The sequence below is a fragment of the Chenopodium album genome, chromosome 15, assembly GCF_948465745.1.
Source record: "Chenopodium album chromosome 15, dcCheAlbu1.1, whole genome shotgun sequence".
In the NCBI taxonomy this organism is placed as follows: Eukaryota; Viridiplantae; Streptophyta; class Magnoliopsida; order Caryophyllales; family Amaranthaceae; genus Chenopodium; species Chenopodium album.
Genome location: NC_137848.1, coordinates 51,410,253 through 51,473,824, shown reverse-complemented (window position 1 = coordinate 51,473,824; position 63,572 = coordinate 51,410,253). Strand labels below are relative to the sequence as shown.

The following is a 63,572-nucleotide window of genomic DNA, read 5'->3' as shown; positions in this document are numbered from 1 at the left end:
TCTCAGGCTGCAAAACTGATTCTCATCAACACAGTTTTGGTAAGCATTTCGGCTCATGTAATGAAATGTCTTAAGCTGCCTCAGAGTATAGCAAACAAGATTGATTCGCTAATCACAAGATCTTGGTGGTCAAACAAGGAAAATAAAGGAATGCACTGGGTCAGTAGGGAGGTTACTCAGCTCCCAAAGAGCATGGGAGGTTTAGGCATTAGAGGAACGACCTTCTTAAATGATGCCTTGCTTTTCAAGCAAGCAACAAGAATGCATCTTAATCCACAGTTGCTACTTTCGAAGGTGCACGGAGGGTGTCAAAAGTGTGGCATTTGCAATATGGCAAGACCATATAAGGGTATTGGTAATCCATCTTTAGGGAGATCTAGTTTGCAGAGATCCGTTGAGGCCTTCAAGAAAGGTTTTGCTTGGAAGGTTGGAAATGGGATGAGTATTAAAGCTATGAGCTCGTCGTGGGTTCAAGGGGAAATTCCGACTGTTAACTCGACCCAAACATTGAGAGCAGCAATGCATTGGAAGGTTAGTGATTTTATTGATACTAGTACAATGGCTTGGAAAGCAGGGAAAGTAAGAGAATGCTTTGAGTGGAAGAGTGCTAAAGCTATCTTAGCGATGGAGCTTCCTCCAAATCTGGAGGATGATTATAGTTATTGGAAACATCATCCATCAGGGAATTACACTGTAAAAGCAGGATACTATTTTCTCTCCAAAGGGAAGGGTTTGGAAAGGAACAAATTTTCACCTACAGATCAAGACTTTATGAAGCTCATATGGAGATTAAATATTCAACCGAAATGGAGGCTCTTCATGTGGAGGCTCTTTCATGATGGTATTGCAATTAAGACAAATTTAGCTAAGAGGGGGATTCAGGTGGAGTAAGCTTGTGTTTTTTGTGGAGTGGAAAGAGAGGAAAGTCAACACATCTTTCAATATTCCAATCTAGCAAAGGAAGTCTGGGATATTGGGTCCTTGGCTATTTGCTCTGAGTATCCTGAGTTCAATTCATTACGGAAATGGATTCAGCATTATATCCTGCTCTTTTATAGCGAGGATGGTAAGCATAGTATGCGTATTATAACCTTTATAGCAACCTTGTGGGGACTGTGGAAGGCTAGAAATGAGAAGGTTTTCAAAGGGGCTAGTGGGAGCACAAATCTGGTGACTGAATGCATCAACAGGGCCTTGCAAGACCATGACACTTTTGTTCATGCAGAAGAGTGTGAGAATGGCATAGAAGGGGATACTATGAGGGATCACAGTTACCCCCCGGGTTTCTTTCAGGTAAATTTTGGAATTGACAAAACCGGATATGATAGGTTCATGGTGGAGGTTGATGGTGCATGGGATAAACACTCTACACGGTCAGGGATAGGATGGGTTGTCACTGGTAGTGGAAACGCCAACACAGGTACGCAAGGGGGAGGTAAGCATGGGGCTGCTTCCTTTGTACTACAATGTGAGGCATGGGCATGCTTGGAAGCTCTAAAATGGGCTAAAGCAAGAGGAGAACAAAGGATTTTAATCCTAACTGATTCAGTTGCGCTAATCAACAATCTACAAGAAGGGCTTGGTAAGGATGTCTCGATAGCTTGGACGATTAAAGAGATCAAGTAAGTGGGAGGATCTTTCCAAAGTTGCGCAATCTTAAAAGTCCAAAGAGATCAAGTTCAAAGGGCTCACGACATTGCAAGACAATGTCGAATTACGTTAACTAATTTTATGCCTAGTATTTAGTTTTGTTTGGTCTTTGCTCTTGTCAAAAAAAAAAAAAAAAAGGATTTGGTTGCCTTAGCTTCCACATACATCACTCGTTCTGAATAATGATAATGCACTATAATATAAGTTATAAGGAAGTGATGTACTTATTCAAAGTGATGCACTTATTTAGAAACGAATAGAGTAAAAATTATAGTTGTGGCTTTAATTTTTGACTTTGAGTTGTATTCGGCTCATTTAGGTTTCTACTATACTCTATATGGACCTCCCAATTCAACTTGTTCCTACAAAATGTTCCAATAGTTTTGATTGAAATGTAGCAGTAGTAGTAGTAGTGAGCTAGTGATGTAGTCTTTGTTTTTAAGCTATTGACAACTATATATCTACTCCAGTTATCTCTGATTAATTAACTGTTAGGCCTTTAGTAATAATATTCGCAACATGTAGCTCAATCTATTAATATTTAACAAATCAAAAGGCGAGAGTGAGGAATAGTTCAAGTGGTTAGATCATAGAGCTTCTTTCTTGGTTCCAGGAGATTTAGGGATCGATTCTCATATTTCTCTCCACCGTCCTTATGGCTCATTAAATAGCCCAAAATAATAATAATAATAATAATAATAATAATAGTATCAAAAGGTCCCTATTTGCAATTTTTCTATGCATGGGTACAAATTACTACACACCACTTAAACGAGGTGATTGTATGTGACACGTGTGACATGTGTACACGCTTTAATACTTGACAAGTATATGTGGATAGGGGTTGTACGGTGTTCTGCATAGACACGTCAATGGCAGATCCATTATGAGTTCAATGGATTTAGCTGATACTAGATCCGAAAAATATCGAGTATGTAGGTCATTTTTGGAAAATATATAGAAAAATAAGGGCCGGGATAAATTCTAAGCAATAATAATTCCTATTATCTCATTTTACTTACGATCACATAGTAACATCGGTGGTGTTACTCCCATCCACAGCTTTTCCTACTTTATCAGCATTGTCAAAATGCCTTGTCTCATCTACTTTTACATTTCATTTAATCAACTATCCATCTAGTCATCGACTTTTCAACCTTGCATCGCCTTATTAATTAAGGCGATTTTTGGCATAAATAATAATCTAGATTAACTTGGCACATTTTTCTTGTTTGGGATCAAATTTGTTCATTAGATCAAATCAATGCAAATTGGACTAATAGGAGGAAATAAGACTTCTAACTTGTTATAATAGATTAGTAGTAGCTTGTAATTTTTGTTGTATTTCTTCCAAGATCCAAATAGAGCTAGCGAATATATGATAAGTTTATTATTTGAGAGTTTATAACAATGAAATACTTGGAACGAACATCAATCATTATTTTATTGATCTGAGCATCATATAGATGTCAAATACTTCATAAGTTCTCTACAGTTCAGATTACGTTTCTCCTAATGAGTATCATCACAATTTTGGCTTAATTGTACTCGATTTTTTAGTGTAATACGTAATCTGTTGTGTATAGTTAGGGCATTTGTTTATGAAAATGATCGAATAGTAGTAGGGCAATCTTTTTTAATTCGGCTATTTCACCAAATGCCATTGACAAATTCAAAAATTCACCAAATGCCATCGTACTTTTCAGAATTCACCAAATGCCACTCAGTTCTTAAATAATTCACCGAGTGCCATTAATGACTAATGGCCGTTAACTCCATTAGTCATTAGGGCTTAATCATGACACATGTCATGATATGATTGGTCTATTTATTTTAATTCATAAAAATTTTAAAAAAAGAAAAATTAAATAAAAAACAAAAAAAAAACCCCATTATTTTCCCAGCCACCTTCCTACCACCGCCAAACCCTAGCCCCTCCCCTTATCTCGCCAGAAAACGGCCGGCCACCCCCTTAACCACCTAAAAACGGCCGATCAAACCTTTAGCATCCCACCTGACCCACCGCCGACCTCCAAAACCACCCACACAACCTTCCCCGACCCCAAATACCACCAACACGAGCTTTGATTTAAACACCCAGCGTTTTCCAACCACCGCGCAAAACCCCTCTTCCTATCCTCCACCCTTGAAACGACGAAATCGACAATAGAAATCAACCATTCTAGATTTCCATGGTCGATTTCGGCCGTTTAAGGGTGAAAGGTTTCCATAGTCGGATTCTATTCTGGGTTTCCATGGTCGGTTGCGGTGGCTATATATGGTGATGCATCGTGTTGGTGTGTGAGGTGGTTGCGGGGGGTGGGGTGGGGATCAGCGCAGGGGTCGTCGGTTAAATGGAGTTTTGTGGGTCAGCGTGTGGGTTCCGACGGAAGGTTAGGGGGTTCCGGCAGGTGGTCAAGGAGTTCCGACGGTTGGCTTTGGGCTGATGGTTGGATTTGGCAGATGGTATTGGTGGTGGGAATGGGTTGGGTTAGGATTTAGTGTTTTTTTAATTTTAATTTTATTTATATTTTTTAAAACCAATAACCGACTGACACGTGTCCACATGTGTCATGATTAAGCTCTAATAACTAACGGAGTTAACGGTCGTTAGTCATTAATGGCACTCGGTGAATTATTTAAGAACTGAGTGGCATTTGGTGAATTCTGAAAAGTACGATGACATTTGGTGAATTTTTAAATTTGTCAGTGGTATTTGGTGAAATAGCCGTTTTTAATTTTCTGATTGCATATTAAATTAGTGTACGTACATTCGTCCTTTAATCATCAAAGCCGATTTCCGTGTACGCAATATATATAAAGTACATGCATGCTTAAGAAAACATGGTTCATGCTTGGATATTAGAAGCACTGATACATTAAATAAAATTTTACTTTATCAAGAAAATAAAAGGATGACCCTAAATTGGGTGATACTAAAGGGAGAACGATTGTTGGAAAAAAAATATCGATTGATTCCGAATATATTAATAAAGAATTGAAGATGAAAGGGAGAATTATTTGATTGAAGATTTCAATAATACGGCTGTGTCTGAGAACATAATCTATTGCAAGCCACCACCGGTACAAGTTTTCCCATAATACACGCCCCCCAATGTTAACACAACTTGGCCTTGTCTCGTGAACGATAGCTCTCTAGGTAGCTCGGTAATAACTTCTTTCGATTTGCATTACAATTGTCATAACTCCAACAACAATTAGTTACACTAACTTTTAAATAAAAAGGTCGTACAATTGTTAGAGGACTGTATCAAGTAAAAGCTTAAACTAAGGGTTGAAGGTAGCCCAAGATAGCCCTCAGAAGTGTGGATGCAACATGGGCCTTACCATAACCATATACTAACTAATTACTAATGCCTACATCCTAGTGTAGGTAAATATACATACACCCCCCCCCCCCACACCACCAATTTACCTTCCTTCTAAATAAAGTGTCCTCCCAAAAAAATACCGATTATATATTTTACCATTGTTATTTTCTAAAAAGCTTCATTTTATGATTTCTCTTTCCAAAGACCATGATCCTTTATTTTCTCTCTCCAAAAAATTTCATCATATCCATTTTCTCTCTCTAATAACCTTCATCTTTAGTTTTCTCTCCTTAAAACCCTTCATATTTTTCATCATAGAAGTTAATCATCGTCTATTTATGTCACTTCTTATGGGAGCTTTATTGTTGACGCAAATCATTGATGAGGTACTAATTTCTTTCTTCTTTTTTCATTTCAATTATTTGATATAATTGTTAAATGTTGATTTGATTACACTAATTTTTTCCCCAAATCATAGAAAAAAAAATTAATATGTTGGTTGAATTATATCAATATTTGATGCACTCTTGTGTTGAATTAGTTTATACTCCCTCCGTCCCTATTTTTTTGCCCCATTTGACTATGCACGGTCTCCAAGACGCGTCTTAAAACGTCTATATCTTTATTTCCATATACGTAAAAATTATAAAAACATAATATTAATAAAATGTACTATGAGACGAATCTAACAAGATCACTCATGACTATATTATCTTTTATAGATTAACGGTAAATTATGGTCAAAGGTTTTAAAGTTTGACTAGGGCCTTATAGGGTTATAGGTACTACTCTGTAATGCCCAAAGTATGTTGTAGGTCGCTAACGTCGCTTCGAAGCCGAAGACCTATTTTGAGCTCTGAGTTGAATAAGGCGGGTATAGATTCATTTTAATATCCAATATCAATCTTCGATCCGTTCACCCTATTTGAAGGTTATATTGAAGTACTACCTCCGTTTCAAGTTAGTTGCAACTTTGGGAGGTTTGCGGACTCCTAGGCAAAATTTCATAATGTGTAATTAATGAATTAAATGATATACAATTAAGGGTAAGAAAGAGAGAGTGGGGATGTTTAATAATTCAAACACCACCACCAGTTCACTGCCAACACCAACCAGTCCACCACCACCCTCATCAGCACCACCAACCATATAGCCACCACAAACCCACCCATTCACCTTGAATCACCTCGAACCCATCACCATTCAATCATGAACCACCCTAACACCACCCCAACCCCCACTCACACGAACCACCTCGAACCCACCACCGCGAAATCCACCCCTCACCTTGAACCACTTGAAACCAGCCTCACTCACCCACGATTCACCCACAAAAACCACTCCCTACCCTAAACCACCTCTAAACCAGCTTCACCCACTGTAAAATCCAACCCGTCGTCTCCGTGAACCAACCCGAACTCACGAAAACCACTCCAACCATCAGATATAAACGATTTGAAGAGAGAGAGGGGGGGAATAGGAACACTGGAGAGGAAGGGGCGGTGGTCAAAGGCGGTGAAATCGAAGGTGGTCTTTAGTGGTGGCGAAATCGAAGGTGGTCTTCAGTGGTGGCGCCATTGAAGGTGGTGGCTAGAGGTGGCGGCGACATTGAAGGTGGTGGCTAGAGGTGGCGGCTACATTGAAAGTGGTGGTTGGATGAGTTCGTGGAGCTGGGATGAAGATTGATGGAAGTTGATGATTTTTGGAATTTATGTTGATTGTTGATTGAATCTGGTTTTGGGTGAATTAAATTAGGTGAGAATATTTATGTTAATTAAGTTAGGTTATTATTTTAATGAGTTATGATGTGGTGAGTTAATTGTGTTATTGAAATATTAAGTAAGGATATTTTTGTAATTTTGTATAAAAAAACTTACTAAAATAGGAAAAAATGGAAAGTTGCAACTAATGTGTAGCACCCCGAAATGGCAAAAGTTGCAACTAATATGTAACGGAGGTAGTAGTATTAAGGCTATGTTAAGATCACCTTTTCTAAGTGCTCCCTCCGTTTCATAATGATATTTGTGTTTGGTATCTTTGACTTTTTAAAAAAAGAGAGAATCTTCTAAATTTCTCTTGATCTATAAGAACAAATATAGTCATGTGAGATCAATTTTAATTCGTCTTGGTGAGTAGATTATCAATATCTAACTTTTACAATTTTTGCTAGTGTGAGATTAAAGATATTTGCGGTCAAAGGCGAGTAAAAATTTGCATCATTTTACAAAACAGGAACATCATTTTGAAACGGAGGGAGTACCTTATTACTTATTTACAGCAAATCAGAAATCATAAGTCCACAGCATACTTTGTTGTTTTATGAGGGATTTTTTTTATTGATAAGTAATTATTTTATTTCTGTAATGAATTTTTTTTTTATTAAAATTACATATATGAAAAATACATACAGAGTATTATTACAAATCTAATGAAACCACATTTGACACATACATTTTTCTTTTATATATTAGTATACATTCATCGTTAAAGTTTAGTCAAATCAAACAATCAAATCATATCAAATCAGATTAGATTAAATAAAATAAGTTCAGATCCGATAAGCAAAAATATGGTGGATTAATCGTAGCCGACCTAAGAATCAAGGTCATTCCGACGGAATTATAGTCAGTCCCTCTATGTAGGGTTTTGTCGATTCCTTAGTGGTGGGATTGTTAGTATTGTTCATTTGTTTGTTTTTCGTATGTACAGGGATACAAGTTTGGAAGATTCGTCTAGTAAATTTGTGGAATTGTGGGTCTATTGGTTTAGGGGTGCAGATTTAGAAGATTCGTTTTGTTAATTTGCTAATCTTGATGACCAATCAAGTTTTATCACTTTTGCAACTATACATCAATGGAGCTCCGTCATGAACAATGCAAATACACCTAAAATTATTTAGAAGCAGTTCAGAAGTTTAGAGATGTTAAATACTTGTATTGAGAATTTAAATCTCTTAAGAGATGATTGTAAATAGCGAATGACTATTATTATTTAATGACATCATCCCTCACTATTCTATTCCATTAAAAAAAAAGGACAATATTTTCCCCATGTATTTTACTTTTTAAAAAAAAAGTAATAAGGGACAAATTTTGGAGAATTTATAAATATTACTAAAATAACAACCGCTTAACATCATCTTCTTTTCAAATGATACAAATGTCGTGGTAGATTATTTTCCCACCTAAATCAATTGTTGACATCATATTCTTATCCTTATTTTTACCTTATTTATTTTTTAAGAACCCTAATGTTTACCTTAAATTATTAGTAATTTTTTTAAAGATAATTATTACTCCCTCCGTCCCCGATTGATAGTCACTTTTGAAGAAAAATCACGGGAATTAAGGAGAATTAAAGAAAGTACATTGAAAAAGTAAATTTACATTGGGTATGCAAAAAAGTAGAGAGAGAAAGTAATTAAAGTACATGGAAAAGTAAAATTTACATAAAAAGTTAAATTTGCACAAATATTTTTGCAAATGTTAGATAATTTTGGTAAAAAAATAATATTAATGGTACTTGAAAAAAGCAAATGTGACTAACATTTTGGGTGCCCAAAAATGGCAAAAGTGACTATCAATCGGGGATGGAGGGAGTATATTATATTTTGCTTCCTCCGTTTTTTTTAGTTGACACCGTTTGACTTTTACACTATTCACAGACTTCACTTTGACTTGCTTTTGTGATTTACAGATACGATAAGATATAATCATGCTGGATCTTGTTTGAATCGTTTATATGTATATTTTATTAATATTCACTTTTTATAATTTTACAATGTTGATAATTAAAGTTATTAAGCATTAAAAACATGCGTTGACAAGCGTGATAATAGAAATGTGTCAACTAAAAAAAACAGAGTAAGTATTATATTATATATTTTATACATTATTATGGATTTATGAGTAGCTATTTGATTTCCAAATATAATTACTCTCGGTTAAAGAGTACTCGTATTGTATAATTACTCTCGATTAAAGATCACTCTTCTTCAAAATTATTTAGATCTAAATAGCATTGCAATTATTAGTTATGTTCTTATAATTCTCATATGATGTACATATATAAAATATACTCCGTATACACATGAAAACAATATTTGCTTGTTAATCGCATGGAACCAGCATTAGTTGGCAATTATTTAAGAAATACTCTTAATTACTCGTATTAAAATACGAAATACTAATGTTTGAATCATAGTCAACGTAACTACACTTACATGCGCTCAATCAATTTATGTTGATAACAATATACTCCCTCCGTCCTCGAAAGAACGACCCATTTAGGTTAATTACGCGGGTGTTAAGAAAGTTAAATAAAAAGAAGTAAAAGTATATTAAAAAGATAAATTTACATGGGGTTTGTAAAAACATAGAAAGAGAAAGTAATAAAATTACATGAAAAATCAAATTTTTATATGAGGAAGCTAATTTTGCACAAATATTGTTGCAAATTGTTTGGTGTTTTAATACAAATGGGTCATTCTTTTTTAGACTAAAATTAGGTCAAATGGGTCGTTATTTCAGGGACGGAGGTAGTATATTGACAATAAAAAAAAATATATAAGTGAAAATAGAAACTTCTATAAATAGAGACACGCAAATTGAGAAGTCCATAAACAATTTTATACAAAATACATTATTACAAAAATATTATCGAACAATGGAGGGGAAGGCCAACAATAAACAATTCAAATTAGTAGCATATTTATTCCTTGCAATAGGTAAATAAGCCTCACTTTTTTAGTTTTACGAGTAATTCTTTTCAATCTTCGTATTGTTTTTAGATATGATTGTTATTTATTATATGCAAATTATACTAACACTTTAATTTGAATCTGTCATTTAATGTATTTCAAGTGTTGTTGTTGCACGTCTTTATTGTGAACGCATGTGTGAATGTGGAAGAAACATGCGATCCTGATGCTACTGAATCTGAATGTTGCACTGGACTTGAATGCCGAGAAGTAGTGCGAATCTGAAGGAGGAGGATGTGAGAGTGATACCGGACGTACATGTGATCCTAATGTTGCTGATGATTGTTGTTCTCCAATGGAATGTAAAACCGTTGATCAAGATACTCACGAGTGCCATTTACCTTGATGCAATTGTCGCGATATACATTCATCGTGCATCATCGATCTTATGGCATGGCTTTGATGAGATCCTTGGCTCAATTGAAGTTAATTTGTTTCATTCCTAAATGTGGGATCGATGTTAATACTTTTATGTTTGATGAACTTGTTTTTCGGAAATTTCTGTTTATCTCTTTGATTGCTTTAAAACGTCAATCTAAAGGTGTTCTGGGCGTTTCCATCATTAAAATTGGATTCGTTGGTCAATTTACCAATGTGACATAGTTCATACGCCCACGTTGATGATGACTCGGCTGAACACCAAACCTGAAGAATGAATCAAAGTCAACTACAATTACATGCGCTCATGTAGTTTATGTTGATTATGTTGGGACTCCCTCCTTAATTATGGGGTTCCCAAAATTATTAATTAAATACCAAAAAAAAAAAAAAAAAAAAAAAAAGACATCACGTAACTCACGAGTGCTCCTAGTGTTCCTAATTATTGTTGTCCTCCACTCGAATTTATTACCCCCTCCACCCCTCAATTATATTCTTACTTCTAGCATTTATTCTTCACATAATAGAGAGAAATAGAAATCTAATTAAGGGACGGAGGGAGTACTGTTAATCACGAGTGCCGCACACCTTGATGTGTTGCCGCTCAAGTCACGGCCCAAGGGCAACGTTGCTGATGAGTCTGCTGGTATTAACGTTGGCCCAAACAGAGCAATCGCGAATGGGAAGGCTAACAATGGCCCTAATTTTATTTAGAGATATCATTTACGCTGTTTATGATATTACCTACGGCAATATTGACCTTACAAAAGCCATTACGGTCGGTTGTGTTAGTAACAATTGTTTTGCCGTTGAGGGTGATGTCAATACTGAGATTGGCTAAGGGTGGGCAGTCGTTGCAAGGATCGGTTAAAGTGCGCGAGCAATGAAGAGTTCCGTTTAGTGTCAACGTCTTCACGTTTATGCCGTCGATGTTTAGGGCGGCATTGGCTTTTGGTAAGGTAGTTGTGCCTAGGATTACTAGGGCTAATGCAAGGGGAAAAAAAGGCTTGTGTTGTTGTGTATGTTTGCCATTGTAGGACTTATGAAAATGTGATTTATTTATTTTTTTTTAAGAAAATATGACTTTAGTGATTGTATTTTGTTGAAGTGTGAGGAGAAATTGAGGGGTGAAGCTAGGGAAGTAGGGAGGTTTTTATAGAGTGTGCAATATGCAAATATTGCACAAGGGTTAGTTGAAGAGTATAATAATAAGGATATGCGTAATAATTGCAAATATGTGCAATTTTTTTAGGTGTTCGATTTGTGTGAGTTTGCTACTTGTTAGATTTGATTGCCTTCCACATACATCACTCGTTCTGAATATATAATGATAATGCACTGTAAGTTTTAAGAAATAAAGTGATATACTTATACAAAGTGATGCACTTATTCAAAAACGAAATGAGTATAAAATATAGTTGTACTCGACTAATTTAGGTTTCTACTATACGTACTCTCTATCGACCTCCCAACTTGTTCCCACAAAATGTTCCAATAGTTTTGATTGAAAATGTAGTAGTAGTACTAGTGATGTAGTCTTTGTTTTTAAGCTATTGTCAACTATACATCTACTCCTGTTATCTTCAGCTGGTTAATTAATTTGTAGGGCTTTAGTAATAATATTCACTACATGTAGCTCAATCATATTGATGTTTAACAAATCAAAAGACCCTTATTTGCAAATTTTCTATGGGTACAAATTGCAGGCACACCACTTAACCGACGTGATTGTACATGACACGTACGTGTGACATGTGTATGCTTGACACGTATATGTGGATAGGGGTTGTATTGTGTTCTGCGTCGACACGTTAATGATAGATTCATTATGGGTCTAGTGGATTTAGCTGAATCCATACATACTAGATTCGGATTGGAAATTATCGGGTAGGTTTTTTTTAATTAAAAAATAGAAAAATAAGGGATAGATGAGTTGGACAAGGGCATGGAAAACCTTAATTAATCTTAGGGATCGGAAAACATGTACAAAAATTAGAAAAGTAATGATAGTATTACAAAGCAAAACTCCCTCTTCCTCATACGTTCAATAGTTAATTAGTTACTATCTTATTAAGAAATTGAAGAGATACATAATTTATTGAAAGCAAGAAGTTATATTCCAAGTACTTGAAACATGTACCAAGTTTAATCCACCAAAAATTTTACATTATATTATTAATTTTGGTAGAAGCTTTAGGTACAATATAGATAATTTGATTAAAATGTTATGAGAAATTGGACTAATTAACAAGACTCAACGCGGGCACAAGAAGGGTAGCAACTCCATTAAGGATACTGCCAACCTGCAAGAGAGGGATGCCTTGGAGTTGGCCGGTAGACACGGCAGCCCAAATGGGACAACCGGCGATGGGAAGCTCAATGAAGACCCTAAGGTTAGAGACATCAACTAGGTTATTTATGATGTTTCCCACATTAATATTGATCTTAAAGGAGCCATCCGGGCTAGTATTGGCTGAACCAATTACATTGCCATTGAGTTTAACCGCGACCTTGATGTTGGACAAGGGCACGCATATGGGGCAGGTAGAGGTCACGGTGGGTGAGCACCGACAAGTTCCTACTATAGCAAGCACGTTCACGGTTAGGCCGTTGATTACTAGGGCGGCATTGGTTTCGGGTAAGGTGGTGGACATGATTAGTAGGGCTAGTGCAAGAGAAACAAAGGCTGATTTTGTTGTGTTTGCCATTGTAATGTTGTAGGAATTTAGAGTATGTATTTGGAGTTAATTTATTTTTGTATGGTTTGGTAATTTGTATTTGAGTTGTTGAAGTGTGAGGAGAATGATAAGAATGAAGGAAACTATTTATAGGATAGATGGGTGATTGCAATATGCATGCATATGCATATACTTTGTAATCTGTATAAAGGTTGAATACCGCGAATATAAGAATAATAATATTATAATAATAGTTAAATGATAAATCTGGAAAGTGAGGATTTAAGGAATGGGTGTTTTTGTGTTCTTCTCTTAAAATTGTGCAAGTGTATGAACGTGTTGTGCAAATTTTAAAATTGATTCGGTGGCCTTCTACTAAGTATACACCATACATGAGTTGCATGGGGTTTAATTTTCTTTAAACAAGATGATGAGCAATTAGCTTAGTCACGATCAAGAAATTGGGGAATAAAGCTAAGATATGGATATCTTCTACTTGTTCAGTTGTTCTGATCTGGTGGTCTTCCATGCATACGTTCTATTATTGCACTAGCCCTACTAACAAAGTCTAACATAACAAGTTTGCATAGGACTTTGGGAATACAAAATGTAATACTAGTTAACAAAAACGTGAACACAACGTCACAAGATAAACAATCATTTACACACATTCATAACAAACTCTCGGTATGGATTGCAACCTTATCAAATTGCACACTTACCCTCTAATTAATAAAGGGAAGAACACAAAATATAGCCATCCCTCAATTCCCCTTTTTCCTCATTAATCTTTATGTTTAATATTAAAACATTATTATTATTCCCTCCGTCCCTTATTGATAGTTCCTTCTAGCCAATTTTAAGTCTCAAAATGATAGTCCTATTTGCTTTTTTCAAGTACCATTAATATTAATTTTTATCAGTCCCCTCCAATTTGCAACAATATTTGTGCAAATTTAATTTTCCCATGTAAATTTTGTTTTTCCATATACTTTTATTACTTTCACTCTCTACTTTTTTGCATACCCAATGTAAATTTATCTTTTCAATGCACTTTTACTAGTTCTTATTTATGTTTATTAATTCCCGTGAAAATTGCTCATAAGGGACTATCAATAAGGGACGGAGGGAGTATTTGGCAAAGCTAATGAACATCCCAGAGGCATTGGATGAGATAACTCAAAATAAAACTATTAACTTGAAATAAACATTAATTACACATATCGACGCGTGATTTAGCATGCATTCCCAAATTAATACGACCGTTTTAAAAAATTATTTTAAAGGGTTATCTAACGTCTCGTATGCTCTTTAGCAAGATCCTTATTATTTTCTATTTTTAATTTTCAAACATTATTAAGCATACAATTATTATACAAATTGCATATATATTCCTATAAATAGCTCTCTTAACTACTACCATTTTCACTCACCATTTTCCTCACACTTCAACTAAATACAAATTACTCTACCATACAACAATAAATACATCCTTACTACATACAATGACAAACACAACAAAATCAACCTTTGTTTCTCTTGCACTAACCCTACTACTCATGTCCACCACCTTACCCGAAACCAATGCCCTGATAATCAACGGCCTAACCGTGAACGTGCTAGCCATAGTCGGAACTTGTCGGTGCTCACCCACCGTGACTACTGCTTGTAGAACCTGCGCACCCTTGTCCAACATTAGGGTAGGAGTTAGGCTCAATGACAACATACTTGCTTCAGTCAAAACTGCCTCGGATGGCTCGTTTAGGATCGAAATTCTTAATGTTGGTAACATCTTAAATAGTGTACTTGATATCTCTAGGTTGAGGGTCTTTGTTAACCTTCCCATCCTCGGTTGTCCCATTTATGCCGCGGTTAGTACAGGCAGCCTCGAGGGCATCCCATTGCTTCAGTTGGGCAGCATCCTTAGCGGAGTTGGAACCCTTCTAGTGCCCGCGTTGAGTCTTGTTAATTGATACAATTTGTTGTAGCATAATCAATAATCTAACTATTATACCTTAGCTTCTACCAAAACTATACAAAGTTTAAGTATAATGATATTTTGGTAAATGAAACTAGGTAATAGTTTTAAGTAATTGATTTTGTTTATGCTTTTGAAAATGTATTTATCTCCTTCCTTAATTAGTAGCTAATTAAATTAGTTACTAGTGATGTATCATGTATGAGGAAAAAGGAGTTTGCTTTATAATATTATCGATCTTTACTTTTCCTTAATTTCTTTGAACGTGTTTGTAAGTTCAATTATTGATTTTCCATGCAAAGAAGATTCTACTACGTATATAAAGAAGGATGTTTTTCTGTTTTCAATTGAAGTCCGATCCCCTAAACTGTCCATTTGATAGCCGAGTTATGATCTTTTAAGCTACAACCATTACGGTGTACAAAATAGGTGCTTTGCATTTCATAAAGATGTACGGAGTAAAACCTTAATCGTATTTTATTATGGCCTTATTTGGTGTTTGGCTATTGGTTAGTTTGACAGGCTACTTGTACTAGTTTTTTTATTGAGTAGATGTGTTGTTATGATTTGGCTATTGGAGGGCTAAAAAAACCATTTACCAAACAAAATTTTTGAATGTTAGATCAACCAAATGCAAAAGCCAAAAGTGGATAAAAGAATTATTTACCTAATCAGATCATATCAAACGGGTAGAGTTATCCAACCCATGCTCACCCGTAATTCTATTTTCTAATACTTGTACTAGCAACATATTAATATAAGATTTTTTTAAAAAAAATGTTAATCTATCGCTACAAATTTTGCTTAAACAATACGAAGGTATAGTTTTACTAGCACACTACATGTAATAATCATTGGATTCACACTAAAATAAACAACATATTCAAAATCTATAACGTGGATAACCGAAAGAGGAGACGAGTATAAGCAAAAAAGAAAAAAAGTCCATTCAGAAAAAAACTTTTGACAAAAGATTCTTATGTAAATTGCGTGGATTTCATTGATATTTGATAGAAAGAATGAAGATGGGAAAGGTACAATTTTATTACAAAATCATCAAATCAAAGTTTAAAAAAATAAGAAAAAAACATAAGATTACAGTGATGAGTGATTTGCCCAAACAGGGAAAATTGATCCTAAGCATGCTCACTTTTCAACCTCACAATATCAGTTCCCTAATATTACATCTACCTGTGCTTACGATGCCGCCTACCATCTTCCTCATCTACACTCATCCACTCCTCTCGGCGTGGGGGTGATGGCTCATACCTTGAAGGCTTCCTCTTAAAATGCCGCTCATCGTCGCTCGACTCATAATCCATAGCAGCTGCTGCTGCTGCTGCCACACTCTTCTTCCCTGCATCATGATGGTGCCCATTTGCTGTAGATGATGACGCCACTACCTTATGATGGTGGGCATCATGGTCCTTGCTAACGGGATTAGATTTGGGTTCAGCAGAAACCTTTTGCTTCTTGGAAACCTCCTCATCCGGGAAGCTAATCCTCGAGAACACACTCGCCTTATGTTTCTTGTCTAATGACTGTTGAACCACATCTACAGAAGATGGTGGCTTAGAGGACGGCTTGGAATGACGTTCAGATTTATGGTCACGCTCACGGTGGTCACGGTGATCGCGGTCTCGTTCATGGTTGTGATCTCGCTCATGGTGTTCAGATTTTCTTTTCAGGGTCGGACGAGGGACTTCCACATCACGTTTGGTTCTGTCAGGTGAAGCCCGTTCAGACCTGTGACTGTGGGAAGTCCGTCGCTGGTGGCTTTCATGGTCACGATCCCGGTCTTGTTCCCGATCACGATCGACAGTAGCCCTTTCCCTTGCCCTCGCTCTCTCCCTCTCCCTCTCCCTCTCCCTCTCCCGGTCCCGGAGACTATCATAGCGGTCTTCACTTGGGGACCTGCTGGCTGGAGGAGGCCTCTGCATCTTTGACAATATAAAACATGTTAATAACATGCTTTTTATGTTTAACTCACACCCCAAATATATAACAACTAACATAAGCAAATAATTTAATATCAGCTATAATACATTTCAACTTTATATTTTCCAGATTTAGACAACACCCATCATCGTCTATTTCGTAATCAGTCAACCAAAACAAGTTTTTCTTAACAAAATAGCAAACACATTATAGACCTGGTAATTAGAAACAAATTAGAGTCGAATACAAATTTTTAGTCCAACATTCAGAGTAGTCAAGCATATAAACTTTGTACTCCCCAGGAAAATAGTTTACTCGGGTTACTGATTCTTCAAAACAAGCTCACAAGAATTTCGTATTTTTAGAGTGACTAAAATTCCCTGGCATATTTTAAAATTTACTGAAATACTAAATACAGTAAATAAAAATGTATTCAATCTGAAAAGAATATTATTCAGAAGCATTCCCAAAATTTAAACACTATATCACATAATGTCAATTATTACAATTTACAAACATGCATTTAAAACAATACACACAACAAAAAGGGAAATTTCTTAGGTAGATTAGAGTACATAGCTTTGCCAAGACAACCTTTTGTTACACAATCCACAAAATAAAGTCAACCACTTAAAACTAATTATTCACATTTATTCCTTGCAGGCAACAAGGGAGCAAAAGAAACAAACAGAAAAAATGAACCAGAAGAGTGGGAATTTACTAAGGTGGGCCTGTGGCTACAGCCCATTTATACAACCACAAATTGAAAAATGTCATCCAGCTCATAAAAGATCGGGACAATCGAGAATAGCCCAATCAAGCTCCCCAACATAAAGACCAGAATAATCCAATATAGGAATAATAGACCACAGGGTTAGAAGAAACCTCAGTTGCCTATACTCACATTTTTTTCGACTTCAATTTATCAAGCGATAGAAAAAAGTTTGCTAGCCAAATTACAGCCTCCAGCTACACTAAAAGCCAAAACCAAAAAGAACAAAGATTGACAACAAAATAACATACAGGTTTTGACTTCATAGGTGGGGGGTTGGCGCTGCTGCTTACTTCTCTGCTATAATCACGATCTCTGGGAAGTTCCCTACTGCAATGAATATTCATATCAGACCAACACACTCAATCAACTCTTCATACATACAAGTACCAAGAGTTCTCCACACGCAAAAATAGGCTACATAATAATACTACACCCTGAAACACGCCTTTAATTTATTAATTGAAATAGCCAACTATTTCCTTATTTGGTTTAAAAACAATTAAATCAAAATAACTTAGACCCGTCTTCACCTCTCAACCCGTCTCTCCATTTCTCGCTTTCTTCTTACTTCAGCCTTCCGAGCCTCAAATTCTTCCCGACTCATCAAAGGTGGCCTGACATTCATGCCCATTCCAAATTCTGCTGCAAGATCCCTGTATATTGAAACACAGCTCAATTTTTTGGTCTTTAACATAATAAAAAGTAAAAAAAAATTCAAGTGCCAGCTCAACACAAGCAGTTTATTCATGTGCATAAAAGAGACAACACAGTAAGTAAGAACATTGCACATGAACCAATAAAAATCAGCTTCCATATTAATATTACCCCATTTGCCTCTAAAGTGGCTCATGCCTACATTAGAGTAAGAGGACTGGATGTATGCAACCTCACGTCCTCACCCAACAAAGGGAGTTGTTACCATGTATACCCTGAATCTGTAACATGAAAAGTTGAAAACCATCTACTCTGGAGTACTTCACAATAATAACTAAAAAAAATATGCAGAGTTTACTGAGCCATATCAGTTGTTTTTAATAATTGCTAAAAGGATGGAGTAAAGTCCTCGAATAAAATTAAACAGGCATCATAAATAACAACACATTTATTCATTCTTGTTTCAGTGTTCACTTGGCAGACTGCTTTCTTTCTCATTTCTCACTGATCATACATGACAAATTTTGTTTTAATTTTGGGTCAACAAGTAACCTGTTTTTGTGGAAAAACATTGTTTTTAGTTATATGAAGTTTATTTAAATTTTGTGTCAAGATAATCTATATTCAGAAATAGAACTTGAGATGAAAATCTAGGTCAGATGCAAAGCAGATGAACAGTGAATTTTTAAGCTCTATCGAGAAGGCGAGCATGAGAAGCAACAGAATGTACATACAGAGTATATACATACACAGTAAGCTCAAATGAAGAAAGTGTCAAAATTATAAGATACACACCCACCAAACAGCATCAATGCCATAGTATACATACATACACCCAACAAAAAACAAAAACAAAAAAAAAAACACATTTGTTTGGATGAATACTGCTATTAGCAGAGTCCAATATCAGCAAACGGATAACAGAGCCAAAGACAAGGTAAGCAAATGGTGTGAGAACAAAATATCAACATTCTGCAATTTATACCTTTGAGGAGGAGGAAGCATCGGGGGCATTCCAGGCATCATGAACCCTTGTGCTCCAAAATGGTCTGGAGGCATCATGTTCCCAAAAGGATCTGGAGGGAAAACATTCCCAAAGGGCATATCCATAGGCCCTGGACCATAACCCATATTGTAAGGCATGTTACCACCATGTCCACCAAAGGGGCCCATGAATCCATCCATTGCAGGCTGCATGCCTGGCCAACAGGGATTGAAGCCATTAGGGCCCATGTATCCATCCATCCCAGGAGGCATGCCCATCCATTGCATGTCTGGAGCTGCAAATTATCAAGTTCAAGCCCAGTATCAGAAATCAGTACTACAAATACATACATAAAGATAAACAATGACTCAAAGAAACATCCAGAGAAGTTGTAGCATTAAGAAAGATATGAAAACTGAGATGAAAAGGGTGTACCATTTCCAGGCATAGGCATCTGCTTCTTCTTCTTCTTTTTCTTTACTGGAAGACATGGAAAAGGCAACTGATTAGGATAACAGCCAGCTGCATTTATATACAAAATGTGTTTTATCTACATTTTAATGCGAAAAAATTCTGGAGAAGTGCAACTGATGCTTTTTCACCATAATCACTAGGGCAAAATAAAAATAAGCCTCTGTAACACTGCAAAGCCCCCCGCCCCTAGCTCCTCACAAATTAAAGAAAAATAAAAGACAGCTTCGGACAGAATAAAAAAAAAAGTTGCACAAACCTAGAACATATCACAGAGAGCTTAAAAGCTTTTGTAAAACAAAATATAGTAACAGAGAACAATTTTGACAAAACCAACCATCTGTGCAATTTACCTGCTTCACCAACAGCCACCTTTTGTTGAACTTCTTCCTCAACAGGTAAAGCACTACCCTGTGACGCAGGTTCCTTCACACTAGCCGACTCATGAGTAGCTTCAGACATGTCTGGAACTTTTGTAATCTTGTCTCTTTCTGAGATATGCTGCTGTGATTGCGACTGTGAAGCATGGCTAGGCTTAATACCTTCTAAACTCTCTTTCAAATTTGAAGTTCCTTCAGTACGTGGAGGAAGCATTTGCTCCCCTTTTGAGGCAGCAGATTGAGTAGGTGATGGAATCCTAGGCTGCGGGCAGCGAGCAGACTCCATATCTGAGGAAACAAGATAATGAGATCTTTGAAAAAAGAAGGGAAAGAATTTGTTCAGCGGAGAAAAGCTCAATTTAACTACCTTGAACATGGAGAGCACTCCCTCCATTGTCTGCACTACTATTACCAGACTCCAGTATACGGTTAATGGTATCCCGGAGTGTCTTATTTGGCAGAAGATCATCTGCAAGTATATCTCTTGCCCCACAGACACATATAGACTTTGAGATAATAAAGTCCCTTATACCTGGCCATGATTCAAGGAAAAAAAATAAATAAATAAACAATTTTAAAACCTAGAAAAACCAGTATACATCAACTGATCACAAATGGCACTAATACTCAAATCTTTAAGACTAATTTTATTTGAAAATATGTCAATGAAAAAACTGCAATATAAGTTAATGCTGTTCATAAAAAAGGTCCACAATTTGCATAGTAAATAATTGCACAGTAAATGTAAATGTTGAGAGCAAATAAACAGGTCATTACATAATACACCATGCTCCAGCACAATGAGACCCAAAGATTATATAAATTACTAGGAGATGCAAAACCATTAACCATCAACTTTATTTCATGTTCCAAGAATATACCATACAATAAACCAAGCACATAAATACATCAAATTCTATATGACCCCACTCGAAGATCATTATGCTACTTATATCTTATAATTAAAGAATAAGATTATCTCAATAAGCTAAAAAAAAAAACTTGCAATTTGAAACCAAGGGAGAGCTATTCTTTGAAAATATTTACATTCATCAAACCAACACAAAACTCTAACAATCGTCAAAATCGGCACGCGTCATTATTATGATAATATGAAGGCACTTTACAGTATACAATCACCCTACATTTATCACAGAAACTATTGAAACAACATTTGCTGGTTAACACGGCATCCTTCATCACTTCCTTGCACAGCGGGCAATGGAGCTCTGGTGGAAGATCTCCAACAGAACGAGTAGAAGGTAGACCTTCAATTTCTCTCTCAAATGCAGCCCTGTTAAGAGTAAAAGTGCTGTCAGCTCAATGATTCTGCACAAGATAAGAGCTGCAAAGACAAAATTATAATAATAGTAATTTAAGTGAGCTTACTCATTTGGTTTCAAGACAGCAGATGTGCCACTTGGCAATGCATAGGAGCCATCCGGTGTAGCTACAAGCATTGACTTGGGAATGCCAGTAGGAGGTTTCACTTTCCTGATGTCAAAATTAGGGTCACCATTTGTAGGGCAGTGCTGAATAAAGTGACCTGATATACAGATTTATTTACAAACAATCAGCATCCATGACAATGTTCTAAATTGAACCACCAACATTAAAGAAAGAGTAAACAAGAACTTACCAGGAACCTTACACCTGTGACAGATATAGCCTTGTGGAGGTGTTTTCCTCTCCATACCACCTCGGCCTAATCAAGAGCATGCAATATTAGAATGTCATTTACATCACTAAGACTCATCACCAATAGCAAACAAATTTGTCAAGGCATCAACAATATACTATATACACTAAGCAGGTAAGGATTTATTGCTTTAGACATACCAAAACCTCGACCACCCCCCCTCCCACCTCTTCCAAATCCTCTCCCAGAGCCAAAACCATCACCAGGTTGACTGCATATTCACACATTACTTCACATCAGTACTGGGAAAAAAAGATATCCGGTAACAACTAAAACCCTTTTTAAAATTATATATATAAAAAATAATAATAATAATAATTTGAAAAAAAAAAAAAAAAAAAAGAAAAGAAAAGAAAAGTCTCACCGCTGCCAGTCAAAACTAGAATTTTCAATTAGAGCCTTAAGCTTGCTGTCCTCATCAGCTTTACTAGCAGGAACTGAATCCTGCATCAGATTGCCTGATTGTCCTGGTGTCATGTCAGGGATTGTTGCATATAGATCATTTCCAAATTCATCATCCAGTTCTGAAGCTTCAAACTGAAATATATGATCTAACATGTTCGTCATGTATGAATTTTGTAACAACTATAAATATAAACTAAGAAATGCTGGATATATACATCTCCAAATCCTGAAGAATCAGCAGCAAAGTAGTTGTTTTTTGCATGTTGCTCATCCTCAACCTTATCCTCCACCTTCGGCCTACAGAACAAAAGCAGATTTCCAACTCAACAAGCGAACAAATTGGCCACCTTCAACTCAATTTTTTTTCAATGAAAATTTCAGCAAACATATATATACAAAATACAACAGGTAAATATGATGAGCCCTAATGGCACTGATACAATATTCATCAGGAAAAGTAGTAACAACAAAAAATGATTCAAGGTTAAAAAACAGGAGATTGGATCAATACTCATCCGGTTGTGTAACAATGGGCATGCGAGGACGTCCTGGTACTCGGCGTATTAGAATAGAAGTGTTTTTTGGAATCAACATTGCTTCATCTAGATACTCTGAAATCGCAGAACAGAGAGACAATCCATGAAAAGCTGCAAAAAGACATAAAACAATACAGCCAAGAACCATTGCCCAACTTTGACCTGACAAAACTTGGCAGCTGTTATTAGTGGGAAGTCAAAAGGCCATCTCAGCTATGTAGCAATGAAACCAAATCCCTAAAATCAAACAACCTAGACAAAAGCGTGAAACTTCGATGGCAAAGAGCTTGAACCAGAATGTTGTTATAACCTAAACTCAACTATACAAAGAAAACCTAAATATCAGCTATTTGCTTCTTGTCAACAAAGTTAGACATGTCAAGAAATGAACACTTCTTAAGATTGTAAACAAAAGAAGCAACTAATTCAGCAATTGGGGTACTACAGTCTTATGTGGTTTGGGTATTAAAGACCACCATCCTGCATCAGGAATTGGATCATATGTCCCATTCAACGTCAGCATCTTAGGTATATCGTTATCACCCCTTCACATTTCACCGCCTCATCATCCTAATCTTAATTTAACTTGCGGAAATATAGTTTATGCAAGTTGGTGATGTGGTGGGATGAGAACTTGAGAAGTACTCGACTACTAATGACATCATATGAGACTAACAAAATGAGATAGAAGATCTCATCACGGACTCTATGTCCAACAAGGACCGGTGTAATTGCGTAAAATCAGAGGCTCACATCAAGACTTCAATTTTAGCACTTTAAAAAATTGCACGAACCTCTGACTTCACACAATCCAGATAAACCTAAAAGCCGGTTTCGAATCCCCAAGAAATAACAGCTTACACAACTACAGGTTCAAAATTGAGCAAGAATGCAATTCAAAAACTTCAAACTAAAATCGTCGAAAGCAATTCAATTCAACTTATTAGCTACACCAGAAAATCAACCAACCTTCATTGGTTTGAGCGTTGGTAACGACGAGGTCAAAATCAGTACCCCTTCCCAAATGCTTTGATTCAAAAATTCTTTCTTTTAAATTGGCAACCGATATGAAATGACCGTCGATTGAAATTGAGTCGTAATCTTTAGCACTTTTAAACTTATAATAAACTGCCATAATTAATTTTTTTTTTTCACTTTTCTTTCCTTCAAAAAGAAATCAATCAATCGAACAAAAATTATATCGCACAAAAATGCAATCAAAAACCCTAACTACGGATATTATGAGGCCTTCAAATTTAAAAATAAAGGCCTCTAATTGAACTTCAAACTCAAATATAACAAAAGTACAAAGTAAAAATTTTATCTCTTTGCCGCCTTCAATTCCTCTCCTAGTATACTTCTTCGCTGCGAAGTTCTTCGAAACCCGCCGCTGCTACAATAGCTCAATTCTTGAATTCTGAATTAAAAGAAGCAAAATCCAGCTTCAAAGAAGATCAATTAGATGATATTGAATCCAATCAACCATAGATTGAACCGATACGATACGATCTCACAGATCGAAGCCAGAAATCCAGAATTCCTTCATTAAAAAGGAGAAATCATCAACACCGAGGACACCGACTCTGCACAAACCCCGAAAATCGTAACATCGCCGCCGCAAGAACCTCCGATAACAGATGAAACAGCAGAGAAACACGGTAAATTGCTGCAAATAGCCCAGAAATCGAAAGTTCTTCGATTCAGCGACGAACTAGAGAAATCTTCAGCGAAAATCCACGGAGCACTGCGATTTGGAGAACAACACAGGAGAATCGGACTGAAGAACAAGTTGATTGGAGGAGTATCAGTGATAAAATTGGATGAAGAATTTGAAATTTGAGAGAAGGATAGGAATTAGGAATTAGGGTTAGGGTTAGGGTTTGGGTTTACAGATTTGGGGAAAACGAGAGAGAAGTTTGGGTAACGGAACAGAAAAATAAAGGATATGTTTATGAGTTTACGCCCAAACTTGGGATAATGTGGTTATGTGTCGCCATTTATAGTATCAAGTGATGTGAAAGTGAAGTGCATCTTCTTTCTTTCTTTCCCACTTGTTTATCAACTTACCATGTCTAACGACTTGTTCTCTTCAACTTATTTCAGATAATTATTATTTATTAGTTAAAATCAGATTAGATTAGAAATATTCTAATTAGACCAAATCAGAACTTTTGATTATCATTTACTTATTGTGAAATATTGTTAATTGCATGTTAAAAAAAATTATAAAAATTACATATTTGAAAAGTTCATAATGAGATGAATCAAACAAAATCTATTCGTTTGATCAGCACTCACCTCAGCACTCACCTAATTCTATTTGTGGTCTGCATAGGACCCTCATCTTGATATGTGCTGCCATCCGAACGTGTGAGCTTCCAAATCCAATTTGTCTTGTTCCTGCAACTTGATTTCTTTATTTCAAGGATAGAAGGACTACACTCGCTACTTCCTGCAATTAGGTTGACCCTTTCCTTGTGATGTTGCGGCTTCCTGCGAGTAATTTTTGCTCCAAACCCTGGTGGGCAATCTTCATCTGAGCCTACATCATCAGCACTCACCTCACATATGCTATTGTTTCTATAGGCCATTACCTTATGGTCCATTCGTTTGATCGTTGTCCAAGCACTTTTCTTATTCTTCCTGAAGACCAGGTTGTTCCTTGCCTCCCATATGCTCTCTAAACCAACAAGGAATAAAGAGTAGCTTTCCTCCAGACCCCTTACCCTGTCACATAAAATTCTTTGCCAGTTATGGATCCAATTTGCAATTGGAATATTAGTCCAATGGTTAACATTGATGCCTAAGCTGCAGCCCTTCCAGACATAACTAGCAAAGGGGCAATCTTAAAAGAGATGCTCTAGAGTTTCTAGATGGTAGTGCTCTCCTTCTTTCTCGTTATAACAAAGTAGACAATAGTGGTCTGTGCCGAGGCCCCTCCTTCTCCTTTCACTACCAACAGGCAAGGCACCTTTGAAGATTTTCCAGAGCAAAATCTTCTGTTTTGGACTTCTAGAAAATATCCAGAATTTCTTCCAGTTTATATTGGTAGTAGTGTATTGTTGATTCTGAGGATCATTATGCTGGTGAATACCGTCAAACAGAAATTTGTAACCACTTTTTACAGAGTAGTTACCTTTCTTGTCCCTCTTCCATGTTATGAGGTCTTCAAACCCAACTTCCATGGGTGTGATATTAGTGATTTCTTCAAACCCATCCCCTATAGACCACGAGGCACGAGCAGCCCTGTTTTAACACTTGTAAGCCCCATTCTATCCCTTTCCACCCCCAAGAGCCCATGTTCCTACCAATCCAGATATTATCAAAGAGTGTAGCCTTCCCAATACCATATTTAGCACGAAAAACTTTGCTAAAGAGAGAGTCTGTGTTCATGATGATGTGCCAACCTTGTTTTGCAAGTAAAGCTTGGTTAAAGAACCTTGCATCAAGGATACCGAGACCCCCATCCCCCCTAGCAGTTGTAAGATGCTTCTGATTCTTACAATACACCCCTTTGCAGTCCTTACTACCAAGCCACCAAAATTTGGCAATAATACTGTTAATCTTCTTAAGAATTCCCATAGGACATTTGAAAACAAAAAGGACATAGGTTCCCAAGCTCGAAAGCACAGATTTGATGAGAGTAAGCCTCCCTGCATGAGATAGGAAAAGAGAGTTCCAAGCATTCAATCTTTCCTTTACTCTGTCCACCATAAACCAAAAAAATTTCTTTTTTAGTGGTGCCAAAATCAGCCGGAATACCCAAATAAACTCCAAACTTACTGCTCCTACTAATACCCAAAATCTCACTAAAGTTGTTAACATCCTCCTCCTTTGAGTTTGGACTAGCCAGAAACACAGACTTGCTTTGACTTGTAATCTGGCCGGAGGCCTTGCAATAAGTGTCCAGGGAGTTCTTAAGCGCAACCACATTGCTTTCTTTACCTTGTAGAAAGAAAGCCGAGTCATCTGCAAAAAATAGGTGGCTAATCTTGGGTGCTCTCTGGGCCACTCTTAGCCCTACAATCCTCCTTAAACTTTCTTCAACCCTGACAATCCTTCCATACACAATATAAATAAATAAGGTGACAGAGGGTCACCTTGTCTAAGGCCACACCTTGGTCTAAAAGGCTTTTGAGCGCAACCATTAATGATCACCGAGAAAGAAACAGAGGTCACACAGTTCATAATGGTTTTAACCATCAAGTTTGGTAACTCAAATTTGCACAAAACTTTTTCTAAGAAGTCCCACTTGATCCTATCGTAAGCCTTGCTCATGTCGGTTTTTATAGAAATTTTACCCCTTACACCTTTCTTTGTCTTCCTGATGTTTTCTAAAAGTTCATGAGCAAGCAATATATTATCCGAGATAGCTCTAACAGGGATGAAAGCGTTTTGAAAATGACTGATCAAGTCATTAATCACCTTTCTAAGCCTATTAGTGATGCATTTTGAGATAATCTTATATATGACATTGCACAGTCCATAAGGCCTTAGTTTATCCATTGATTCTGGATTATCACATATTGGTATAAGAGCAATATTAGTGAAATTAAATTCTCTTTGGATGTTACCTGAAGATAAGGCCGATTGAACGGCTCCAATGACATCATCTTGAATCAAACTCCAGTTCTTCTGGTAAAAGCCCGCAGGCACCCCATCCGGACCCGAAGCTTTCCATGGTTTCATAGTGAACAGGGCATTCTTGATTTCTCTTCTCATGTAGGGTTTAGAAAGCATATCTTTCTGATCTTCTGAAAACGAGGTTGTGATGCCCCTGATACCTTGGTCCATTTCATCTCCTCTATTTGTAGAAGGGGTCTGATTGTTCCAACCAAAAAGATTCTGAAAATATGCACCAGCAATCTTCGCGATTTGCCCCACATCAGAGATCCATTCACCATTCTCGTCTTTGATCGCTTCCAATTTGTTCAATTCCTTGCTTTCCTCCCTTTGGCAAAATTGAAAAAATATCTTGAGCAAGTGTCACCCGCATAATTCCAATTAATTTTTGCTCTCTGCCTCCAATAAATGACCATGTTTTTCGAATATTCTCCCAATTGCTTGCTTATTCGTATGAAATCCTATGTGTTGCCTTCATTTTCCAAAAGTAATTGAGCTTCAAGCAGGTCCTTTTCGAATTTATCCCATTCACCATTCCATTCATATCTTTTGTCGAGAGTCCAGCGCTTGATTCCCAGCTTTGCTTGTTGAATTTTCCTTGCTAATTTGTACATCGGAGAACCTCTTTGTGCCTTATCCCAGTTTGCACGCACCACCTCTAAGCAGTCCGAGTAATTGAGGCTCCATCTTTCCAGTTTGTACACACTCTATCTTCTAGTTGCTATCTCCTGGGTTTGAAATACAATTGGGGCATGGTCAGATATTTGGATCGGTTGGTGAGTTATGATCAAGTGAAGAAAAAGGTTTAGCCAGCTAGTATTGGCATATCCTTTGTCAAGTCTCTCAAGGACTAGCTCATCACCATCCCTTCCGTTTAACCAAGTAAATCTGGGCCCCTAGAAAGTCAAGTCGTGGAAATTGTTGAGTTCCTTCCATTCATTAAAAATGCTGGCACCCCTAATATAAGAGGAGTTATGACCTGTTTTTATCCAAGTGGGAATCCACTTGATTAAAGTCCTCTACTGTAACACCCCCAAATCTCCCTCTATGGAAATACTAGTATAATACGTATAATTATACCGTAGGGATAGACTTAGGAGTGTTACCGCCTTATGATTACGCAAGGCTACTCAAATACTTAACTCAATAACATAACTCGCAGCGGAAAACTCAACTTTCTTTTATTAATACTTATAAAAATAGTAACATCGCTATAAGTACTCAAATAAAAACGAGACCAACATTCCTAAACTAGGTGAAGCAAATCCCGGGACTCCCATATGCTCATTCATGACTCCACCTGAAAATAGTGAACACTACTTACCATTACGATAAATAGGGCGAACCAAAACAAATAAGAAATACGGATTAGCAAAATATGCTAAGTACGATAAGTGCAAGATAATGTAAACTCAATTTATTTGCAAACATGCTTTCAAAACCAATTCCAATAATTAATCCAATAATTCCAAACTCATTATTCCAAAATCAATTCCAATGATTCAATAATCAAAATAATTAATAAAACCAATTCCTTTAATAATCCAATTCCTTTTAAATCCAATTCCTCACCCAAGTGTGTACACCCCTCAAGCTAGTCTCCTACTATTTCAAGGCTATTCTTGAGTAAAGACCCGATCATACAAAGTCTAAGGCCTTATCAAACCAAATCCGCATAGTGGGATTACTAACATGCTTGTAAAGCTTTAATTCAATAATTCCTCCGTAAATAAAATAAACCTTTATAATAGGTTAAATCAAAACTCTTTTTTATCCAATTAAATCATGCTCTCAAAATCAACCTTTTAATAAATACTTGAGAATAAAGTCTCATATAAATAACTTTATTTTCAAAATCAATAACTCTTCCTTTGAAAACCCTTTTATTTATTTCAACAAACTTTTCAAATCAATTTCTTTATTTAAACATGATAAGTAATTCAAACCATTCAAAACATGATATGAAAATCAATCCTTCAAAAATACATTTATTAAAACAAATATTAAAATCAATACCTCCAAACATAATTTATTTCATAAATCATAATTCAAATCAATTTAATTCAATCATCAATAAAATCATATAAAACATGTTATTCAAACCAATCACACTGTAACACCCCAATAATTCTCTCTTAAAAACCTGTGAGAAACCTGTATAAAACCTGAACAAAATTCAAGAGAATTACTGGTGTGCTACCGCCACGTGTTCAAACGTTAAGGCTATCTCAGAAATTAGCAGCGGAAAACCAAAACAATTTTAAATAAACCTCAAAACAAAGTATTTAAGTCAAAATAAGTATTACAAGTTGGAACCATTAAGGCCCTTATTCAAAACCCAAAAGAAATAGTAAGTGATTAAATTCAGTGTTTAAACAAACTTAACCAAAAGAAATAGTGTCAAATAAAATCGAGTTAAGATAAAATCAAACTTGCAAAGGAAATGAAATGTAAGCAACCAACTCTCTACTCAAGATCCCACAACCCTGATGAATGCTGCATGTGAGAGAACCTGTGGTTATTCTGCTCCCCAATATTACAAGTGTAAAAATTGGATCGTCACAGGGTCATTGAAAGGCGAAGGCCATGACCAAAGAAGGACACACACACAAAAGCACGCAATCAGCAAAGCTGAGTACATACAAGCTGCAAAGTAAAATAAGGAAATACCTAACATGCTACTAATCATCAATCATACGCATCATTAATAACAAACTCGACACACGACTCGATTATCCAATTTATTAAGACTTCACTAGTTAATAGTAGCTAACTCATTTCAATTTATTCATTGGATTTAGCAATAGACAAGGTTGTCCAACCCATGTCCCATTTGGAACATCAATAAAGAAAAACCCCATGCCTCCTTTCGGAAACATCAATAAACATCCAACGACCACGGGCGCGACTCCGTGACCGTAGTTAGTATGAGATGTCACCTAACTCCTAGTTTTGAAAAATATTTGAAATAAGAGACTCGTAGATCAGACGGCCTCGAGAAAAGTACACGGCTAATACCCCATGTACCCCAACCCCTGATTGTCATTACTCCAGAAGTGCACCAATCCAGAGTTTTATTGCTCATCCATCTTGCACTTTACGTGATTTACAGGTTTAGACTTGGTGATGACTCATATGCATAACAATTCAATCAATCCAATATCAATTCAATCAAGTAAACACAACTTTTCAATTTCAATTTTTGATTTATTAGTGGCAAGCAACATTTATTATTTATTCCTTTACTACCTCGGTGTATAAACACCTTGAGTGCATAAGGCACCCCAAACTCTTAACCTTGTCTTATAAGACATGAACCATTCCTTTACTCATCCTATTTCATTAAATCATGAATGAGTAATAATTAAGTCATTTCACCAATCACATACCTTTGCCTCTAAGCGCACCTTGCATAATTAGTACATAACCAATAATTGCAATAAGGAATAGTGCACATCAAATGAAATTCACAATGTATAACCAAACAATTTAACCCAGTCATCCCTAGACATGATACTAAGTTCTCGATCCATCCTTAAACATGCACCTAAAAGCAAGGTTTTGTAACTTGTACGTACCTTGAGTAAACAATTCGATTAACCACTTTAGAAACTAGAAATCACCTTCTACAAAGTCCTCTCCTAAACCAAATAATAAGAAATAAATCAATACCAAAGCAATTAAAATTACAGCAATACTAAAGCATTTAAAAACCTCTCAAACCATTAAAATAAAGCCTTTAAATTACTCTCATTAGCCAAAACTAGTAGTACAACACCCCAACTACAAGTTTATGTGTTAAAATCATGAAAATATAGTGTTTTATATCAAATTACAGCAACTTTAAAGTGGTTAAATAAATCTGAAAATTTGGTTTAAGCATATAAAATAATCCCATAAGCATAATTATTTGAAATAGTCATTATATAGCAATTTAGTGTGTTAAAAACCCAAAAATACATCAATTCAATGCAATTAGAGGCTTCAAAATAAAAGATATAAAATCTGAAATTTTTTATTAAGATTAGAATATAAGGTTCAAAGCTTTTTCAATCACAAAATACCCACAATAAATATTTTATAGGTTTAGAAGCATAAAAACATGAAATTAACACTACTAATCCATAAAAATTGAAACTTTATTAAATCTGAAAATTTATATACAACCAAAATAATCATATTTTGACATACTTTGAACATAGAATAATTAAGTAACTAGTTTAGTACATAATTAAGCCTTTAAACATGAAAAATCAACACTTTAATACCCTAAATTCATACATAACCAAATCTGAAAATTAATATAGTAATTTAAACATACAAAACCCATAAATTTATAATATTTGTAATTTATACATACTATTAAAGCCTAATAACAATAATTTCATAATTGAAAACCAATAAAAATTGAAGCTTTAATTAAAAATCACAAGAATAAGAGAAGGAGAAATAAGGGGAAGGAGAAGGAAGGAGGCAAACTGCGGTGGCAGCAGGTGGCTCGGCTGGGCGACAGCAGTGGTGGACGGCGGCAGGGCGGCAGTGGTGGTGGACGGCGGCAGGGGCAGCAGCGGTTCAACAGGTTCGTGTTTTTTTTTCTTCTTTGCATCGTGAATTCAGTAGGGAGAAGAGGAAAATTGAGAGGGCTCTTTCTTTTTTTTTTTTTTTTTACGTGAGAAAGAGGAGGAAAGTGAGGGTTTTTGAGGGTTTTATTTGGGCTTTGGGTTTCCTAATTAGGTTAGGAGTAGTATTTGGGTTTTGGGCTATGTTAGAATTACTTGTAAATTAATAAAAATACACTAGTTTATTTTAAATCCTTTCATAAAAATAATTTATTTAATAAATTTGCCAAAAATATAATTACAAGAATAATATATAAATAAACTATAATTAACTTAAAATATGGGGGATTACACACATTCAAAGGTATCTAGCCACCTAAACGTACCTTGATTCCGAATATCAATCAACACTTTGCACTTTCAAAGTTCAATCACGAATACACCTTGCAAATAACATAACCATAAGGTTATCACAACATAAACTCAAATCTAATGTGCATGGACTATAAAACACTTTTAAAATAATACTTTAATATAAAAGTATAGCTTTGAAATAGGTATTTGTATTTTAGAAAACTAACCATGGAGAAGATAAAAGAATAGGATTAAAGAGAATTGAATTTTCGTTGGAAAGAATAGGCAGAACTTTCAGAGCTGTAACTCCTTCAATATAACACCAAATTGGGTGATTCTTGAGCCAAACCTCAAGGATTTTTCGAGAGGAACAATTTTTTGTGAAATAGAAAAACCCCAAAACTAAACAAAATTTACAAAAAACTGACTTCAAAAGTATACGGGATAATATTTGTATGAAAAAAGGAGAAGAAAAGTATGAAAAGGTTTAGGGAAAAGAAGAATAAGAGAGAAGAAGAGAATTGAGTTTTGGTGTGAAGAATATAAGAGGTATGAAGGGGGTATTTATAGGCTCATGAATGAAAGAATTATGGTAGGAGAATGTAGAAAGAATTATGGTAAAAAGAGTTAATTAAGGAAATTACTTGGAGAAGAGAGTTAAAGAATTATGGAAAGTTTAATATTAAGGTGACTAAGAATAATTAATTTAAGGAAGGTGTGTTGTCATAAAATATAATATGGCAAAAGAGATTACTTGGAGAATAATCAAGGAAGATATAAGGTAGGGAAATAAGATGATCAAATCTTTGTGAGATGGAAAATAGGAATTAAGGAAATAAGGAATTTGAGGAAGATAATTAAAATACAAAACTAACAAAATAATTAACCCAAAATTAGCATATGGTGGCCGAAAATATTGAGCATATCTATGCTCATATTTTCGGACCTCCACTTGTAGTTTTATGGAAATATTTGCTAGATTTTAAGGATGAAAAATGATTGCGTAAATAATATATTTTGTATAAAATAATTAATTAGGAAAATACCAATTATTCACTATTTAATTTCACTAAGAAAATCAGATTTTCTTTACCAAGAAAATCCAAAAATTCCTAGTTAATTATTTAGGAAATTCGACTCTCTTAAAATATAATTTTGTTTAATTAAAATATCTGATATATATATATATATATATATAAATAATCCGGTTTTTAAATAAAATAAATGGGTAATAAATCTTATCCAAAATCCAAAATAATAATTGAGTTTTAAAATACTTTTGGCGCCGAAATTCAAATATCATTTTGGCTCAAAAATTCAAATGGTAAAATAAATTACTAAAATACTCTTTTTAAGAGAATACTAATTAATTAAAAATACGTTTCAAAAATACGAGGTATTACACCTACTATTGCAATTGGTAAATTAAGGGTAGGACTTTTCCATTAATTAAGACAATTTCAAACCCTACCTCGTTGAGAAGTGCAAAGTTCACCATACACCAAAATCAATCTCCATTTTCCATTTATAACATCATTGACGTTTACTACAAGGAAATTGACACAAGTAAATACTACTTCAAAAAGGGACTTGTTTTTCCATCCAAACCAAAGTCCACCACTAAGACCCCTAGGATCAACATCTTTAAAAAAAAGAAAGCCTAAACTTCTTAACCGATTAAAAACTAAATCCGAATTACTTTTAGTTTCCGCTAAAAAGATAAAATCCGGACCAAAAGACCTAACAAGCCTTCTAAGTTTTGGAATTATCGGTGTTGTTGGGCTTTTAAAACCCCGACAATTCCATAACAGTCCAATCACTGAGGAAGAGCTGGTTGAATTGGGTCAACCACCGCAAGCCCATCACCTGCATAAGTTAGCGTAATGCAAGCATCAAAAGAAAAAGAAGGAACTGGCCCAAACCCAGGCTTGGATGAAGACGGCCCGGCATCTGAAGGTCCACCATAAGCAAGGCCTTTCCCTTTCTTCTTTTTCCTAGTCAAAAGAGAGTCAGCATCGTCCTCAATTTCTTCTATAAATTGAATTGAGACAAGGTCTATATCTGAAATTGCTTTCCTCTTAAGAGGGCAATTTTTCGGCTTAAAGCGCCGCTTATCTTTCCCCTTTTTGAAGCGTCTGTTCCTCATCGTGTTCCCCCTTCTGTCCTTTTGACCCCACCTGGTAAAAATAACTGCAATATTAGACGTAGTCTCAGTTGGAGTAGATGAAACAATCTCCCTAATTCCAAAGATTTCAACTTCTAGTCGTTTGATTTGAGATCTTGCTTGTCATTGCAGGACGACTTGTGCCTCAATACTGTTTTCTTCTAGTTGATTTTCTTCATCTACATCTATCTGAAACTCCCCTGCCCATGGGTTTAGCGGATCCTCCGGGATCTGCCCAGGTGGAAAAGCATCATCCTCATCGTTGCCCTAAAAATCCATCGGCTCATACACCGGCGAATCAGGCTCCCTGATCTCAACCTCCCTCGGGTTTTTCTGCGCGTCAAATTCAACAAAGAATCGTTGGTTGTAACTTAAGCTGTCCACCTTCCTATCAGCGATTTCATCGTTTAGTTCCACTCTCGATTGTATCGCCGAACTTATAAGTACGTCATACCTAATTCTTTCAATCTCAGGCCCATATTAAGGCACCGAATCAACCATATCGGTGTTTGTTCCCAGTTGTGCAATGGTATCCTGCACTTGATCCGCGGCGGCTGCGTTTTGATAAGGGTCACCTCCCCCCAAGTTAATCTGGGTGATACCAATAGTTGCACTTGCTGCTCCTTGCGCGCCCTCAGCATTTGCACCCAAATTAAGATCGCCACCACCGTCTTCTACACCCATAGCTGCCGTAGCGTTTTGTGGTATGTCCTACGGCAGCGGCGGCCCTCCTTCTTCTGCTTCATCCACCATCGGGCCTCTGAATGACGCCCCATACTATTAAACTGCTGCCCTGGTTGGACGGTTCTCCCTCCATTCTAAATTCCTAGATCAAAATCCACCAAAATATCCGATGCCCTGAAGTTTGGTGACGGTGGCCTTTCTGGTTCGTCAATCAACCTTGCCCGGGTGGTGATGGTGTGTTCCGACGAGGGAGTGGCTCTCAAGTCTAGAGTGAACATTGAGAACCCCCCCTTTATTTCTATAGTCGGGACTCCCCTAGTTAAGTATTCCATCATCTTGTGATCTACGTCTTGTTTGATAAGATCTTCATGTCTCGTGCATCTGGTATACTTGTGACCAAATCTACCACACCTTGTGCAGTATTTGAACAAGTTCTCGTACCTCAATTGAATCCAGATGATAGAATCATCATCAAGCTTCAGAAAGAAACCTAGAATAAGAGGTTCCCCTAAATTGAGCATGACATTGATCCTTAAGTAGTCGTTCCGTGGCACAAAATTTGGATCCAGATCAATTTCGAAGGGCATGCCCAGCATTTCCCCTACAGTTTCAACCATGTGTGAGTTGAGATACTCACATAGCAGACCACAAATTCTAACCCAGAATTTTGCTCTCCTGAACCTCACCGTCTGTGGTACTTGGTTTGGCCACCATGGGGAGAAAACCAACAGCGCCCCATCAAAGCATGCCTTAGTCATTGCGAGCATTTCCCTCTTGTCTTCATCATTGGAGCATTTGAAGACATAGAGGTCATTCATCTTGAACACATTAATGTACCCTCTTTAACTCCATCTAGAGTTGATGAAGTTGCGAATGGAGTGCACTCTCCTAAAACTTTGTGCAATCCAAAGTGATACAAAAAAAAAACGGAAGGAGTAAAATATTCAGTTTAGTAAATCATAACAGACCCTAACTCTTTCCTCCATTCTAAAATGTCTTCTCAGTTTGAGTATTTGCTAAGTTGGGTCGAGTTGACTTATGAGAAGTTTTAGATTGGTAGGATAGTTCTTACTTTACTTTAAACAAAATGTTCAAGCCTGATTCATTTAATGAAGTACTGTAGAAGTTTTTGTAACCATGTTATTCAATTTTAAATTTGCTCATCTTTGAACGTCTTTTTGACATTTTGCAATTTATTTTTTCTCGTGATTTTAAACGCTAAAAATTGTTGTTATATTATTATGTTGTCTATGTAGTTGCTCTTAATTGTCGACTAGTATTTGCTGAAGTAGTTGTCTAGTTTAGATATTCGACACAAACTAAAATGTTGAGATTTTGGATAGTCAATTATATATAGGAAAGAGAAGGTGTTATAAACTAAATCTTGTAGCTTTTGCCAAAAAAAAAAAAAAAAAAATTAAAATAAAATAAAAGATTGATGTTGGTTTTACAAGTTTTGTCAAATGTATTTTAAAAGTTACAATACATTATTCACCACAAATATTCGGAAATTACTGGAGTCAATACGCTAAAAGCTAGAATGCTCTTAAATTAAGTGTACAAACCTTGACTTTAGTACTCCGTATTACAAAAATCATAAATCATAATATCCACAGTTATCAATTTTATTTTCTAAAAATAGTTAATTACTGTGTTTTTTTGGGAGTGTGATGAGAATACAACTCTCTTGGTGGGATTATAATTATGAAGTAATCCAATGGTGATATTCTAAGAAGATCGATGATTACTCCATGTTAAGCGTTTGTATCATAATATTTGATGCACTTAGTTAATGCTAATGAATAGTGTAATAACTAGTTTTTAGCCCGAGTAATGTCCCGAATAATTGTATGTATATTAAAACTAAATTTTAATATGATAAATTAAGTGAAATATAATTATTGATTAGTTAATCTTTTTACATGATTATTGTTTTTTTTTATAAAAGTACTTGTACTTGTTTTTCAAAAAATATTGACACACCAAAATTCATTATCTAATAGTGAGTATCCAAAGTTCTTCAACTGTTATAAGAATTCTCCTAAAATGGAAATATTTTTTCTAAAAAAAAAAACATTATTAGCATGAAAAAAATTACATGTTTGTTAGTTATATATTCTAAATAGTTGTAGAGTTGTATGTTTGAGCAAATGTAAGATATGAGATTAATTTTGTTATTATATTAAACCTCGTACACTGTTGTTAAATGTATTTGAATAAAAATTGTATATATATATTACTAAAGTTTGGAATTTACAAACGTAATTCACTATTGAAGTGGTGGTAAAAATTAAATCATAATGATGTAATGAATATGGAAATAATGGTAATAATTAATGGTACTACATGGCGCCACATCATATGCCAAGTAATAGCGGCACATGGCACAATTACATGCCTTTGTTGCCACATGGCAGAATTGCATGTATTGTAATTGAGTTTTAATAATACATATTGATATTGATTGATATTGATGTTTGTTATCTCACTACCAAGAGATTGTGGGCTTCAAACCCCACTAAAGGCACATTGGGGTGAAAATTCCTTTACCCTATCCCCCACTTTCAAAGGACCTAGCTCGTTAACTCGGGCGGGGTTGACATATGAGAGATTCCGACCTATAAAACCCTTCTCCTTATCTTATAAAGAAGTGTAATAACAATCTGAGCTTGAGTTAAGGTAGCTCGGTTTGTTTTGCGTTGGCTTAAACTCGCATTCAAGCTTATTGGGCTTTATATTTTCAAGCTTATCCCGGCTAATTATGCACAAACTTGAGGTCAGCCCAATTTAAGAAAATATGATAGATATCTCCCTTTTTTTTTGGTGTAATATCTAATAGAGGTATGATATGAGCAACCAATTTTTCGTAAAATATTACTAGTTGCTACTCTATACTTCATTTTCCTAACACCTTATTTGGATAGAAGGAAATGGAAGAAAAAGAAAAGGAAGAGAAAAGGAGTGCGACAAACTAACTTGTTTGGGTAAATGATTGGGGGAAGGAAGGGAAAGGAGAGGGAGGGATACATTTTCCCTCTCTCTTTAATAAGCATAATCTCTCCAAATTTAGAGAGATTTGGAGGAAAAATAGAGCTCACCTCCCCCTCCCTTTCTTCTCTCTTCCCTTCCTCTTCTATCCTTCCCCTTCCTTTCCTTCCTTGTTTCCTATCCAAACAAAGCGTAAAAGTTCACCATCACACAATGCCATTCACAGATAATCACAACTAAAATATGAATTATGAGCACTACTAATTTCTCTATCAATTATGTGTGCAACTATTCTTATTTATTAAGCATAATAACAAGTGGGTGTTCTCACAATATGTAATGATATTACCCATGCATCCCTTTTAAAAGTTACATTTAGCTCAAGTAAAGCCGTTATATCTTCAACTAATACCACTCCCCGTCCATGCAAATGATGTAATAATCATCCAAAATTATTGTGTCCACAGTCCACATAACAAAAATATGCTTTTTAAGATGTTATTTCATTCAATATTATTTGATTGAAATAATTGATAATAACCTTAACTATTACAAAAGGGACATGGGCACATGGTATTAATTTTTTCATACTCCCTCCGTCCTTTATTGATAATCTCCTATGACCAATTTTAAATCCTAAAATGATAGTTTCATTTGTTTTTTTTTAAGTACCATTGATATTAATTTTTTTACCAAAATTCTCACCAATTTGCAACAATATTTATGTAAATATAACTTTCCTATGTAAATTTTGCTTTTCCATGTACTCTTATTATTTTATCTTTTTATCTTTTTGCATACCCAATGTAAATTTACCTTTTCAATGTACTTTTACTAGTTCTTATTTATGTTTATTAATTTCCATAAAAATTGCCTATAAGAGACTATCAAAGTATCAATAACAAACAGAGGTATAATTTACCTTTTTCAATATAATTTTATGTCAAGTATTCTTGCTCAGGTATAATTTTTTACCAATTTTTTCAGCTAATTTGATTGAATTAGTTATTGGGTATTGATTTTTTTTTATTTTTTATTTTTTATTATTTTTTTTTATTTGGTTGTATAATCTGTGATGAGTTTGTTTTATATTGTTGCTAGAATTGATAAAGTTTGCGTCCAAAAACAGCTTATAAAGTGTCGCAAAAACGCGAAAATTTTAGCAGTGAATGTAGAAGCTTATAATATTCAAATTTCAATATTGTTAAATGTAGTTGTTTCACAAAAAAAAAAAAAAATGACATCATACTTGTATGTAGTCGGGAAAAATTTTATTATAAAAGTGACATGTGGACAATGATATGTCAGCAACATTTTGTTTTAGTAATAATTAGGGCTTGTTCACTTTAGCTTAATTTCAGTTCAGTTCAGCTCCAATCAGTTCAGTTCAGTTCAGTTCAGCTCTAATCAGTTCAATTCAGCTCCTAATTTCCTGCTCTCATAAAATATTCATTTCAGCTCAATTCAGTTCAGCTCCAATCATTTCAGTTCAGTTCAGATCCAATCAGTTCAGTTCAGCTCAATTCAGTAAATGTGAACAATCCCTTAATTAATTCAAAATTGTTAAATGTAGTAGTTTCACAAAAAAATAAAAAAAATGACATCATCCTTGTATTTAGGCGAGATTTTTTTTATTTTATGTGGACAATGATATGTCAGCAATGTTTTATTTTAATAATAATTAATTAATAGATTTAATTTTAAATCGGGTAAAATTTATACATTTATTCACCTTTTAATGAGTATCTCATCCAACTCATTATTTTATAAATTATTACATATGTACATTATATCGTACAGTATAGGAGTAAAGGAGAATACTTTGTTGGTGATAAAACTACAATTAGCTGGGTAAGCATTATTGAGAGATAGAAAAGATTCCATTTTAATTTTATTCCTTTCCCTAGTTTAGCATAATGTCAATGTCAGCCCAAAGCTCACTTTCCAACTTGGCTACTTGCAAATTTGCTACATAAGCCGCCAAATAACGACCAATGAATTAAGCTCATACAGTCCTACCATATGTATTTATACACTTATACAAAATACAATTATTCTATATACTTCTTATTTTAAATTTACGGACATATTTCAAAATCAATCCAGTGGTTAGAGGTCCTCATTCCATCCCTGTAAAAGGGTTTGATTCTCATTCCAAGCAAGTGAAATTCCTAATTTTTCCCCTATTTACAATGCAACAATTTGACATAAGGGTAATAATAATATGTGTAGGCTTGTAGCCCTTACTTAGGGCTAAAAATAAACATTTAATACATTTCTTAATTTGATTTTTTAATGTATTTTATAAGAGTATTAATTTCAAAAAGTATAACAAAATCACATGTAAATTAATGTAATCAATGTTATAATTTCCTTTGATTTTTTCATTTTTAGTTTCTTATATGTAGTCTTAGACTACGTATAGTATTTTTCTTGACGTAAAATGTGAGTAAAAAATATCACGACCATTGTAAATAATTTGAAACGAACGTAGTGTAATACTAGACCAAATAAGAAAATACAAAGTATTACGAAAATTTGTAATTATCATATTTTCAAAATATCAACTTGGGAAAATTGAATTAATTTGAAATGGAAAAAGTAAAGTATTTTTATTTATTTATTTTTAAAAAATTTTAACCAGGCACACCATAACCACTCCCTCCTAAACAAAATATAATTTGAAGATATGCTAAAATACAGAACATTTTCTGAAAGTCCAAAGATAGAGAGAGATACACTGCCATAAAAGCCTATTGATCAAATAATTTTTTTACATAAAAATGGGAGAAACTAGAAATGGGTCGTTGTTAATCTCGGATTTCGTGCTGTCATTTATGTGGGTATGTTCTGGTGTTCTTGTGAAAATCTTTGTCTTCCATTTTCTGGGATTTCAACATAATTTTATTGGAGAAATTGTGAAGCTGTGTTTCTCTGTCCTCAATTTGTTCTTCTTCGCTTATTTGGCTAAATTTGCGAGAGGTGCTTCTTATAATCCTCTTAATATTTTGGCTGGCGCTATTTCTGGGGGTTTTAGTCGATTTTTGTTTATCATTGGTGCAAGAATTCCTGCTCAGGTATAATTTCTTACCAAAACAGCTAATTTGATTTAATTAATTATTGGGTATTGAAATTTTATAATTTTTGGTTTATTTGTTTGTGTAATTTGTGATGGGTTTGTTTTCCATTGTTGCTGAATTGATAAAGTTTGGTGCTTTAATTTGATCTTACTTTGATTGAGTTTAGTTTGAGGTCTTTTTTTTTTTTTTTTTTTTTTTTTTTACTAATTAGTGATTATTTGACATCAAGATTGTAGTTTATCTTCATTTGTTGTGCAGTATATTGATTTGAAGTTTTTGTCAATGGTTGAATATGTTCTAGATTGAGATTTGTGAGATGAGAAAGATTTGATTTTAGTAGATTTAGGACCTTAAAAACACTTAGTTGAGTACTTAATTGATGTTGTTATTTGTGTGCACGTTCTTTTCGGTATGATGTCGTTCTGCATTTGCGCTTGTATTCGAAGCAAGATCATTGTGCTTGTATATGAAGCATTGTTGTTATATGAAGGGATCTTTATTTGTCGGGACTAAATAGGAAAGTGCTTGATTGCATGAAGCACGAAATTAGCATAGTAATAAGGACAATTCGAAAACCTTTGGCTTTGAAAATTGTCCTTTTGCCTTCATAACTCATCCTCAAAATTGACAAATAATTTAAGTGAATTCTTATTATGGAAAAGTATTTTACTTTTTCTTGTGAGTTTAATGTTGAGAGGGTTTGCTTTCACTTCATATTTACTTTCGCTTTATATCATGATTGTGCATCACAGATTCACAGTGTATGTACTTTTTATTGATTGTGAAAGTAGGGAAAATTGGATGCACTTTCATGTTAAGGTTCTAATGGTATTACAAAGGGATTAGACCGTGTTCTGTGAACAAGTGGGAAATTGGATGCATTTTCATGTTAAGGTTCTAACGGAGTTTATGAAGGGATTCGACCATGTATATCTGACCCCCTGCCCCCCAAATTTCCTGGATTTAGGTGGGAGCCTTTTTAGGATCATTGGGAATTTGGGACAATGTTGATGCAGATGATGTTTTGATCTTATAACTGTGTTGTTTCATCATACAAGTAAAGACATTTAGCAAATCTTGTTTAGAACCTGGATTGATTTTATAGTCCTTCAAATTTAAATGTTTGGAGAACTTGATTTTCGCATTGTATAAGGTACAGGTACTGTTTAATGGCTGGTCATTATAATGGTTGTTATGTGGTTTGGAAATGCTCCATTGTTACTACTCGAGTTGAAATCAAAGTTTACTATTATTTGAAGTTTTGAACTGTATGCCTTATAAGTTAATAGATAAGGTGTATGGCAATTTCCTTTTCTCAAATTGTTTTTTTTTCGTGATTGCCTTACTTGGGTAGGATAGTCGGTATTTTTCATATTTTATAGTTTATCATATCAATCTACTTCTCTCCATTTCAGGTGCTTGGAGCCATTTATGGGGTTAAGTTCTTAACTCATTTGTTTCCTGAAATTGGCAACGGACCAAAACTGAATGTCAACATCCATCAAGGCGCATTGACTGAGGGAGTCCTAACCTTTATGATTGTTTTCATCTCTTTGTCATTAGCAAGAAGCATTCCTGGGAGTTTTGTGAGGAAAACCTGGATTTCTAGCCTTTCGAAACTTACACTCCACGTTCTTGGTTCCGACTTAACTGGTGGATGCATGAACCCGGCATCTGTATGTATCTTTACCATGTATAGTTTATAAACTCAGTTACTGAACTCTTTTTTAACTGTCAATTTTGCTGCTTGCCTATTTAGGTGATGGGATGGGCTTATGCTCGTGGTGACTACATAACTAAGGAGCACATTTTTGTTTATTGGCTTGCTCCAATTGAGGCAACCTTACTGGCTGTATGGATCTTCAAGGTGTTGTTTCCGAAAGCAATTGAAGAGTCTGACACAAAGCCAAAATCAGATTGATTTTTGAACAATCTTGACATTTTTTTTGGCTGTATGGATCTTCAAGGTGTTGTTTCCGAAAGCAATAGAAGAGCCGGAGACCAAGCCTAAATCAGAATGATTTTTGAATCTCAACATGTTTTTTTTTTCTTCATTCCCTTGTGTGTGTATTTTGTTCCTTGCACAGGTACATAATTAGATATGAAGATAGTAAATTATGGAAATTGTTAAATACATACAGAGTAGCATGAATGGGAACATTTCCCTTTTGTATCACTTCCACTAAAACTAGCTGTAAATTTATCTTGAGTTTATTAATGCAAGAAAGTAACTTGCAATTGCATCCTCATCGATTTCCATCTACAGATTCTGGTGTGCATTTCAAACTCAATGACGGTACAAATAAACCCTCTCAAATCCAATTAAGGAGCTTTCGCTGCTTATCAGAAGCCTGTCATCCTCTGCTGATATATTGTATTGATTTATTTTTAATAGCAGGAATGCCTCAATTTCTCTAATGTGGAACACCTGAGAATCTGTTAGCCATAGTTTATTGCTCAATGTCTCAACCATTCAGTCGTTGGCTGGCTTTTAGTTGCAAGACTTACAACATTTTTTTAGTGTGTCCAGATTTAAGCAAAAATTTTCTATGCAAGGGGTCATACTTGTATGTTTTGACACAATCTGTTGATCTAGTGACGGCTGATCAGTCGTATTGTTGAAAGGTGACTTTTATCCGATACTTAGGCACGTTTAAGTATTTTAAAGGGTGAGTTAGAGTAGATGCACCCAAAACGTAATTAAATTCATGTGACTTTGCAGATCACTCTCTTATTTTGTACCAAGTAATTCATCAAAAAGTCAAATTATGGTAAAATTCTTCATATATGAAAGCCCGCAACTGCCTAGTTTTTTTTATGACTTTAGAAAATATCAAACATGGAATCAGGGATATTGCTGAAATGTCAAAATCTGCAATTTATAAGTTTACATACTGTTACAGATTCTCTGTTCTCTGGCAATAGCAATTTAAGTCATCCTCGAGTATTAATTACTAGAAGGAACACAATACAGTAGTACATAGGAAGACTAATATACAAGCTGAGGCTCAAATTCTGCAAAATCAACCGAACCAGATTCAATAGGTGGCATCAGATACGCAGCCAAGATCTCTGAAACCAGTGCTGCTACTAATGGGATCCTCTTCAAATTCTTCACAAAGCCGATGTCATCAGTCTCCCCAATAGCGATGATCTTCTGGTTTATCTCCACCATTCGATCAAGCTTCCTCTTGAACTCTGGGTTCTCCACATCTAGCACAGCTGGGAATATTCTGGCAGTAGTGCGGTTGGTCTGCAAAAAACCAAAGCATCAGAAATCCAATCTCTAATTTTCACAAGCACGATAGAATCACTTAATATGGATATATCCTCTGGTCTACAGGGTATACGAAATTCGTAGTTATACGCCTAAGTAGCTTAGATGATTGGATTATAGTAGAAAAGTGTTTGAAAGGAAGTAGTTAAGCAAGAAGGTAACAAAGTAACAAGCTTCATTTTTGTACTTTAAATAAGCAAACTAGAATAAGCAAACTACATTGAAGTTTGCTTTTCAATCTAACACTTTAATTTACCTTGAGTACCTCTGTCAGATTTTAACACCCTGACATGGGTACAAAAACTTTTAACACTTTCTTTGGACCAAAAAAAACGTGGAACTTTTTTTGTAAATCATCAATTTTGACACTTGGAGACATACCAAACACCAAGATTCAAATGTGAGGAAGATAGAATGTACATGAGAACAAAAGCAATCTACAATTTCATCGTCTCACCTCAATAATGACATGCATGTCGAATTCTTTGGTGTTGAGCCCAATGCCTTCATAGAATGCTGTCCTTTGGCAATCGTTGAGGTACATGGTCACATAAACCTGCGACAAACATAGATATAGAAGTTTAAAATAAATGGTATCATTACAGACTTTCAGTACTTGTAGTCCAATCTCCCCTATAATTGAGTGCTTGCTTTCAGATCCCACAGCATAAAAGTAGATATAGCAAAGGGATAACTTGTGAATGTGATGATTACCGAAAGGCAGAAGAAACGGGACCAGAGTTTGGCCTTCCAGTCATTGAGGAACTGGGGCTGCGCCTTCATGAGAGCAGAGAAAAAATCTCCGTGCCTGTTCTCATCTTGGCACCAGTTCTCAAAGTACTTGAAGATGGGGTAACACTGGTACTCAGGATTTTCCTTAAGGTGCCTGTAAATGGTAATGTACCTCCAGTAACCAATCTTCTCTGATAGGTATGTCGCGTAAAAGATGAACTTTGGCTTGAAGAATGTGTATTTCCTAGCTTTGGTCAGGAAACCCAAGTCCAAGGCCAGATTGAAATCTGACAAACCCTTGTTCAAAAACCTGCACAAGTTAATAAACAGTTCAGGTGAAAACTTTTGGTACCTAATTATCACTCAGAGGCTGAAATCACATTGCAATAACATCCACAAGGACCATCCGCAATGCATTGGAACCTCGTGAATATGATCAAAGTTCTGTACAAATAGAAAGCATTTGAGAAGTTTTAAGGTAAAGAGTCGCGAAAACATACCCAGCATGCCTGGCTTCATCTCTAGACATAAGAGAGAAAATCTCTGCCACCACTGGATTTGTTTTCTGCAAAATTGAAGGACATCAAATATCAATATGTCACATTGTTACAACAATATCTTACACTAGATGACTAGAATAACTAATTCTATGTCATAATTAAAATTATGCAGATTATGTTAGTGCAATAATTCAATTTATATACACAGATTAGCAAAAAGTAAACACTGAGGGTCCATAGCTCAGTGGTAGAGCATTTGACTGCAGATCAAGAGGTCACCGGTTCGAACCCGGTTGGGCCCTTTTCCATTTTCTTTTTTACTTTTTACCTTTTGATTTTGCTCTGAAAAGTTTCCTATTTGCACTTTTTTGAGCTAAATACAAATCACAAGTCCCAAAATTACCAGACTTGAACTTCAAAAAACCACCAAACAAACACGTAACTTCAATTTCCTAAAAATAATTATAAACTGAATACAATTAGTTCACAACTATAAATTTCTAATTTTTATGTTTTTGTTTTTGGTGACATTGAGCCACAATGGCTGTTACTGCTGTTAGTAATATAGACGCCCACAAACAAAATTCTCTACAATTATAAATAGAGAATCGTCATACTAGTAAGTGATATAGACAAAATTCGATCTAAACATCATATATTATCCAACGACACGACTTTAAATTGCTTACAACTTTACAAGTAAACTTTAGTAAACACTCACTTAATTGGTCACCATAGTCAACATGCTAAGTGATGTAACTAAATATAACACAACTTAAAATTGCTCACAAGTAAACTAATAACCCACATTATTAGTCAATAATTAGCATTTGAAGTGATATTAACGGAATTTGACTCAAGGTATATAACACGACTTTTAAATAATTCACAAGTAAGCTAATAACCCAAATAGTTAGTCACTATAGTTAGTATATGGAGTGATAATAGACGAAATTTGATTCAAGGTCACGGGTACCACCCCACCACAACAAAACATAAAATTGCTTACAATTAAACAAACAACCAACTTAGCGCCTGTTTTCATTGACTGAACTGAACTTATTAGAGCTGGGTTGAAGTGAACTTATTAGAGCTGAACTGAACTGAGCTTATTAGAGGTGAGCTGAACTGAATTGAATATTTTATAAGAGAAAGAAATTTGAATTGAACTTATTAGAATTGAACTGAACTAAACTGAAAATAATCGTATGAGAACAGCCCTTGATCAATCAAAAAAACATTAAAAAAAAGGAAAAAATTACCTTAAGCCTCCTACCAAGCTCCTTGTAAAGAAGAAACCCAGAAAATTCAGCAGTACAAGACCTTTCCAGAAACTCAACAAAAATCTGTCTCAAAGGCCCATCAAGCTTATCAGCAGCTTCCTTAAACTCACTGTTTCTAACAAAGTGAGTTTGATTATAATCAGTCTTAAATTCCTGCAAAAGTGCTTCAAACTCAGATTCATTCAGGTTCTTGTTAATCTGGGTGTTAAAAAGCTGCTCCATTTCATCAAAATCAGTGGTGTAAAATCTGGGTGTTAAAAGGGTTTCTTGAATTTCCTTCTTATTCCCCTTTTTTGATGTTTTTGGGGGCATTGATGTTGTGGACATGGATACTCTGAAGCTTTTTGCTCCGGGTCGGGTTATCGGGCTTGGGCTTAGTTTCGGGCTGAACTTTGAAATGGGTTTAAGGAGTGCCATTTCTGCTGCCATTGTTGAGGATTGAGGAGATAGCTAGAGAAGGAGGATAAAATATTGGTGGGAGTCTTGGGATTGTTATAAAAGTGATTTATTTATTTTTATAATTTTTATAATTTTTTATTTTTTCAATTTTTTTTTGGAAATTTTGAGGGTAATGAATCTGATCCAATGAAATCTAGAGGTTGAAGTGGGTGTTTGCCACGTGTCATGTGGTGATGGGTTGGCTTGATTTCTTTGATGGGTTAAGGACTTAGGGGTTGTGGGTGTTCCAACTTGGCTTTGATATATATGTGGCTCTTCTTGCTTTATTTGATTGTGTAAAATTTTTGGAGTTTTATGGTTTCATGGTTTGTAATGTATTGTCATCTATAATTGAATTTGGTTGATCATTTCATACATGGATAACAAAAATGTGACTCTTTGATTGATTCCCTCCCTCAAAAAAAATGTGACTCTTTGATTTACGATCATTATCTAGATTTTTTCATAGATCTCTACTTTTAATTATATACGCTCTTATTGCATGGAGCCACGGTGAACAGAGGTAAATACTAAATACCCGAGTATGAGATACGAGTGTTACCATGTATTTCTCATTAATCTTCATTATCGTCTTCTCAATACTCTTCATGTATTAGTTTTCGTGGTACACTATGCACGCATTAAAAGTTAAGCATGGTGCAATCATTTTTTGGCTCAATGCTCGTAAAGGTACAAGAAGATGAACAAAGATAAAACCAGAATTTATGACACAACCGGTTGTATATAGAAAATTGTCACTTACCCAATAGCCTTTTAAAAACAAATTATAATGTGCGGATAAATATACAAACAATGAATTGAAGGACTATTAGCTATTTAAAAGATTAAATAACCCAATTCATGTATAACTGTATAAGGGTCAAAACTAATTGTCAATAATTTACAGTTGTAAGAAGACAGCAGTGTAGAATGGTACATTTTTTAAGCAACCCTATGAAAATCATGCATTACTGTCAATTGTCAGCTCTTCAAACCCTACAAAACTATAAACTCCAACAAAAAAAAAAGAGAAAAAAAAGCTAAGAAGAAGTTACAATATGTAATCTCAAGTACATAGAATGTTTGGAAATTCTTGTAGGCAAAATAAGGGGGAAATTCTGTGTCATTTCCTTGGAGCTCGACTTTTGCTCCGCCACAGCATCACCGAGTCTCAATGTTTTTATGTGCAATATTATTCTGAACTTCACAAGAATCAGAACTTTCATGGCCGAAACATCAACACTTTAGCTGACATCAGTCTTCCGCTATACAGATGGGCGATGATCACGTCTGTTATACAGAGTTGCAGACATAAAACATTGGTTAGACAAGCAAGATATTATGTAAAGTGAAGCAACTCAGCAAGGGTCGGGTATTTTAAAAAGAGTTGTAAATGGAATACATCAAACAGTATCCAATTAAGTAAAGTCTACTTGCCTAATTAGTTAGCAAACTAAAAAGAGGTGAAATATTTAATAATTTGAATGACCAAACAATAGTTAAACTCAACAAGTAAGGACACTATCAATATTCACCCCTAGTTAGTCATCAAATTATTAGATAATTAGCCAGGATTGGGATCTAAAGCCCGAAATAACAAAAAATATGCAGAACAATGTACAGTATGAAGCTATGAACATCATAGTAAAGTAAGGTAATCACAAAGCACCTGGGTTCTTGTGTGCTAGGCTGTGCGGCACCATAAGAGCTACTTCTTTGGTAGATCCTTTCACCAAACTCATCTTCAGCGAGGGAATTATGCAAAAAATTTCTTGGTTCTTCATCAACCAAAAAAGGGTCTGCAATCATACCTTCTCCACTATTCTTGCTTTTAACATTGTCCTCCATATAATCATAACTTAAATTGCGCAAAATTTTAGGAAGTGAATAATCTTCTTCATCATAATGCTTATCACCTGCTTCAATGTCTATTTTCTCCTTTGAACTGAAATCCGTTTTAAAAGATGGGTGGACATGAATCCGTTTGTCCGGTACCTGGTCTTCTTCAGACACAGTTGCCCGGAAATCATTCAATGAAGGGGCTAATCGAGAGAAGAAGATTTCTCTAAAGTTCTGGAGTATCCCCTTATTATGAGGATTCTCCTTTTTATCATACCGGTAGCGAAAATTTTCATAAGTTGTCTGCACATGTACAAAGACGTATTTAATAAGACTTGATCCAATAATGCATCAGCCAACATTTCAGTTAAAGATTAATGACAAAAATCAATAGTGGCACTATTCCTGTCAATATGAACATAGCTATGAAATTAAGATTATTGACAAAAATCAATATGGAAATTACCTGGTTGGTGCTCATAAGGTAGAAATGGAAAACAGTTAAGCCTCCAACAAACCAGATAGCTATGAAGCAGTACACAATCAAGACAACAGAGAGGATATCGTGTGCCATAGCCTTCAAAAGACCCTTTGGTTCGTTCACTAGGCTAACCCAAGAAAATATGTGAACATATAAGCACAGGATTGTTGCCGTAAGTATGAACATGTAGAAGAAACGATAGTTCCGCTGCAAAGCCAAGAAAGATGTTATAGCTACATACATATGTGTAATTACAATAATGAACAGGTGCACATCTTTTAGCCATTTTTATTTGTGTCAGGCACATCTTTTAGTTATTACTCTATAGCTCCATCTCTGTGCAACAACAAATTTGCTAAAAGAAGTCTTTTTGTAAAGCTACATAGCTCATGCTATAGATTCTGAGATGCATTAGCTAGGGCAAAATATTACAAACAGTTTACCTGTATGAATTATGAACTTTCAAATATGTTTGCATGGGCAAAAACTCTAAGGACTACGAGTAACAGGCCATCGCCCCATGATTTCCATTATCATAAAATCAGCTTATTTCCATAGCCATTAAACCAGTGTCTTATCCCCATAAAAGATTAGAAGGCACTTCATTCAGGCTAATACCATCAAGGCACCAACCTTCCTGGGTCAGACTGCTATGAAACTGCAGTAAAAGAAACCAAATATAACCCTGGAGACGGGGGTTTCCAGAAGCCTTGGGTTATAAAACCCTTATAATTCACATAATTACAGGTAGATGGATGTTTTATAAAGCAGATGTTCAGGAAAAAAATTAATCACTAAAAGTCCTGCATGGCTGCATGGATATATATCAAAAGCATATCTAGTTAAATACCATATGGATGGTTTTCGAAGGCGAATCGGTGATGCTCATTGATTTACAATCACACAAATCACAACCCTTTGTTGTCCAACTCAAGTATCAATTTGCTTAAAAAAAAATCAATGCCTAGTGACTAACCCTATTTATTGTTTCTCTTTTCTGAGAAGGGTAGGTTAAGGGAAGGATTACATCATATATCAAAAGATTAAAACCAATAAACACGTCACACAAAATATAATATAAGCTTAAAAATTCTCAATCTTGGGACAACAGGTTACTTACAAGTCCGATGCACTGACCAACCCAGGGGCAGTGATGGTCAAACCGCTGTACACAGTTGTTGCAAATAGAGCAATGGGAAGCACGCGGAGGGCGATAAAGCAAGCATGTTTCACAAAACTTCACCTTAACAGTGTAACCATTCACTAATACATTTTTCACTCTAGGTATTCTTAAATGAGGGTGCCTTCCATTGACCCACTCCATTGAAGGGTTTGTTATATCAGATTCTTCAGGTTCAGGGGGCCTTGAATTTCTTGGGACTATTCCAGGATCTCTCCCAGATGTCATGTATAGAAACATTAAGTCCTGCAAGAAAGTGTAGTGGTGATCAGATTATACAATAATAGTCAACAAGATAGCATGAGGTGTTCTTAGATTATCCAAGTGTTTTGCTTGCAAAACCATTTACATTTAGCAATACTATATGAGTTTTAAAAACTTTTGGGGTTGGCAAGGAGAATTTGTTTCCCTTAAATATTTCTTGAGAGATAGGTGTTCAGTGGGACTCAAGGAGTCGGGAAAACTAGAGGAATGATATATCATCCTCCTGTTCTTCATCAGTTCACAACTGCTCCTTCGCCCTTAACAACCTTATCCTAGGAGAACTAGTGTGCTTATATTCTTCTCATACACTTTGAAGCTTTTCACCAAAAAAACATATACATAGACGCAGTGTGAATTGTGGTGTGCATAAGCACCCAACAAAACTTACCAAGATGGTTAGGAATAGTCCTACTGCTCCTACAGGATACCATTTACTGTTGTCTTTCGCCTTCACAAACACCTTTATACAAAAAGTCAACGCTGGCCCGGCAATTAAGAGGTTCGACAAAAACATTGATCCCACATCTGGTCCAAATATCAATCTTCCTCCACAAAGAAATTTCTATGAACACAAAAAAGAATATCAATCAGCAGGTATACTCATAAGAGGCTTTGAGCCAAATAAGTTCATACTTCAGCTTTTTGCACTAGATAGCATTTGGAATAGCATTGTATCTTTCAAAAATAAGAATGGGAATTGCATCAAGAATTACTTAATCTTTCAGAAAGTAAAACCAAAGTTATCTTTTAAAGATCAATTCAAAATCAATCATGACTTGATCTAATTTCTAAGGAGTACTAATAGCCTTATACACAACACCCCCACCAAGTGAATCCAATCTTAAGCAGGGTTTGGGAGGTCTATATGTATGCCCTTCTACCCTTTGAACTGGTACAATGCCAGTTTCTATAGGACTTGATAGTAGCAAACCTTATATGAAATCTTAACTAAACCCAAACCTGACAGCATATAGGTCAACTGCTGTTCTCTCCCCCAATCTGATCTTCTATTCCTCAGAAAGCCATATACCTTCATAAGTTATCTGAATTTAAGCTTCCACTTTGACCTTGATTCGACCTCCGATACCTATCAAAGTGCCCCTAATATCTAGCAGTTAACTACCAAAGAAAGACTGCTTCATTCAATCCAAGACAACTTTTTGCACAAAGATGAGCTCATTTGGGTGTACTGCATCAATAACCATAAACCCTACTAGGAAAAACCCTGATAATCGTTTTCGAAACACAAGACTAAACCCTGATCATACAGTATGAATAAAAGCTGAGCATGATCATTATCACCCCAAAAAAACTTCACAGGTAAATTCCAACAATATGACAATTCAACCATGATTTGATTTATTAAACATATGACACCCAGTATTCAAATCATTAAATCATTCAGCTGATCATAATCAATTGAAGATAAACAAACCAAGCAAAAACAGACAAAATCATCATATCATCATATTCGTACATAATCATTAAAACCCAGAAATTCTAACTAAAAATGAGAAGTAACCAATTCAATATTAGATCAAATAAACAAAGTATAACAATACAAATTTAATAGAGAAGAAACGAAATTTACATTATTGCCCCTCCAAACTTCAAATAGCCTCTTGGGTTTGTTGGTGGCCATCATCAATTGAAAGCTTCAAAAGACTCCCAAAAAACCCAGAATTCCCAAGAAATTCTCAAAAAATTCTACCTTTTCTTACATCTGCAACAATCTTTAATCACCCTCATAATTATATTAAATAAAATCCACCAAAAAGGAAACAAAAATCACTCAATTCTCTAGAAAAATCACAATTCAATGAAATTTCAAAAAATAGAAAGAAAATAATACAAATCAATAAATTCCCTCAAAATTTCCCAGCAAAATTATTCCAACAAAAAGATTAGATCTTTCGAATTTCTGAGCTTCTGAGTCTTCTCTCTCTTTCTTTTACTTGTGAAACAGCAAGATAGTTTCTCTTTTCAGAATGTTGAAAAAAATGAAAAATTCCCAAATTCTCTGACTTTATTTATTTTTATTTTTTATTTTATTATTTCCTTGTTTATATTCTCTCTCTATAATGGTATCTGGCACGTAGCCGTAGACCACGCTGGAAAATGGCGGAACTTTCAATTTTCTCGCGGTTTTTCGGGTAGATTATGGATTTTTTTTATCCATAAAATTAATTGATCATGATATTTAAGACTATAATATCAACATTAAATACATTTTTATGATAAAATAGATTATAAAAATATTTAATTTAATTTTGAGAAATTCATGTTAGTTGGTTTTTGGTTGGTCCGACCAATCTACGTGCTGCCGTATACCAATATTAGAATTTGTCTTCACGCGGTTTGGTAGCCTTTCAATTCATCGTTGATTTTGCTACCCATCACCAATTCACCATGCATCCACTACAATGCTAAATAAATAGATTTACAAATACGATTAACTCGATAAGAATTATTAGTGTTTGAGCTAGTTCGAGCTTGGATGATTTTTTAAAATTTAGTTAAAGTTTCACTCGGTAAGAATGTGGCTTGTTTAAATTTGGAAGTAAATATGTACTTTTGTAGATTGGCTATTGAACTAAGTTTATAGGTTTATAATACTTCATCAATTGCAACAAAATAATATTTTATGTCGCACAAATAATATCCCTTTTGCAATTAATATTTAACAGATAATGAATTTTTTAAGGATATTATACATTTGATTTTCATTTATCTATTTATCGAGTTTATAATTTTTTAAAAATATACTCCTCGGTGTTTTCGTCCTAATTAATAATCACATTATTTGACTTTTTCACAAGTTTTTGGAAAGATGTAATGAGTTAGTAGGACTTGTTTAATTAAAATGAGTATAAAATACAAGGTAGTGGAGTTTGGTGGATTGAAGTGAGGAAAATATACAAGACAATGAGATTTTGTTGATTAAAAGTACATAAAGAAAATACAATTGAAATAATACAAAGTAAGATTTTGGTTTAGGACAAGTTTTTTTTTTGGGTAAATTAGACTATATTTGGGGACTAAATCATAGACCTTTTTTCCTTAGTGAATTGAAGAGCTTTCAGTGAAAGACTTTCACAATAATTTCAATTTGTGGAAAAATTCTAAACTCATCATAACTTATTTTTCCCGAACTTATTAATCTTTATTTAAATTTAGCCTATTTAAAATATTTGCACACATACTATATTAGTATGGTCATATTACAAAAATTGCACTCATCAACTTCAATAGTTACATACTTACATTCAAAACTTTGGTTATATCCAATAGTTACATACTTACATTCAAAACTTTGGTTATATCTTATACTCGTATGAGATAATAATTATAATATCATTACTTTAGCTTCATCTTCTAGTCTGCACATACACTTATAATAATAGAAAGTTATTACACCTCCATGACCCCATAATGATAAACACATTTTTTTTTCATGGCAAAAAAGCTTAACTAAAATTTCTAAGTTTATGAAAATATACAAATTGGGTAAAATTATCTCGGAGGGAAGGAAAAAAGAGGGAAATTGAAAATAAACCGAAAAAAAAAGAAACTCGTAAACGTAAAACTGCTGATATTTTACAAAATGATGCACCTAATTTCACTGTAAATTTTTACATAAATACACAGTTGGTGCCACCAGAACACAGAATTGTACACTCTTTCTCCTTATAGGTACATGACAGATACTTAAGTCTTTTCCTTCGTCGTCTAAATCACGAAAAATCCCCTCATGATCGATTATGTACATCAATATACAACGATTCATGAGCCTGATTCCATTAGAGGTCCATGTATGAGAATAATTCTCACTTGATTTAACCATGAAGTTGTGATTACCTGCTTCAACCTGTAACTAACAAGCGGATATATATCAACTAATTAGCTAATACAGCAGAACACTCAAATTAAAACCACATATAAATCAGTAGAAATATAAAGCAGCAAGTCAGCAACATACATTCCACCAACTCGCCTAAATTGCACAACGTATACTAAGAGCATGATTGTACAATAATCAGTAATTAGAATACTGGTATGATGGAAGGTCTTGTAATGATCAATGCATTAAATCTATGGAAGTTGTAGGTAAGAAGTTTCTGCATCTATTGTCTCAGAAATGGCTCAAAATTTTGCATATCCGAGTAATACTTCATGGGGCAGTTGTTTGAGAAGTGTTCTGCAAATCTCTGAGAAATGCAACCAAAAAAAAAAAAAAAAAAAAATCGAGTGGAGAAGATAGGTGTGATGAAATCTCTTATGGTGGTATCTTAAGGTACAAGGTGGTATGTTGGACGGCTGTGATGGTTGGGAGGTGCAAATTTAGTACCTAATGAGAGTCATCTATCAATTTTCTCGGTCTTTGATGCATTATACAGTTATGCTGCAGACATATAGTAAAATCAGAACTCAGATGCATTAATACTTAATAGTTGATATCAATTAGTTATGTTCTCCATCCTAACAGAGAAGCAAGCTAGTTGAGCCTTAATTTTACATTAGAATATTATGGCTATAAATAAAAACCCCTATGCCACATAGTGGCTGTAAATCTAAAAAAAAAAAAAAAAAAAAAAAGAGCGTGAAAATTTAAGAATTTGAGAGATTTCAAGCACTAGCAATGACACATCAATAAATTTTGATAGAATCTCGTTCAGTAATCAGAAAGATAAGTCCCAACTTTCCATTGGAAGAGAAAAATACAGCTACAATAGATATAAACTGTCAATGGTGTTTACCTTACTAATAGTAGTAATATTTCTCTTGCATACTATATAAGTTTGTATAAAGTTAGAGTTGAGATTACCTTCACAATCAGGGTATGCACATGGCAGCCTTAACGAACATCAACATTCTTGGATTTCTTTACCATGTCAGCAGCATCTCGAGATGTGGCTTGATATCCTTGAGGTGCAGAAGCTTGTCCTGGGGCCAATAGAAACTGATCAGTTGAAGTGTCTTGGTTACCTACTTTCTTCTTCAACTTTTCATCACTATCTGCTTGATTAAAGTTCTGAAAGTTACTTTGAAGCACCCAACGCCCACTTTGCGTTAGCCTTTGTGTCATTTCCTGATCTGAATTTTTCCCGAATCCAGTATAGCTTTCATTGTCACTTGGAGTCATAGGTAAAACTACGTCTTCTACGATCACCAACTCTCTGAAATTGATAGCTGAAGGTGGCGTTTTGGTGAATAGGACTTGTTTAATATTCTTGACCACACCAAAATTATGGGGGTTTTTTCCCTTGTCATACCGATACCGGAAGTTCTCATAAGTTGTCTGCCTTGGAAAACATAATATATCAGATTGTAGTGAAAATGTTATGAGACATTGAGACCTAAAATGTTGAGACCCAGGCACATGCTTAAGTTCTGGTAAATGTCTATGCAAATTGAAACCTACACTACACAAACTCGACTACAACAATTGGACACGAGTAGGTCTTCAAGAGCTCCAAGCACCAACCATTTTATGAAATCTTTGAATGTATTTGTTCTACTATGTCTTTTAATTGTCACACATCTAACACAGAGATTTGAGATGAAATGAAAGAGTCTAAAATTCTAAATAATAGTCTTCAGCTAATATGAGTATGACATAAAGGGGTGTGCGCAAGTAGTTATACACCCCATGCGCTAAAGCCTCAAGGCTATGTAGCATGAACATTGTACAATTCATACTCTCTCATAGCAGAAAATGTAAACTTATTATAATTTTTGGTGTAAAGATCATCACCTGGTTAGTTGACATCAAGTAGAAGTGAAAGAGGGTAAGTCCACCAACAAACCAGACAGCTACAAAACAATAAACGACTAGAATGACTGAAACAACATCACGAGACATTGAATGCACGAGGCTTTTCCTTCTTCGAAGAAGATTGATCAATGAAAATGTAAAGACGTATATACACAAGAACGTTGATGAAGATATGAAGAAGATGAAGAAACGGTAATTACGCTGCAGAAAAATTGAGAATTCCAGTTAGTAACACTTGTAGCAGGATAAGAGTTTGAAAAAAAAAAAAAAAAGAGGAGAAAATTATAATACTGATGGTAGAGCAAGAAACAACATAGGAAAACCTTACAAAGGCAGATTAGGCATATACATGCATCAATTTTAAAAAAAGAAAAAAAGAAATTCAGATTTCCATATTCAAGTGATTAATCATTCGAAACCTGAATCTGAAACTGAAAGAAACAAATCATATCATCAACATTCTTTGACATAGTACAAGTTTGGCACTGGTTGTAGCTAGAGGCCACTGCAGCAAATTTTTTATTCAGTTCATTAGTAAGATTATGTAACCCACTGGACAAAAAAGTGGTGGTTTGTCTATGTCTGTATGTTACATACTGCTATTAATATAATTTCTTTAACAGATTGTTGAAGACTGTTTCCGTCATATATAGGCTAAAACAGGGGTTCTACTTGGTCCTGGAAAAACAAGACAATGCAAAAGAGCTCATGCAGTCTTATATAGTAAATGGTTGAAGTTATTTACGGGCAACACTTAGTTAAGAATAAATTCATTTTAAGTCCGTGAAAGATACTTTATCGAGTCTTAGTAGTGAGATGTCCTATCATTCAGGGAAGGATTTTGATGATAGTGTTTCCAATGGTTACAGGAAGTTCAATCGTTAAAAACTTCATAAAGACAACTGCAAATGCAATAGAGCATTCAAATGAACAAACTTACCCTTCTGATTGCAGTAATTAAAGTTATTACCAAAAAAACAGAGAGAATATAAGAAAGCTAGATGAATGTATACAGCCAAAATTACAAGGGAAGTTTGACTATGGGATATAGATCTGGCTTCATACGAATAAGTAGAATCATTTCTCAAAATTTATATGCTGAAAATTGAAATAACATATTCTTGATAAAACCTTTTTTTGATGCAGAGACTTCAGACAATACCATATCAAAGCGTCATATATTTGTATGATCAAGAATAATAGAAATCAACTTACTAGTCCAATACACTGACCCACCCATGGACAATGATGATCAAATCTCTGCACACAATTGTTGCATATTGAGCAATGAGAAGCACGGGGTGGGCGGTAAAGCCTACAAGTATCACAAAACTTGACTTTAACTGTGTAGCCATTAATCGTCACATCCTTAGTGCGAGGAATCCTAAGAATACCAGACTTGCCAGTTGCTACCAATTCCCTTGATGAAGAACCTGAACCTTCATCTTCAATTGGTCTATGGTTTCTTGATATTATTCCTGGATCTCGAACAGATGTCATGTAGAGGAACAACAAATCCTACAAAGTTCATAAACTGCATAAGACTAACACATATATCAATAATGCTCAAAATAACATAAATCAATCAGAGAAACACGTACCATAAAAGTGAGAATGACACCTGTGGTGAGCACCCCATATCCATATAGTGGATCATGTTCTTTGATCCTAACGAGCATCCTTATACAGAAAGTAATAGCTGGACATCCTATCAAAAATGATGATAAATACAAGGATCCTGCATCAGGACCTAGTACCAATCTCCCACCACAAAGAAATTTCTGCCATGCAACAAGTGGAGGTAAATCAATTTTATTCCTTACATAGCTTAGGCATTTCATTCAACTAAGCGCTACACGACATCACATATAAACATTGATCCACTTTGCATTGTCTAGCAATGATCGAAAAGGATTCAAACCCCAGTAAATTGTTGGTCAAATAAAATGAATTAGATCAAAATATTCTTTATTTGATCTTCCAATTATTGCACGTACAACAACACTATGCCTATAGTAGCAGATTGTCAATATAAATCAGGAAAAATACTATCAATCGAACAAAAAGACCATGGAAGCATGCTCAAGTTAAGTTGCTTTGATTCTTTACTATGTCTTGTGTAATTTTGTTGTACATTTAACAATCCAACGCATTAATAATTCCTTAACCTTTCAAGTTTCACCTCAATTCCTCAGATTAATCATAACAGGCATATTATTGGTGAGTAAAAAATATACAAGTACATAAGAAAGTGATGAAAACATTATGCTATATAACACTCACAAACGAATATAATAGTCTGTAATTTCTGCCATGCAACAAGGAAACATTTCGAGGCTGCCTAATCAGCAGGAACATTCACTACAACAGGGGGGTGTTCATCAAAGCTACTCATTGCATAGTTTAGGCAATCTTAATGTAAAAAAGTAAATAGAACCAAAATTCTCAACTTTATCTAAAAAGACTTGGAGGATAAACAGAGTTTTCATTCAAGTTAAAGATACACAACATCACATGTAAACATTGATCCACTTTGGCCAGCATGATTGTAAAGGAATCAAACCATTAACCCCAATCCGTAAACTTTTATCAAATAAAATGAAATTAGATCAAAAATCCTTGATTTGATCTTCCAAATCTTGTATTCACATGAAACAGCTCTACACCCATAGTAGCATATTGCCAATAAAAATTAGGAAAAATGACATCAATTGAGCAAACAGACCGTGGACACATGCTTAGCCCAAGTTACTTTGATTCTTTATTCTAATTTCACATAATGTTGTCTTAAACTTAACAATCCAACATATTAATTAATTCCTTGCTCAACATTTCAATTTTCACCTCAACACCTCAATTTAATCACTAAAGAAATATTGGTGGAGAAAAGAAACATAAGAAAACTGAGATATAAAAACACTATGCTATACAATCCTCACAAATGAACCTAATATAAGAGTTTCATCAAGAACTAGCTAACAAGTCCACCTAAAATGTTTTCATATGCATTTGTTATGTGAAAGGTACACGGAGATTTCAGTGAAGTTGTAAAGACATAATATCCATGTCTAGAATTTCTGAGTCCAAGCATGTCATACACTTATACCCATGTCAAGCTAATATAGTGCTCAACTAATCACCATCAATCAGCAATTTAGCATCAATGCAAATTCAAAATCAGGAAACTTTTCATGTTTTGTCAACTATCAAAATAGGCAATGATCACAATTCATATCAAATGGCTAACACCAAAATGTACTAAATAATAACATGAAAACACCACATTTCCAAATTCAAAAATGCAATGAATAACAACATTTAAAACATAAAAGATCATAGCAAAACAGGGTAACACATACATTGTTCCCAGGCCAAACTTTATATAGCCTCTCAGGTTTCGACGAGCGCGTCGAATGCATAGATTGAGACCCATAATTCCAAGAAGAATCCCCATCAGGAGGCATGCTATTACGCTTACTAAGGATCTGTATTTGGTCATCCATGGCTATTATCTAACACCCATCATCAAAATCATACTTATTTGATAGAATTTTTTTCACAGGGGAATTTTATCAAACAGTTGGTGGGCAATGCAGAAGAAGGGAAGATTAAGATGTATGATCTTATTATTACCAGCTTCCCCTGCTAATCATACAATACAATCAATTAATCTTGCCCCAGATTTTACACAATCCTATGAATTTTTTTTCCCCTTATTTCTTCATCTCTATCTTTCAGACAGCAAATCTTCCAAAAACCAAGGAATTGTGTGTTGGGGGGGGGGGGGGGGGGGTGATGTAATGGTTTGTGTTAGCCTCAAATTTAGGAGGTTGGCATAGTATAAGGAGAAAGTATGTCAACATGACCAATAATTCTTTTTTTTTTGGAACCAAACATGACCAATAATTCTCATGGGGGCAATTTATTTCATTTTTCTCGTGTTATAAGATTTTCATGTTATTTAGGTCCCGTTCACTTCACCTTATTTTTGCTGAACTTAAATTAATTTTACTGAACTGAAACTATTTTTATAAATTTTCTATTATAATTCTTCTTTAAGATAACTAAATTTTACTGAATTAAACTTATTTTTACTGAACTGAAATTATTTTTACTTAATATTATTTTTTAAAGATGAAGTGAACAGGGCCTTAATTAAAATCTAAGTCGGGTTTTCTTCTCCTTAAAATAATATGGAGTAATATTGTATAAAAATAATTTCAATCTAGTAAAAGTAATACTATCTCCGCTTCATATTATTTGCAACGATTATATTTTACACTCACACTTTATGTCAAATCTTGGCAAATAATATGAAATTGATGTAGTATTAGTTTATTAAAAATAAGTTCATTAACATTAGCAATTTTAAGGAGCGAATATAATAGATTATCAATAAAAAAGATTTTTAATCAGTAAAAATAATTTTAGTTTTGTAAAAAAATTTCAATTCAATAAATTAAAAATAATTTCTATTATGCAAAAATAAGGTAAAGTGAACATGGCTTAATAATAAATTGTTGTATAAATGTCGATATAGATAAGGGGTGGCAGGTTGGGGAAGTAGCCACGACTCACGAGCCCTCTTGCTATATGTTCATTATATTTCTATAATTTGTTCTTTCTGTTGTACAAACCAGAGATTAACCCTTAATTACATTAATTTAACCCCATATATCCCTAATTACACCCATATATATAACCCCATATATCCCTAATTACACCCATACATATAACTCCAATTATATTACTCGATCATACATTAGGGTCTTCACAAGGGGGCTTAAATTAACGACTTATAGCATTAAGGTGTGCAATATAGAATTTAATTGGGGTAAATGGGCGCAATTACGGATAATTAGGTCAACGTATAGCATTAAGTGTATATGGAATTTAATTAGGATAAAATGGGTGCATGGAGTTGAGGGGCGGTTTGTCCCCCCATCTTCTCTAGGAGTGACCTACAGGGGCACCCCTATATCTTAAAAAAAAAAAAAAAAAAAAAAAAAAAAAAAAAAAAATTAAATTAGGTTCACTTCGGTAATAAAATTCATAGATGTTAAAGTCCAAATTAAAAGTGTTGGCTGTTACTTTGTTAGTACAATTTTTATTCAAATAGATAATAAAGTCAGATAATAGAGGTCATAATATCATGATTCGAAAATTGAATATATATTGTACAATTTGCACCCGACACAATACTAATTTAAATTATTGACGAGCATGAATGCATGATATGTTCACATTTAGAAGTAACACGAGAGATTCCACACCTTTAGAAGATCAAGAAATGTATAATTTATAAAATACTTCTTTCTAAATAAATTTTATACACCTAAGGGTCTGTTGATATGTTCTATTCACCTTGTTTAGGTATTTCATGTGTAATAAGGGCTTATTCTGATTTACAGAACTAAGAGCTGAACTGAACTAAATTGAATGGAGCTGAACTGAACTGAACTAAAATTAAGCTGAAGAGAACAGGCCCTAAGTTCAGTTCATGTTTAATAAGTTCTGATAAGGGTTGCCCAAATACAAATTACAACTTAAATAAGTTTTAATAAGGTTTAGATAAGTTCAATTAGTTAAGATAAGTGAAAATCAAATTAATAGAACACACTCAAACCAAAGTGCCAAACATTAATTATTCAAGAATTACATCACAAATTGTTGCATCTTCAACATAAATACACCCTAAGCAAGCAATCAAATGACGTTTTTTCTACTAGTGAATTGAATTGTACTACTATGTATCATCAATGTCGGCTATGTGGCAACAACATGTAAAGTAATTGATGCAACCTCCATTATCAAATCTACTGCCTTCAGCTAAGCAAGAAGCTTTACAAGTATTATTATTGCATGGTGTAACAATAATTGGATACTCAGAACATACTGGTCGACCACCGCCACTACCACACATAATACCTGATAATAATAATATTCACCAATGAAAATGAAAAATTAAATTAGTGATATGCTTGTAATTAAGCAAGAATTTTACAAAAATTACATAAAATTTGCTCTAATATTAAGAATGCACTTCAATTAATCGTCGATATATAACTTACCATATGGTAGCAATAACACTAATAATATGATGAACAAAGTATGAAATCTCTTAGCCATAGATTATGATGAAAAAGAAAACAAACAATTTTGTGTGCAATTTAGATTTACATGTATTCTATTTATATACATAGGCAAATGCACAAAAACCCTGCTACTTTCCAATTATAATATGATACTACATAATTAGGACAAGGCTACTAATTAATGTTCAATTTAATTTGTTAAATAATTGTTAGAAATCATATGCAATTCCCCTTCTTTGATCCTTCTATATATATTATAATCATGATTATCTTCCTAATCAATAGTTATTTCTTTTTGGACATCGCAAATTGACAATCATTCTGTTAATATAATCTAGAGACATAAGATATGAGAATGAGGGATAACTCAAATGGTTAGAGTTTCTCTCTCGATTCTAGGAGATTATGAAATTGATTTTCACCCCTGTCTTTGTGGCTTCTTATTGTACAGTAAAAAATAGTCTATAAATAGTTAATTTTTTATAAATAGTCTATAAATTTTTTTATTTTTTTATTTTTTTTTATGAGATATAAAATATTCCAAAATTATACATAACATTTAACAGAGGTAGTACTTATAATTAAATTACATCGATTACATTGCATAAAGTTGTTATATTATAACGAGGTCACAACA

General features: G+C 34.7%; 5 protein-coding genes and 1 non-coding gene across 11 annotated transcripts; 2 read left to right on the top strand and 4 right to left on the bottom strand.

Moving 5' to 3' along the window:
* Nucleotides 1-15,795: 15,795 nt before the first annotated feature.
* LOC145583333 (E3 ubiquitin ligase PARAQUAT TOLERANCE 3-like) lies at nt 15,796-31,857 on the bottom strand. Of its 5 annotated transcripts, none has more exons than XM_081640565.1 (17): nt 31,721-31,857; nt 30,820-30,882; nt 23,588-28,541; nt 22,594-22,693; nt 22,298-22,379; nt 22,042-22,214; nt 21,818-21,888; nt 21,618-21,683; nt 21,368-21,524; nt 21,124-21,272; nt 20,346-20,510; nt 19,952-20,266; nt 19,563-19,607; nt 19,128-19,422; nt 18,019-18,141; nt 17,737-17,815; nt 15,796-16,715 (listed from the first exon to the last, which is right to left on the bottom strand). In XM_081640565.1, the coding sequence occupies exons 3-17, from the start codon at nt 23,751-23,753 to the stop codon at nt 15,963-15,965; spliced, it is 2,739 nt and encodes a 912-aa protein (XP_081496691.1). In that variant the 5' UTR covers nt 23,754-28,541; nt 30,820-30,882; nt 31,721-31,857; the 3' UTR covers nt 15,796-15,962. The 5 variants fall into 5 exon arrangements, with proteins under 5 accessions (XP_081496691.1, XP_081496693.1, XP_081496692.1 ...); XM_081640567.1 differs by having other exon boundaries at nt 15,796-16,709; XM_081640566.1 differs by having other exon boundaries at nt 17,737-17,812.
* Nucleotides 31,858-40,666: 8,809 nt separating this feature from the next.
* LOC145583332 (putative aquaporin SIP2-1) lies at nt 40,667-43,319 on the top strand. The gene is made up of 3 exons (XM_081640564.1): nt 40,667-41,067; nt 42,486-42,746; nt 42,830-43,319. Exons 1-3 carry the CDS (start codon nt 40,774-40,776, stop codon nt 42,989-42,991), a joined length of 717 nt encoding a protein of 238 aa, XP_081496690.1. The 5' UTR covers nt 40,667-40,773; the 3' UTR covers nt 42,992-43,319.
* A 605-nt stretch (nt 43,320-43,924) lies between these two features.
* LOC145583331 (magnesium-protoporphyrin IX monomethyl ester [oxidative] cyclase, chloroplastic) lies at nt 43,925-47,366 on the bottom strand. Its single transcript, XM_081640563.1, has 5 exons — nt 46,842-47,366; nt 45,580-45,644; nt 45,062-45,389; nt 44,805-44,903; nt 43,925-44,323 (listed from the first exon to the last, which is right to left on the bottom strand). The coding sequence occupies exons 1-5, from the start codon at nt 47,289-47,291 to the stop codon at nt 44,060-44,062; spliced, it is 1,206 nt and encodes a 401-aa protein (XP_081496689.1). The 5' UTR covers nt 47,292-47,366; the 3' UTR covers nt 43,925-44,059.
* TRNAC-GCA (transfer RNA cysteine (anticodon GCA)) lies at nt 45,810-45,881 on the top strand. Its single transcript has one exon. It is a non-coding gene; the product is annotated as a tRNA-Cys (tRNA).
* A 770-nt stretch (nt 47,367-48,136) lies between the features above and the next one.
* Nucleotides 48,137-53,180, bottom strand: LOC145583330 (putative protein S-acyltransferase 4). Its single transcript, XM_081640561.1, has 6 exons — nt 52,656-53,180; nt 51,453-51,626; nt 50,741-51,046; nt 49,606-49,827; nt 48,970-49,442; nt 48,137-48,590 (listed from the first exon to the last, which is right to left on the bottom strand). Exons 1-6 carry the CDS (start codon nt 52,707-52,709, stop codon nt 48,566-48,568), a joined length of 1,254 nt encoding a protein of 417 aa, XP_081496687.1. The 5' UTR covers nt 52,710-53,180; the 3' UTR covers nt 48,137-48,565.
* Nucleotides 53,181-54,639: 1,459 nt separating this feature from the next.
* Nucleotides 54,640-60,542, bottom strand: LOC145583329 (putative protein S-acyltransferase 1). Of its 2 annotated transcripts, none has more exons than XM_081640559.1 (6): nt 60,200-60,542; nt 58,442-58,621; nt 58,056-58,358; nt 56,820-57,041; nt 55,890-56,363; nt 54,640-54,938 (listed from the first exon to the last, which is right to left on the bottom strand). In XM_081640559.1, the coding sequence occupies exons 1-5, from the start codon at nt 60,341-60,343 to the stop codon at nt 55,920-55,922; spliced, it is 1,293 nt and encodes a 430-aa protein (XP_081496685.1). In that variant the 5' UTR covers nt 60,344-60,542; the 3' UTR covers nt 54,640-54,938; nt 55,890-55,919. The 2 variants fall into 2 exon arrangements, with proteins under 2 accessions (XP_081496685.1, XP_081496686.1); XM_081640560.1 differs by having other exon boundaries at nt 54,640-54,932.
* Between the last annotated feature and the right edge of the window lie 3,030 nt (nt 60,543-63,572).

What these genes read in the sequence shown, in the direction of transcription:
- LOC145583331 (XM_081640563.1), bottom strand. Translation starts at nt 47,291, where the DNA reads ATGGCAGCAGAAATGGCACTCCTTAAACCCATTTCAAAGTTCAGCCCG. An exon ending in GATGAAGCCAGGCATGCTGG is followed by an intron (nt 45,390 to 45,579) that starts GTATGTTTTCGC and finishes TAACTTGTGCAG; the next exon opens with GTTTTTGAACAAGGGTTTGT. An exon ending in CCCGTTTCTTCTGCCTTTCG is followed by an intron (nt 44,904 to 45,061) that starts GTAATCATCACA and finishes TGTTTGTCGCAG; the next exon opens with GTTTATGTGACCATGTACCT.
- LOC145583329 (XM_081640559.1), bottom strand. Translation starts at nt 60,343, where the DNA reads ATGGATGACCAAATACAGATCCTTAGTAAGCGTAATAGCATGCCTCCT. An exon ending in GTGTCATTCTCACTTTTATG is followed by an intron (nt 58,359 to 58,441) that starts GTACGTGTTTCT and finishes TGAACTTTGTAG; the next exon opens with GATTTGTTGTTCCTCTACAT. An exon ending in TGGGTCAGTGTATTGGACTA is followed by an intron (nt 57,042 to 58,055) that starts GTAAGTTGATTT and finishes ATTTTTCTGCAG; the next exon opens with CGTAATTACCGTTTCTTCAT.
- LOC145583332 (XM_081640564.1), top strand. Translation starts at nt 40,774, where the DNA reads ATGGGAGAAACTAGAAATGGGTCGTTGTTAATCTCGGATTTCGTGCTG. An exon ending in GTGCAAGAATTCCTGCTCAG is followed by an intron (nt 41,068 to 42,485) that starts GTATAATTTCTT and finishes TCTCCATTTCAG; the next exon opens with GTGCTTGGAGCCATTTATGG. An exon ending in GATGCATGAACCCGGCATCT is followed by an intron (nt 42,747 to 42,829) that starts GTATGTATCTTT and finishes TTGCCTATTTAG; the next exon opens with GTGATGGGATGGGCTTATGC.
- LOC145583330 (XM_081640561.1), bottom strand. Translation starts at nt 52,709, where the DNA reads ATGATGGCCACCAACAAACCCAAGAGGCTATTTGAAGTTTGGAGGGGC. An exon ending in AAGTTTGGAGGGGCAATAAT is followed by an intron (nt 51,627 to 52,655) that starts GTAAATTTCGTT and finishes TTGTGTTCATAG; the next exon opens with AAATTTCTTTGTGGAGGAAG. An exon ending in GACTATTCCTAACCATCTTG is followed by an intron (nt 51,047 to 51,452) that starts GTAAGTTTTGTT and finishes ACTTTCTTGCAG; the next exon opens with GACTTAATGTTTCTATACAT.
- LOC145583333 (XM_081640565.1), bottom strand. Translation starts at nt 23,753, where the DNA reads ATGGCAGTTTATTATAAGTTTAAAAGTGCTAAAGATTACGACTCAATT. An exon ending in GCTGTCTTGAAACCAAATGA is followed by an intron (nt 21,273 to 21,367) that starts GTAAGCTCACTT and finishes TACTCTTAACAG; the next exon opens with GGCTGCATTTGAGAGAGAAA. An exon ending in CAATAGTTTCTGTGATAAAT is followed by an intron (nt 20,511 to 21,123) that starts GTAGGGTGATTG and finishes AATCATGGCCAG; the next exon opens with GTATAAGGGACTTTATTATC.